This window comes from Meriones unguiculatus, chromosome 8 (genome assembly GCF_030254825.1).
Source record: "Meriones unguiculatus strain TT.TT164.6M chromosome 8, Bangor_MerUng_6.1, whole genome shotgun sequence".
Taxonomy (NCBI): Eukaryota; Metazoa; Chordata; class Mammalia; order Rodentia; family Muridae; genus Meriones; species Meriones unguiculatus.
The window spans coordinates 39820305-39892393 of record NC_083356.1 but is presented as its reverse complement, the minus strand read 5'-3'; the positions used below and the strand labels follow the sequence as shown (position 1 = coordinate 39892393).

General features: G+C 41.9%; 1 protein-coding gene and 1 long non-coding RNA gene across 6 annotated transcripts; one reads left to right on the top strand and one right to left on the bottom strand.

The window, feature by feature from the left end:
* Nucleotides 1-18940: 18940 nt before the first annotated feature.
* Nucleotides 18941-38136, top strand: LOC132655821 (uncharacterized). Of its 2 annotated transcripts, none has more exons than XR_009593697.1 (4): nucleotides 18941-19061; nucleotides 29567-29763; nucleotides 30190-30226; nucleotides 37969-38136. It is a non-coding gene; the product is annotated as an uncharacterized LOC132655821 (long non-coding RNA). The 2 variants fall into 2 exon arrangements; XR_009593696.1 differs by lacking the exon at nucleotides 18941-19061 and adding an exon at nucleotides 20419-20659.
* Nucleotides 38137-38863: 727 nt separating this feature from the next.
* Lratd2 (LRAT domain containing 2) lies at nucleotides 38864-44626 on the bottom strand. 4 transcript variants are annotated; one of them, XM_021651960.2, is made up of 2 exons: nucleotides 44088-44626; nucleotides 38864-43632 (listed from the first exon to the last, which is right to left on the bottom strand). In XM_021651960.2, the coding sequence occupies exon 2, from the start codon at nucleotides 43533-43535 to the stop codon at nucleotides 42603-42605; it is 933 nt and encodes a 310-aa protein (XP_021507635.1). In that variant the 5' UTR covers nucleotides 43536-43632; nucleotides 44088-44626; the 3' UTR covers nucleotides 38864-42602. The 4 variants fall into 4 exon arrangements, with proteins under 4 accessions (XP_021507635.1, XP_021507632.1, XP_021507633.1 ...); XM_021651957.2 differs by having other exon boundaries at nucleotides 38864-43908; nucleotides 44155-44626; XM_021651958.2 differs by having other exon boundaries at nucleotides 44155-44626.
* Between the last annotated feature and the right edge of the window lie 27463 nt (nucleotides 44627-72089).

Genomic DNA, 72089 nt, shown 5'->3' with positions numbered 1-72089 from the left:
TTTTATTCCTTTAGTGGACCACCTATAATAATGTCCCTGTGTCTTAGGTTAGGGTGCTGAAACAACATCAGAGCGGATGCTGTAAGTAGGCATTTATCAAGTGCTGCTGTGTTTCCACTGAAGGATCTGCTCTGAGCTCACAGACAGATGGCACCTTGCCATCCTCTAAGGATGCTAGAGCTCTAGCAACACTTTCTTTGATAAGAGCAGTGGTGCCATCATGACTCTCCCAGCTTCATGAGCTCATCTAAACCTGCTCACCTAGCACAGCACTCTTCTTCCAACAGGCCTTTTCTGGCTGGAGGGGGGTTGTCAGTGCTCTATTCCTTGGATTTTGGCAAGGACAGAGATGTAGTGCAGTCCATTCCACCCTATTTGGGGTTCCAGAGGCTTCCTTGCTATGGTCAATGGTAAACCTCATCTATAGGCTTACTCCAGGTTCTGGTACTATATATGTTTTTACTGAGATGGCATTTAGGAGATGTCGTAGTTAGGGTATCATTGCTGTAAAGAGATACCATGACCATGGCAACTCTTACCAAGGAAAACACTTAACTGGGGCTGGCTTACAATTTAAGAGGTTTAGTCCATTATCATCATGGCAGGAAGCATGGCAACATCCAGGCAGACATGGTGCTGGAGGAGCTAAGAGTTCTACATCTTGATCCTCAGGTAGCAGAAGCAGACTGTCAAACTGGGCAAAGCTTAAGCATAGGAGACCTCAAAGCCCACCCTACACTTCTTCCAACAAGGTCACACCTACTATAACAAGGCCACGCCTCCTAATACTTTCATTCCCAATGGGACATTCAAACACGTTAGTGTATGGAGGCCATACCTATACAAACCACTACAGGAGACAATGAAGTTTTAATGGAATTTTCATTTCAGAGTGATTTTAAATTCATGAGGCAATTATAAAGACAGCAAAGAGGGCATGTACGTGCCTTCTTACCGAGGAATGTGTTTTGTCAACAGCCTCCATTTTCGTGGTGCATTTGACAAACCTGTGACACCCACCTTGGTAATTTAAGTCTAAACTTTCTTTGAACTCACTAGTAAAATGATCTACATTAGATAGTTATTGACAACCACTCCGTTTCAGGCACTTAAAAGTTTAAATCCTTTTTAGACCAAGAGAGGGTTTGAATCTCTGAAAAGTCTCTTGGTACCCGATCTCAGGGATGCAGAGATTTTTAAAGGCATAAACCATAAAGACCATAATTTACATCAAAGTTAGGTGAGGATCAGAGTAACCTTGAAATGTTCATTCCTGGCAGAGCATAGCAATTATTTTAGATATAACATTTATGTCTTTTTAAATTATTTTAGTTTACTTCACTTATTTGGGTTAATACTAATGGGCCATTGTCAAGGCAATGGAAATCTCAAATGGGTTGCCAAGGCCGATGCTACCATTTAGGGAAGGGATGACAGAGGGCTGAGAACTGTCTAACAGAAACACAAGATGAAATCAGAACAGGATGGCATTACCTTAGTCATTCAGTCATTTCAGTAGTTTTCCATTAATGATCCTTATTGGTGCTAAAATTCAACCCAGGATACTGTAGTATATTAAGAGGCCAAGCCTCTGACATGAACTCAATGACTGGCTCATTGAGCTCCCCCTTCCCCAGGGAGGAGCACCCTTGCTAGGCCACAGAGAAGGACAATGCAGCCATTCCTGAAGACACCTGATAAGCTAGGGTCAGATGGAAGGGGAGGAGGTCCTCCCCTATCAGAGGACTTGGAAGGGGGCAGGGAGGTGATGAGGGAAGAAGGGTGGGATTGGGAGGAAAAAAGGGAGGGGGCTACAGCTAGGATACAAGAGAATGACCTGTGATTAAAATTAAAAAAAAGAGGCCAAACCTCATGAACACCCCCTGATCTCTGACAGTAACTCAGCCTTTATTGTTTCTTATGACTTTGACGCCTTTGAAAGGGAACAGAGCAGGTATTTTACAAGGTGTCCTTCAATTAGACTTTCTATAATTTAAAACAAAAAAAGGTTTGATTCAACAATACAGAACCTGGGTTTTTATTCTACCTTGATGTAGTGATCCACAATATAGGTAGGGTCCTCCTTAATTTCTGTGACTTACCATCTATTTTGTTTCCAAATTTTATGTGTATGGCTATTATTATGACTCTATCATCAGACCCTAGTGTTGAAGAACATTTAGCCCACAGGAAAGTATGTTCAAGTACAGATTCAAATTCTGACTTGATATTTACTATAATAACTTAGAAGTTGGGTAGATCCTTTAATTACCATGAGTCTTGGATTATTCTTTTGAGAAAGAAGAAATAAAGATAGAGACCATTCTGTTTCTGTGTGAAGTGAGCTGCATACACAGTACTTAGAAGATAGGTTTGTAGCACATGCAAATGTTTAATGGATGTCAGCATCCCTCTCATACAGCTTTTCTTTGTTACCACCTGAAAGACTGTGCTTAAATGTTATCCCCAGCCCTTTGTTTTTAATAAGGGTGCATGGGAGACAAGATATGTCAAATCTGTTTGAAATTCTGTCTGCACTGCCTACTTTGATAATAGTTAAGTGTGTGTGTGTGTGTGTGTGTGTGTGTGTTTTCCGCTCCTGATCCATCCTTGGAGGCTTCTCCAAGGCCTGACCCTCTTCCTTTGTTGTTTCTATGAAAACATTTTTGCTGAATGCCCATGGCTATTTGAAGTGGAATCACTTATAAGTAAAATCCTTGCCTGAGACTGTTCGTGAAGCAAAGAAAGCATCAGTCATGTAACAAATGAACAAAAAAAACAACAAAATGTGGCTTGGGGCTTGGCGCATGCTCCTACACTTTCTAAGATTACTTCTACCAATGCCAGATGTGTGGATCATTCTCCTGCTCCCTGAACAGAAAGACTGATTTGTAGGACCACCTCCAAAAGACTCTGTCCTTTGGTTCTACACCAGGTATGACCTTGAGGGGACAGTTTCTTCCCTAAGGCATGAAGTGGTACTAGCTTCAACCTGCCACCTAAGGTCTCGGTCTTACCCAGGCATCCTTGTGACACACTTCTCTCTTTTCCTCTTGCATAGTTCCATGGAACACAGTCCTGCTGCTAGCTAGGTGCTAGGCCACCACACCTTCCTGTGGCTTTCTGATGCTGTCCACATCGTTTCACACTTTTTTAACTTATTTTTTATTGGCACTACTAATTACCATTCAAAATGACGAATTTTATTATACTATTTTCTTGCATATCTATCCTCGTACTTTCTTTTTATTTGGCTGTCACTACAACCTCTTCCTTCTGTCCTCTCTTTCTCCTCATATATAACACACCTTCTGCTTTCATATATATATATATATATATATATATTAATAAAATACCCTTAGGCCTCTTTTCTCTTCATATAGTCTCTCTTCTGGTTCCATACTGTATAGTCATATTATATGTAATATGCATGCATCCTTCATACGAGACAAACATGGATTGCTTGTGTTTCTGAGCCTACCTTATTTTACTTAATATGAGGACTGCAGCTGTCTACACTACTTACATAATCTTTTTCATGTGCTTTGACGTTGTCTGCTGTGTGACCTTCATATTCCCCTGGAAGCGCTGAATAATCCACAGAGTCTCTCTGGAAAGTCCCTTACACTTTTCCAAACTTTGTTTCTTTGTTTTAAAATTGGTTAAATTTAAGTCTTCCTCCCTAAACTTTGCTAAATTTTATTTTTTAAAAATACTGTGGGATAGGAACAAGAATGTAAGCATGAAAAGGGGGCAGATCAGTGCTTAAATCTGACTTTTGCCCTTACAAACTAACTAATGTAGAGAATTGGGGATGTAGGGGTGTCTCTTTTCAATGTAGTTTCTTATGAGGACAAAAAAGACTGTAAGAGAAGAATTCTGTATGAAACCCTAAAACTGAGGGCAAAGATGCAATACATCCTGAGGAGAAGACAATGACCACCCCCCATGGGAACTGCTCTTCATGACCAATCTAATCCCTGCTGGCTTTGCTTCAGAAAAGTTAGATCTTCATTTGAGTGAAAGAAATTCATTCCAAAGGCTGTTCATTTTGAGGGTGGCTTTGTTTCCACTCTCTCTGTCTCCAGCAAAAATAATAAAGTGTGATTCGTCCCACAGTTGGAAAACTGTCAAGAAGGACAGTTGGCATCTCACTCTTAGATGCAGAGATGCACCTATAGGTACCAAGCTGCTCTAGGGAACATGAAAAAGCAGACTTCTTGGAGGAGATCTAAAATGTGTGGGCTGACCTTGAGAGCATAGAACCTAGTGCTTGCCAGGAGGAGACTGAGGCTAAGGAGCCAACAAAGCTACTCGCAAAACCCAGCAAGTGATGAGCCCCTGCAGCCAGGTGAGTGACAGGGAAGGCAGTCAGCTTTACTCCTCTGCTTTCAAGAACAGGGTAGCAACAAGAGGAAGTAACTGTTTCAGGCTACCTCCATGTGTAGGCTCTCCAAAGAGTCTACATGAAAAGTTCTCCAAAGATGAGCCAGCATCTATATCTAACCACACAGAAGGCTTTTAACAGAACAAGAAAACACCATGACCAGCATTGGCCACCCGTTCTCACATCCCTCCTACTGCCATGGCCTTGGGCAATTCATCAGCATTTGAGTGACTAGGGCTGAAAGGCAGACGGTAGAGAGTTGAAGAAATGACGAAGTACTTTCCGGTTTTACTAAGACTTGATCATCTAGACAATCTTGACATGGGCAGAGGGGAAAGCTTTAAACCAGTACGAGATTAAATTTTGACATAAATGAAACTGGACTTTTTAATACTTGAAAGTGATTGGGAAAATCTGGTCTCTTCAATCTGCTACCCAGGAAATGAAAAGAAAATACAACTAAGGGAGTTTGAAGATGGTAAAAACTAAAAACCAAAATGTTATTTTCTGATGCTATCAACCAGATACAACAGGCTTCAAAAAATATATTCTATGGCATATTTGTGAAGAATTGCCATTAATGCTAAAGTACTAAGCAAAACAAATCCTAAAATCACAGTACATCCTAATTACTGGAAAGATCTCACCTTATATGTTGTAAGTTAAAATGTGAAAAAGCTTTGTTTCATCAGACTGACTGTCGAACAATAGTTTCCTCAAGTGAGATTCAAGGTCAGAGATCTATTTTTTGGACCTCAGATGCTACAGTGGTCCAAAGACTAAGAGAAAATTGTTAAAGTTTCCAGTTTTATTCACAATGATCACTGAGCCAATATCTGATCCAGGCAAGCTGAACCCTCCAGTTAGTCCTTGGTAGAGAGTCCCAAGTAATTTTGTTTGCTTGTTTGTTTCAAACTCTTAATGGGACTAAGGAAATGTTTGACTCTGAATTGCCAATATACTTTTAGGAGTAGTACCTCTTTTCTGTGAGTCTTCATTCTGGAAGCAACCCACAGTTGACTTTCCAGAACAGTCTAGTTCTTTCTGTTAAGATCAAAACACCTAGGTTTCTATGTTCTTTTTGGCATTACTTTTGTTCTTAGGGTTTTTTATGAACTCTCATTTAATAACTTTATATCCAAAAATTAGATTAAATGAATAAAATTTATTTAGATTAATCAAAACAGATAACACAAGGCAGCATATTAAGATACTTAATATTAAGATACTTAATAACATTAACTAGACAGACATCTGAGTCTTTCAAATTCATCTATCCTTATTTTTTGTTCACTCTGGGTACAGGTTTATGGGTTGGTTTGTGAATATTCATTTATGGAAGTCTACAGAAGTAGATACATTTTCTGTATAATCAACATTTCTCTTCCCAATTACAGCAGAGTGGGACTGGGGATAAGAATGGAGATACGAGGTAATGTTTGTTTTAACTACTTCAAAATTAAAACCAAGTGTTGTGTGAAAACCTTCAGACCCAGAAAGCACACTTGTGTTGGGGTTTGGATGTGTCGTATCCTCACCTTCACTGTAGCTGCTGCTGTCCCCATCTCTGAATGTGTCTTTTTCACTGACAGTGGCAAATAAATGAGAATCTCTCATTTTTTCAAGGAGAAAGGGTTGTTTACCATTATCTTTCTGAGTATCTCTTGGAATTTGCTGTATACAATTTACAAAACATTTCAATAAACCCTCTTACTTAGTGATCCTTAATTTGAAGGTTATGATATAAAACTATATGATCTGTAGAAAGTCTAGGAAATTTTTCAAAGAAACCCAAAAGAAAAAAAAAACAGGCCCAGAAGAGACATCAATTGAAATTATGCATAAATATTAATAGGCCCATGAACACTCTCCATCAAATTTCCCAGAGAACAGCTCACTCAGCTTTCATAGGCTGGGAAAAGTTGACTGGCAAAGAAGGAAAAATAAAGAAGAAAAAACACAGTCCAGCTAAACTAGAACTATTTAAGCACCCTGCACACACAACCCAGTGTCGCCTGGCTTAGGAAGGCTCAGAAAGGGCCAAAAGTCAGAGCTTTTACCTCAGAGAACTCAGTGAGATGGATTCTAAACTCTCTCTCTCTTTTTATGACGGTGAGAAAGGGGAGAGTGGGCATGCCCTATTGTGTTGGTTTAATAACAGAGGTCACCTTGATTTCTGGATAGCTTTTCACTGGTTCTTTTCTCAAGTGGGAATTTTAAGACCTGTGCATTGCTTCACAGGAGCTGTGTGGGAATAAATGTGTCCAAATAGTAGAGATTGCAAAACGGTACTACGTAGCATTCCTAAGCAATGTTCCTTTTTATTATCATGGTAACTGTCACTATGTCACCATGGTTATGATGCCAGATGCAAAAGTAGTATGTGGTGTATATCTGAGTTTTGTATGTGACTTTTTTTAAGAACCCTGAAACTGGAGAGGTATTTAGTTTTACTTTCATGTCTTCTATATGAAGTCTGAAGCTCAGCAACACCAAGTGACTTCTCACAAAGCCTTTCATCGAAGAGCAGCAGAACTAGAATAATATTCCTGGCATCACTGAATCTCAAATATTTCAGGATTTTGACTATATTATTCCTGATTCATTTATTCAACTTACATTTTCTGATACAGGTTACCACGTGTCACATACAATGCCAGGCACAAGATGTTCCCAGATAAAGAGACATTGTTTTCTGGACATCCACCATGTAATTTTAAATAAATATCTGTCCATCATGGCACTGAGCATGTGCTTTTAGCTCTATCATGATGAAGACACTACTTTATCATTGTGGAAAGGACAATTCTTTATTTCTGACTGTTTGTGTTGGGAGGGCAGGTAAATCTGTTTGTAGTTATATGTATACACATGTACAAATACACATACACAGGCATGAAGGCCAGAAGAGAACATTAGGTGTCTTCCTTATTAATTTTATGTCTTATTCCCTTGACTAAGGATCTGTCAGAGAACCTGGAAACCTGGAAGCCAGCAAGTCTTATAGAGTCTCCTGTCTTTGTCCTCGACGGGGTTGGTGTTAAGGCAGACTCAAGGCACGTCCATCTTTTCTACTTGGGTTCTAAGATCCAAACTCAGATCTTCAGGCTGGCATAGCAAAATCCATCTCCCTAGCCCCTGACTCAGTTTTACGAGAATCCCTTGGGGAAACATCTAAGAATGTTCTACAAACACAAAAGCCCTATAATAAAAGTGGCTGCTTTTACTGGGCTAAAGTGATGACACTCTAACCTTTAATTTGTTTATTCAGGGGTTTTTCCAAGGGTTTATACACTTTATATCTCTCTTTTGCCTAAATTCATGCCCAGGCTACAAGTGAACTGTCTCCATCTGGTCTCTAAGGATCTTTCTGTCAGTTCACATTCTAGATTTCCAGATCTGTGTGTCTGATCCCCTGTTTACCAGCAAGAAATTCTACTCCCTAGCCTTGTGGATGCAGCCTTGTGGACACCTGATCCCAGTTCTTTAAGGCTATGATCATGGGCTAAGTTCAAGTTAAGAGGAAAAAAAAATGAGAATTCAAAGTAGGTCAGAATGGCTCTCCCAGAAAGCTTAGAAAGACAATCTGCCTTCAGGGACACCCCAAGGAGAAGGAAGGAAGAATTTTGGAGTATAGTGGCTCTGAAAAGGAGACTTGCAGTCAAAATCTCCTGACTCATTCTAATCTCACTAATTTGAAGCCATGGCAAATATTTGCTTCTTGTCTTGCTTCTGGGAGAGGTAAGAGAAAACACTTTGAATTACTCTGTAATCTAGGATGATGGGAAAATAACCATCACCATACAGTATCTTGGCACATCACTCAAGAAATCTTAGATTGCCATACAAGTACTTAGTGAGAGATGCTCTCCATCATCTGAGTGTTGGTGTGCTGGGGTCACTGGTCCTCCGCTTTTCTCCTCAATCCTCCACAAATACACACCTGTGGGTGTGTGTCAATGAGCTCATTGCCACTTGTCACTTAGAGAAATTAGCAAGAGAAAGAGGGAGAAAATGGGGGCTTTATCTCATATTACATCCAGAATTGCTCACTTGAAGCCATTCCTTGAAGCCAACCTGGGACAGGTAGCTTCTTCCACATGGTTCTTTCAGGCTTTGAGGCCCAAGGACCACATAATCCTTCTTATTCTTCAACTACAAGGGTAAAGGAAATGTTTTCTGAGGAGCCCAGGCATTGCTTTGACTATTGAGTTTTCTTTTGTTTTCTTCCTGTTGTTTTTAGACAGGGTCTCATATAACATGGTCAAGCTTCCAATATGATATTTAGATGAAAATGACCTTAAATGTCTGTTTCTCCTGCTTCAGTGTCCCAAAGGCTAGTTACAGGCACACGCTATCCTGTGCCTCTACTCTTGGATTTTCCTAAATATTGCTCATCATGATATAACCCGGACTGGAATGACACAAACCTGAAGGTGACTTCATTCTCAAGACCTGACAGGAACCAGCTACCTCTTTCATTTTTCACCCAGATGCTGCCTCCCTTGAGAGTCCAGTTCTGAAGTTCCTTGCCTTATGTTTAAAGTCCTGATTTCCAAAACTGTTGAGACCAACGTCTTATTAGTGAAAATCATTTATTTGGGTAGGAAAGGCTAACCCTGGAGGAAAGAGATGGAGTGTTACAGAATGACTTAAGTAGCATAAATAATAATCCCTAAAGAAAGTGTCAAGGAAACTAGGAACTATCTCTATCCATCCTCTTACCTACCAAGATCACCATACAACACATCCTTCACAGCCAACATCCCCAAGTTCCCAAACCCAGAGCTCCTGAGAGTAAACTTGTAGCCACATGAGATCTAGCAGGCTAAAGATGACTTATGGAAAGCAGAACAGATGTGCAGCTTTTCTAGTAATCAGGAGAAAGTAAATAAAACCACAGCAATGCTTTTAAACAAAGAAGAATGCTTTCTAGTTCAGGGCACATGGTCAGATTCAAATTTCAATACAGAGGCTTCCTGTGTCGTCTCAGAAATACGTAGCTGCCAGTGAGTGAGTCACCATACCCTACAGGAAGAGAAGAGCTAGCTCACTGCACATTTAAAACTAGTCTTGAACTTATCCAAGGACTGAAGTTATGAGTCTAACTTGGGAAGACACCACGCAAGCTGATAAGATTCTTTTAAAATCCCATGTGTTGAATACATATAAACATGAAGTGAATTCACATACATTATGGAAATGTGCATACAGAGATACAGCCGTGTGTGTGTGTGTGTGTGTGTGTGTGTGTGTGAATGTACATATGAATTTATAAGGTGGGCATGTATTAATTTAAGCAAAAGATAATACAATATGCATCTACCACACATAGTTTATTTCACAACATGTATTATCTCTATTTTTTTATTATTTGTTTCAAAATATTTTATACTTTCATAAAATTGAAGACTCCGGGAAGACATTAACAACATGGTCACTACCCAGATTTAACAAATACAAGTCTGTTCCATTTCCCACATGTTCTGTCCACATTCTGATAGGATGGTCAGATCCACTTCGTAGCACGTAGAAGACTGGGGACCCCAGATAATGTTCACTGGATATGTCTACCTCCCTGTGTCTACATTTTCTTCCAGCATAGCTACCAACACCTTCCTCGCCAAACAGAAACCAACTAGGAACCAACAATGACATTTGTTTTGTGCATTACTCCTGATTACAAGGCAATTGGAAAAAAAAAAAAGAGGGGTAAATATTGTTCTTATGTGTTTGAATAAGAGAAAGAATTAACTTCTAGATCTCAATCTGAAATAAGAAGTCGCTGTAGCCTGACTAAAACTGTGTACCCCATGTCACCTGAAGACTTCACAATAAAGGTCTACTTTTGAAGACCTGATATATGGAGTGAAGAGATGGCTCAGAGGTTAAGAGCACTGGCTGCTCTTCCAAAGGTTCTGAGTTCAATTCCCAATAATCTCATGGTGGCTCACAGCCATCTATGGTGAGATCTGGTGCCCTCTTCTGATGTGCAGGCATACATGCAGAACACTGTATACATAATAAATTTTAAAAAGACCTGATATGCATTTATACTTCTTCTTGACATCTGAAGGTCCATGTCATTTGAGCCTCATTATGTTGCATGACCCTTTTGTTACAAAAAGGAAGTTAAGATTTGGAACACTTGCTGATTTGTTGTGTGTCTAGGAGAGGCTCAGTCACATGTGTCAAGTTTCCAAAGCTGTTCTTTCTTCTAAATAGTGAAGGGGCAGATTAATCTTCATTTTGTAATATCTAGGTAAATTATCCATAGATATTTCTGTATTTTTTGACAATATTCCAGACCTGAAATGTGAATGTGATCATGCTAGTTGCCAACTTCACAGGCTCTAAAGCTCTTGAACGATGGGCCTCTGGGCCTGCTGGATTAATAGATGTGGAAAGACCCATCTTAACTATAGCAGGACTATCTCTTGGAGTCCTGGACTGTTTGAAGTAAAGAAAGTTGAGCCAAGCATTAACATGCACGCTTGGAGTGCTCTCTCCTTCCTGACTGTGGGTGCAATGGGAACAACTGTCTCAAGCCCCTGTTGCTTTAACTTCTACCATGAACCAGAACCTCAAACCATGAGCCAAAATAAACTCTTTCTTTCTTATGTTGCTTTTGACAGTTATTTGACACCAAAGAAGGAAGAAAGCAAGATAGTAAATGTCCCATTAAATACTGTGTAAAGGTAGGAATTGTCTCTTCTTCAACATGGAGAACAGATACAACAAAACTTTCACTTTCTGTCTTAGGAAATGCCTACAAATCAGCCCTTGAGACTCTGGCTTTGAGTGGATGTGATTCAGTGAGGTTGGGACAGACAAGTGTGGGAACTAGACAGGAAGGCAGAATGCTGATGGGGAAGTGAGCTTGGGACTCTAGCTGAGTACAGTTATTCTGAAGCTCTGGGACATGCAATGTCTTTGTAGAAGACCAGAATCATCTTCTCACAGCACCTGGGGCTTTACGCACAAACCAGAAGACAGACTGTGGAATGGAAACGAACATATTTAATACTTTCCCATATTTGGAGAATTCATTGATGAGGGTCACAGTACCCATTTGTATCTCTGTAGAAATATGTAGGGAAGTAATTAAAAGGCTTGACTTGCATCTATGAAGAATTAGAATCATTTGAATGATTAGACACATTGAATGGGGTGGGGGCAGGGCATTAAACAGAGGCAGAGGCTGATTGTAAATGGATGATTTCTTCCCAATCCATCAAATTAAAGTAGAAGTACAATGATCCTACCCGGCCTACCTCCGGAGCCTTCTGTTCCCCCTGATGAGGTCTTTACTGAGGTCCCATTGCCTGGCTCAAGACTGTTGATTTCAAGGCACGTTGCAAATGAAAATAAAAATCTTATTTACTTTCTTCAGGGAATTATGGTTTGCTCTTTTTGAGCTGGTCGAGAAGGAGCTTCTGGAATATATTGCTGGAAGTAAATAGACTTTTTCAGCTATTTCCATTACAAGTCACCCCTGAAAATTCCATTTTTGCAAAACTGTTGTTTAAAACTATTTTCCATACTCAGATATGTTTCTCAAATGCACAGGCAGGAGGTGTGGGAACCCAGGGGAGACTTTAGCAGGGACAGAGTCTCTGAAAGACTTAGGTACTAAGATCCTTCTTGCTTGTTCACAAAACCAGAACCCAAGCCAACTGGCCTTTTCTCTGCCAAGCAAGTAGAAGGAAACACAGGGTGGCCTATTCAGATTCGGGGAAGTGAATGTGTGCCTCACCAGCTGAGTGTTTAAAAGCAAGTCATACAGTCTTTCTAGTTGTTGTTGTTATTAAAATTCTTGAAGCTTTCTTAGGAATACCTCCCTCCACCTATATCAAAGGGTTCTACTGTAAATTAAATTGTATCCATTCATGTGAAATTGTTATGTAAATGAGTGCTGATACAAATTTAAAAAATCACAAAGAGTTATGTCTCTGATAAGAATGCCTGAGAATTCCCAATCAAGACTCGGGAAAGCAGGATTCGAAGATGGTCATCAGACCCCTTGATGTGCTCTTCCCTTTGAGAGCAAATCTTGAGAGTATGATAGGATGGTTGCCCCGCGATATATTTGTTACCTTCTTCTGAGACTCTAACAAACCCTTGAAAAGGGTTATTTAAAAGAACACATGGGGAAGCTAGGGGTTCATGTGGTAGAAGCTGCTCACCTCCTGGCATAGATGAAGCAGAAAGCAAAATTGGTCCGGGAGGTTGAGTATAACATTCCAAGACCCGACTCCTGGAGAACTGCTTTGTCAGCTAAGCTGTGCCTCTTAAAGTTTCCAAATACTCCTAAAATAACACCATCAGCCGGGGACTGTGTTTAATTAATGCACGGGCCTGCGGGGGCTAGAAGTATTTCACATTCAAATACTATACACCGTTAGGTTATGATACACACAGACACATCTATGTTTCTATTTGAACACACTGAAAAGAGGTTTTTGTTAGCCAGACTAAGCATCTCATAAAGACCAGAGCCTGGCTTCTACAATTGGCTAGAATCTATTCCCCTCTCACAACTGCAAAATACTGAAGCCTACTGACAACCTGAATGAATGTAAAAACAACACCTTGTGCTCCAGAAGAATGCCGTCCAACCAACTTGTTGATTTGGCCTTTTAAGTCTCTTCATAAAAATATGTTACTCTGTGACAGATCTTCAGTATAAAAACTATGAGATAATAAACTAGCATATTTTTATCTGCTGTGTTGGTAGCAATTTGATGCATAACTCTAGAAAGCTAACACCTCGCCTGACTATTCTGAAGTAATATACTAAAGTCCCCTGAAATCCATTGTTCTGTAAAGGCAATGAGAAAAGTAGTGAAAACTGTCAGAATCAATGTGTTTGGGCATTAGAAATTCACTAAAGGATTGCAATCAAAGAGGCAATTACTCAAAAAATATAACTGAATTTCATACAATTCAGCCTCATGACATATTAAGTTCCCCAGCACCCTCTCTCTGGGCCTTTCATGGCATTGAAAGCCTTTAGACTCACAATCATGGTAGTTAGGAAAGCTAGAGCCCTTGAGTGATCCCTGAAGAGAGAACAGGGGTGGGGAGGGGAGTTGGAGCTTCCCAGAAACTTCATCTCCCCAGGGAACTGGCATTGTGTGATTTGTTGAAACTATGTAAAGCTCTAGTTTATATCATTATCTTTATTTGATCTAATCTAGAATTCATTCTAATCTAGTATAAGCATAACCACATGGGTAGCCTTCAAACTTGAGCAGTGACAATTACTAAGAACTGTAGCTGCTAGAGGAAGGGATAGCACAGCTAAGAACAGGCTGACCAAAATGACCTTTGTGATGTCTGTAGGGGCCTTAGAAGCACTCGTACATTTTCAAGACTATCTATAGACTCAAGCAGACTTGTGAATTGACGGTTCTGATCTCTCTTCACAGCGATCTTGAGTCTTTGAAATGGCAGAAAGTTAAGGCTAAGGCAGAACTATGAACTCCTTGCTAGTATGCTAAACTTCATACATACGTAAGAGCACACACATGTGGACACTCACATGCACAAACAGGTACATGCACACAGCTCAAGACATTTTAAGAAAATATGTTTCTTGTAATTACATAAACATTAAGTTAATTATATAAAGACTTCAGTGGCCACACATAACAAAAAAAAAAAATACAGACTTTATTTTTACTTTATACTTCCTTTTTTGGCCAAAGGAAGTCACTAACCACACAAAGTGATAGTCAGTATCAACACCAAAAGCCAAGGAGGAGAGAAAATCTGATTTCCAGAGTTGGCTCAGTATGTCATGTAAAAACTCCAGTTTTTTTCTAACAAGGAAAAAAAAAGTAAGAAATTTAAAGAAATGGAAATATATGGCCTATACACAGAGGAAAAAGAAAAAAAAAAAACAAAAAGCAAACCAAAACAAAAAATTATTAGGAACCATCCTAGCCAAAGCACATCCACTGTACTTACCAAGCAAAGATATGAAAATAGTTATTATAAACATATTTTAAGAAATACAAGAAATTACATTTAGAAAATTAAAGTGACCATAACAGCAGTACACCACAAAATTGGTTATCAATAAAAAGATGTAAATTATAAAGAACCAAGAACAAGTCTAGAGCTGAGGCTGAAATGGTGAAGCAGACAGGAAATCCCAGCACTGAGGAGGTAAAGGCAGGAGAATAACTGCCTTCACATCAAATCTGTGGCCAGCCTGGACTGTGAGATCTTGTTTCACAAACATCAAAAGTAAGGAAGTTAAATGGAGCAGAGGATGATCTACAAGAGCTCAATTGCATGTTTGAACTAGCAAAAGAATCAATGAGCTTAAAGACACATCAATACTGATTATTCAATCAGACAAACAAACAACAACAAAAAAGAATAAAAGCAAAGAAGTAGAACCTCAAAGATTCACAGGACACAGGACTATAGGGCTCATACCACCCATATACCCAAACTAGGAAAAGACTTAAAAGCAAATGAAAAATAATGTTTCAAGTGAGTATAGACATTTAAAAATTCTTAAAAGACAAAAAACAAAACAAAACAAAATACAGTGAAATACAAAAGTGGTCACATGTCATTGGCAAACAAAAATTATGTAGGTTTGGATGTAAGGTTTGTTCAACATATTTATCTTAGGGTTTCTATTGCTGTGAAGAGAACCATGACCCCAACAACTCATGTAAAGGAGAACATTTAGTTAGTGCTGGCTTACAGTTTAGAGGTTTAGTCCATTATCATCATAGCAGAAAGCATAGTGGCATGCAGGCAGACATGGTGCTAGAGAGGTAGGTGAGAGTTCTACATCTGGATTGCCAGGCATCAGGTAGAGAGTGGGACACTCTCTCACAAGGCCTGGCTTGAGTTTATGAAGCCTCAAAGCCCATCCCAAGTGACACACTTTCTCCAACAAGTCCACACCCACTCCAACAAGGCCACATGTCTTAATCTCTTCAAGTAATGCTACTCCTTATGAGCCTGTGGGGACCATTTTCATAGACACCACCACAATATTAAAAGCAACTAATGTGACTTCAATAGAACAAAAAATTTAAAATCCTACAATAGAAAATCCTGAAAAAAACCCAAGCCTTTTCCTGATAAAAATCACAAACACACACTCAAAGAGTGAAAGAAAGAGAGAGAGAGGAAGAGAGAGACTGGTTTCAACTAATACATCTGTGAAACAGCCATAACAAACAGCTAGTTAATGATGCATAATTGAAAAATCATTCCACCATGGCCAGGTGCATGATGTCATGCATTCTTGTCACCTCCACTGATGTTTGGATTGGAAGTTCAAGATAAGCTATTAAACAAACAGTAGACAAAAGCCATTTATGTTGAAAGGGAGATTATAGGATTCAAAGGGTGGGCAAAGACATAACAACAAAAGAAACACACCAATGTCTTATGTGAATTGGATGTCCTTCTCTCAAACAAAGAGAAATGAATGTAGGCTTCTATGACCTATCTCCTTACCCAAGTCTTTGCATAGCTGTTCCCATAGTGAAGCAGGTAGCTGTGGTGATAGATAGGACACTTGGCCTACAATTATGGGTGTGAAATAAACAGAATTGGAACAGTAGTATAGTTTATTTCTTCACATTCCAAGGCACTTTCCTTTGCTTCAGACATGTGAGTAGGTGTGACTTAGAGACAACAAGATCCAGGGAGAGAGGGTTTCTGTAATCCTCCAACCATACACTTCACTAGTCCAAGACCAGGTGTTCTCACTCCATGGGGAAATGTCACATCTTTGAATGATAAATAATCCAGGGGAGAACCTATATAACAGCATTCAGCCATCCACTGGACTGCAGTCTATTCATTATAGTATTAAAGAGAAAAAAAATATGAAAGAATAAAATGAACCAAAAAGTACAAAACACACAGAAGGAAAATTAAAAAAAAAAACAGGAATGAATAAATTAATGAAAGTGTATGGAAAGGCACCTCATGTAATTAGGTGGAAGTTTTAACTTCATTCCCAATATTATCTGCAGACTCAATGCAATCCCCTTCAAAATTCAACTTGGCTTTTTTTACAGAAATTAACAAGTTCATCCTAAAATGTATGTGGATCTTTATGGGGCTAGGAATAGATGAGAGCTTGAAACAGGCAGAAAGCAGTAGAAATTTTCACACTATGACAACAAAACAAAGCAAATCTATAGTCAAGATAATGTGAACCAGGAACAATTATAGACATGAATGAAAGGAGAATACAGAAAGAAACTTTATATTTGTATGAATTTCATCAGCAGCTATGATGATTAATAAAGAAAAGAAAACTGTTTTCAACAAATAGTGCTGGGCAGCTAGATTTCCACATGCAAAAAAATTTAAATGGGCCTGTATTTAACACCCATCCAAAAGCTAACTGAAATGAGCCATCAACCTAAATGCAAGAGCTAAAATGATGAAACTCTTAGAAGTAGATTTAGGCATCAGTCTTTATGGCCTTAGATCAAACAATGGCTTCTTAAATATGACATAGAACACATAAGAAAATAAATAGATAAATAAACAAACCACACTAACAAAATTTACAAATGCTATTATTTAAAAGATAGTCTCAAACAATAATGTTATTTGTAATGGCCAAAAGTTAGAAACATAAATTTCCCCCAGCTACTTAACAGATAAACAGAATACAGAACATTTAAGTAACAGAAGTCTTATTCAGACACAGACTCTACATTTGATGAAATAACAATTATATTTCAATAAAGCTGATATGAGAAAAATCAAAACTTCCCAGGCATGATAGTGCAAGTCTGTAATTCTGTACTTAGGAGTCTAAGGCAGGGAGATGTTTAGTCAAAGAACAGCCTAGGGTACATAACAAGACCCAGTTAAATAATGATAATAATAATAATAATAACAGATTAAAATTTAAAAATTAAAAAAGAAAATTAACACAAAATATGCTCATGTAAAAATTTTATCTATTCTAGCAAATATTAATGTCCTCAGCAGTTGCTTTTACTTAACAAGAATCTGAAAAATTAGGGCATTGAATAGTGGTACAAAAAAAAAAATCTGCAGGCCTGCAGAAGGAAAATGTGTGACTGAATGTTACAATTTCCCAAGGGAGTTACAACAAGGCGCTGATATTAGCCAACCAAACTAACAAGATTGATATGCTCCCCCAAGAGACCAGAATGACTGGGAGATTTTATTGCCAGACTGTTATGTGACTGTCATACCTCAAATCACCTGACTCCAGCAAAGCTCTTGAATAACCTCTTTCAGGCTTCAACTTATTTAGGGTGTTAAATGCCACGTGTAGCCTAACTGTGCTCACCAGGACAAAACATAGCTTGTCATATGCCTCTTTTAACCTTGCTATTTAAGTCTTTCCTGAACCTAGACGAATAAGGCTCCCAGTCCCATTTCACAGACAGTGAAAACAGTTGGGTTTTTTACCCAAGGTGGCAGAGGCAATGTGTACTCATGAGCCTGGATCTGAGACCTGTTCATACTGGCGAGGGTGGTGTGATAATAAGCAAGGTCCACTGACAGTGAGATTCACTTGCATTTTTACTCAGATCTTAAAATGAAAGTCAGCTAGTCCCCACCCAAACACGGAGTAACTCCCATGTTTTATTTTGGGGAATATTGATATTGTTTGAATCATGTTGAGTAATAACCCAAAACTCAGCCATTTAAAATAGTGTGTGGTGTGTGTGTGAGAGAGAAAGAGAGAGAGAGAGAGAGAGAGAGAGAGAGAGAGAGAGCGCAAGGGATTGGATAGAATGAGAGAGAGAGAAAAAGAGAGGGAGTGAGAGACAGAGATGGAGAGCCAGCTACATCTTTCAGGCCTGTTTTAAGGTTGGGCACAGCCTGAATTACATGCCTCCCTTGTCCTGAGGCCAGTGGCTACCTAAGCTATGCTCTTTTTCCTGATGATAATGGAGAAGAAAGTCTCAAGAAAAAAAATCTTAATTCTTTCATCACCTATGCTCACTTTTATTGCTTTACAATCAGGGAAACATATAACAAGGTACGGTATACACAGGGACTCAGGTAGGGAATGGACTGTAAAGAGAATGTACTGCTTTCAGGCACTCAAAGTAAGATGAAATCTACTTGTACTCTCTTGGTATTATAAAATTCTAGAGCAAAGCCTAGTAACTATTTGCTCAAAGGCTAAGTCAAGCTACTACTTAGCTAGCAAATAATACTTTCTTGGAATGTTCTGTGGGGTTCTGCTCATTTCCAACATGTCAGCTTGGCTGCAGTCAGGCTGAGACAGCAAAGTTGCCACAGAGATGGTTGGCGGCATCTCTTACAAAGTCTGAACATTCCCTGTTCTTTTTCTCAACACTTTTTCTAACCTCTTTTCCAAGCAAAGGCCCTGGGTTTGATCCTCGACACCGCAAGTAAGGAATTTAATTAAGAAAAAAAAAATCCTGTGGTGATTTGAATGGGAAATGTTCCCATAACCTCCTACATATGGAACTTTTAGGAGGTGAAGCCCTGCTAGGGGAAGAATGTTACTGAGGGCAGGCCTTGGAATTCATCACCTTGCCACTCCCCGTTCCCAGTGTGGAGATGTGATCAGCCCGTCCTTTCTCCTGCCAGCTGCTGCTATGCCTTCCCAGGCATTATGGACTCTAACCTCTGGAACTGGAACACAAACTAAACTCTCTGTTCTGTAAGTTGTTTTTGGTGCTTTAGTGCTACGGCAGAAAAATGTCTAGATGATTCAAGATATAGACAGACACAGAGCAAGATGGGTACATGTTATTTCTGGCAGCTGATGCTTTGTACCGGCCTGTGGTGATACCTTAGTTGAGGGATTTAACTTTCCTAGGTTTCAGTCATTTGCTGAAAAATAAAAGTTCACATGATACGGCTTTTATAGAGTTGCCCTGAGGATTAAGCAAAATATGCTCTGTACAAGATGCTTAACACATCCTCTGGCTCATAGTAAGCATGTGGTAAAAAGCCATCACTGTATTATAAGTCCATATATGAAAGGAAGGCTGATTGATTAATTTCCAGAAAGAAGATATAAAAATCTACCAATAATTGTTTTTTTCAAGGACTGAGAATGGAATGTAAAGGAGAAAACAACTTCTATATTTACTTTTCTCCTTCTGTACCACAGAAAAACAAACCAATCCCCGAAGGGTCACTTGTCTCCTGTTCTCTCTGACCCACACTAGGAAGAGTACACATATAGTGGGTGATGACTTTCTTCTCTTACCAGGCAAGGGGTTCTTTTTATCTGTATACAGAGGTGTAGTTGTGAAAAGTGTTTCATACTAGTTGATAAATAACAAACTCTTTAGTCCTGTGATCCAGCGCTGCAAGGGTTACCTAGAGGCTTGCTGGGTGGGTGTTTCTGAGGTGATGAATCATAGTGACCCAGTTTGGCTTATTGCCTGTGCAGAGGTCTAGGTCACTAAATATTTTTTCTCCTTCCTAATACTAGATTTTGGTTCCACGACTGGAACCCATTGTGTCTCACTCTAAATAGCTCTTTAAGGTAATTGCTCTCATTTTCTAAGTGATAAGCAAAAGTAACTATTACTCAATTTGCCAATAACACAGTTAACTTAAGAGGACTCTGTCTGGCTCCCATGGCCTTGGGAATCTTAGTTTCATTGAATTAAATTCTTGTTCCTTGACTATTTGTATGCTGTGCTTCCAAAAGTTATTTTCAAAAAGTTTGTTTACTAGCTTTATGTTCTGGCTTGTCTCAACTGGCTTAACAGTTTCAAAAGAGAAGCAGAGTCACCAGCTCTGTGAATAATTAACTGGCTGAGTTTGATCTCTGGACTAAAATGGACCACTGAATTTGACTATTTGCTGTGAAAGAAAGAAAAAGAAAAAAAAAAAACTGTCTTTCTAAAGGCACTTATCAGTACCTAGATAGACAAGAAGACAAGAGAGACTCTAACCTCCCTCAGCTGTAAATTCTTTGGATCCAAGGAGCCTGGAAGAGGTTTCGGAAATTAAACACTCTTAAGCTTAAGTCAGTATTTGCTGCATGACCTTGAGCAAAGTTACACAATTGCCTTTCTCAGCTTCTTTCTTTTTTTGTAAATGAGAGAAATCATGTCTACAATTACTAGCTAATATTCCACAGTGATGTGGACATTTTAAAGTTACCAACCAGCCAAACTTCTGTACGCTGCTGCAGGAAGCTGTCTGGGTGCAATCTCTACAGACATATACGGGAATAATTGTGTTGTAGAGATGTCTGTAGGAGTCACTGAGGAAAAGCCAAATGGCCATTGAGATGAGGTAAGATGAAGACACAGAGTGCGTTTCATTACATCTATTTACTAGCTGGGACGGAAATGAACCATAGATTAAGATTATGGCTATGCAATTGATAGGGGACTAAAATGTGTCCTTTGCAGTGGTAGTGCACTTGGAGGGCAGAGGCAGGTGGATCTCTGAGAGTTCTAGGCCAGCCTGGTCTACATAATGAGTTCCAAGATAAACACAGGTAGGGCTACACAGAGAAACCCTGTCTTCCAAAACCAAACCAAACACACAAACAAAAGAATCTTAGCTTTAAGTGCATTTCATTACCTTTCCTGAATGACTATCTCATTGAAACTGTCCTCAGTAATTGTCTTAATTCACTATGCAGCATTTATCTTCTGTCTTTTTCCTAGAGCAGGTGGTTCATGTGACAAGGAATTTTTCCTGACCCTTCCAGATGTATGTGCACAGCACTTAAAATGTCTGAACAAAAGTAGCTGCTGGAGATGTTCTCTCTGGATAAAAAGGGGGTCCAGAGGATACATATTTGCCAGAGTCAGATAGCATGGCCATGTGTCACTTAAAAAGACTTCCCCTAAAGGTAACAGGATGTGCAGCTACAAGCAATGGAGCCAGCTTTTTCTTTACTAACTCCCTAACTGTTACAGGCTCCGTTGTGGTCCCCAAAGTTCGGATGTCATAGTCCTAATAATTAACTTCTCAGATTGTGACTGCATTTGCACAGATTCTTTAAAGAAGTAATCAAGATTAGATGAGGTTGTTAAGATGAGTTCTAATTTAGGGTGACAGGTATCTTATTAAGAAGAATTTAGACACAGACAGAGAGAAGGTCGTGTGAAGAAGACATAAAGGACAGCCGTGAACCTCTGAAAGGGCAGGCAAAGATTCATTTTCACATGAACGAGCTACCCTATAGTCAGAGACAGAAAATGAAATGATGGAAAGAGAAAGATAAATGTTGCATGGTGAATTAATATAATTACTTAAAATAGTTTCACGAACTAGTCATTCAGGAGAGGTAATGAGAGGAATCTTACTAAAAACCATCCTAGCCAACACCTTGATCTTTGGCTTTTTGCCTTCAGAGCTGGGGGGAAATAAGATTCCTGATGCCTATGTCACTGGTTCCATCAGATAGCAGATGAATCATGAAATGTTTTCATGGTTCCTTAGTTTATCACATAAAGACGGTATTTCACTTAGGAGTCAGTCTTTCAAATTCTCAATTGCAAATCCAGACCCACAATAGGATATTAGCACACGTTTATTCTTACCCGTCCCAGTCAACTTTAATTTAAAAATATGAATTTTGGGAAGTTCATCAAAACCTGACAAAACAGATGGTACGAGGGTCTACACTGCCCTAACTATCCTGTTGGTCCTTGGAGCTAGTACACTTGCAGGCTAGCTGGACACAGGGCAGCTCTGGGCATCAGGCCATATACCCAGAAGAGGAAGAATTATCCTGGATATGATTTCCGTTAGTCAATTTAATTCACAATCTAAACTTGAAGTGGAATTTTACAGTGTCGCTGGACTTTTTCTCCATTCTAACTTGAACCAAAATTCTGGGAAGATCTCTGCATCGCGAGTCTCTTTTGGGTCTTCTAGACCCAAAATTTCCAATCCTACACTTAAGGGATGCAGGGACATAGGAAAAGGCAGGATGCCTTCTATACAGGACCTGACCACTGAATTTCATGTAGCCACACTGTATGTTCTAGATTCATTACCACAGCCCTTCCAGGAAGCCTTCATAATGTGCTACACTCTTTCCATGCCTGCAGGTTCTCTCTGCAGTGAGCTAACTCTCTTCCTAGCTAGAGCTGCTCAGGGCCTGTTCTCACCCAACATTATGTCCAGACTTTCTACATAAACCAGAAAGAACAGTTAAAGGTAATTTTCACCAACTGGCATCCTTTTTGGACTCTTCTCTTTTACTTTTCTTGCCCATCACACCTTTAGCCTTTTATCTCTGCATACCACTGGCACATAGTGGACTTCATATTGTCCTACATAATGGAGAACTGTGATGCATCTGTAAACTGTTAGCTTAGCCACTTGCAAATATCCAACACAGGGTAGAAGATCTTAAACCGTTGCCATGTAGTTGTGACAAAAGTCTGCATACTGAAGTTTGCATAATTAAAAAATTAAATACATATTTAATATATATTGCTAATATACACATATACATGATAAATTATCTAAGATACACTCGTAACTTGAAATTCATCTTTTATTGGGTATCCTGTATTTTATCTGGCTATTTTAACTTAATTCCATAAAGAAATCCTGTAGAGTAAGGATTCTCAAGCTGGAGCTCACTGAGACTCTCTGGAGGGCTTGCTAAATCAGACACTAACCTGATTTAACTAACATTCATGTCCTTCCTGATTGCACCAGGCAGAACATGACAAGCCACAGCGTGCTCCTGCATCCATGTCCCCTCCCCTTGGTGGACTGTACCTCTTAAGTCATGAGCCAAAATTGTGAGCCAGAACAAATCATTCCTTCCTTTCTACCTTCCTTCTTCATTCCATCCTTCCTTCCTTAGCTTCATGTCACATATTTGGTCACAATGAAAAGAGTGGCTAGTAGCTATTACAATAACGGTAGCAAGGAGAGATGACTAATAAACACCCTCACCCGCTTCTTACATTCTTTGTAGGATTAAATGGGTTTACAAAGAAAGACTGCTTTTGGTAGAGCCTGGTACTTTGGCATACTACACAAGGGCATAAATTTTTTTAAATCTTTTTTTCTAATTTTTTTCTTCACAATTTATTCATTATATATCCCAATTGAAGCCCCATCCCTCAACTCCTCCAGTCCCACCCCACACTCATTCATCCCCATATCTCTTTCCCCTGGTCCACCAAAAAGGGGAGTTCTCCCTATTGACATCTGCCCATAGCTTGTTAAGTCTCATCAGGACTGCCTAGACCCTCTTCCTCTGTGGCCTGGCAAGGCTGCATCACTAAGGGCAAGTGATCAAAGAGCAGACAATTGAGTTCATGACAGAGGCAGCCCATGCTCCCTTCAGAGATCCACAAGGAGACTGAGCTGCCAATCAGCCACATCTGAGCAGGGGGTCTAGGTCCTCTCCATGCATGGTCCTCTGTTGGTGCATCAATCTCTGCAGGACCCCCTGGGCTCAGATCTTTTAGTTTTGTTGGTCTCCTTGTGGGGCTCCTGTCCCCTCCATGTTGCTCTATTCCCACCCTTCTCTTCTCCATATGACTCCCTGTGCTCTGCCCAAAGTTTGACCCTGAGTCTCATCTGCTTCGATCCCCTATTGGGTGAATCCTTCCAGAGGACCCTTTCCACAGTAGGCTCCCATCCTGTTTCCTCCCTTCCACCACTTCTGGTGTCTGTCCTGTTTGCCATTCTGAATGAGATTCAAGCCTTCTCTCTAGGGTCCTCATTGTGTTTAACTTCTTTAAGTCTGCAGATGACTAACCTATAGTATACGGCTAATATCCACTTATAAGTGAGTGTATACCAAGCCTGTCTTTCAGTTTCTGGGTTACATCACTCAGAATGATCTCTTCTAGTTCCATCCATTTGCTTGCAAATTTCATGATTTCCTTGTTTTTAATAGCTGAGTAGTATTCCATTGTGTAGATGTTCCACAATGTGTGTATCCATTCCTCCATTGAGGGGCATCTAGGTTGTTTCCAGATTCTGGCTATTACGAATAAAGCTGCAATGAACATAGTTGAGCAAATGTTTTGTTTGTTTGTTTGTTTGTTTTTGGTTTTGTTTTTTTTTTTGTTTTTGTTTTTTTTTAAATGGTAGGGCACCTTTTGGTTATATGCCCAGGAGTGGAGTAGCTGGATCTTGAGGTAATGTTATTCTCAATATTCTGAGAAAGTGCCAGACTGGTTTTCAAAGTGGTTGTAAATGTTTGCACTCCTACCAGCAATAGAGGAAAGTTCCTCTTTTTCCACATTTCCTCCAGTATGTGTTGTCAGTTGACTTTTTGACCTGAGCCATTCTGATAGGTGTTGTTTTGATAGAGTTGTTTTGCTTTGCATTTCCCTGACGACTAAGGATGTTGAGAATGTCTTTAAGTGTTTCTCTGCCATTCTGTATTCCTCTGTTGAGAATTCTCTGCTTAGCTCTGTACCCCATTTTTAATTGGATTATTTGGTTTGTTGGTGTCTAATTTCTATAGTTTTTTACATATTCTGGATATTAGCCCTCTATCAGATGTAGGGGTGGTGAAGATCTTTTCCCAGTCTGTGGGCTGTTGTTTGTTCTGTTGAGTGTGTCCTTTGCCTTACAGAACTTTTTCAGTTTCATGAGGTCCTATTTATTAATTGTAGATTTTAGAGCTTGAGCTGTTGGTGTTCTGTTCAGGAGATTATCTCCTGTGCCTATGAGTTCAAGGCTCTTTCCCACTTTTTCTTCCAATAGATTTAGTGAGTCTCATTTTATGCTGAGATCTTTGATCTACTTGGATTTTAATTTTGTACAGGGTAATAGATACAGGTCTATTTGCATTTTTCTACAACTGGACATCCAGTTAGACCAGCACTATTTGTTGAAGGTGCTATGTTGTTTTTTTTTTCCATTGTATAGTTTTGGAAGTTTTGTCAAAAATCAGGTGTCCCTAGGTGTTTGGGTTTATTTCTGCTTCTTCAATTCAATTCCATTGATCCACCAGTCTGTTTCTATACCGGTACCATGCAGTTTTTATTGCTGTTGCCGTATAGTACAGCTTCCGATCAGGTATACAGATACTTTGAGATGATCTGTTGTTGTACAAGATTGTTTCAGGGATTCTGGGTTTATCATTATTCCATATGCAATTGAAAGTTTTTCTTTTAAGATCTGTAAAGAATGTGTTGGTAATTTAATGGGAATTACATTGAATCTGTAGATTGCTTTGGTAAAATGGTAATTTTTGCTATGTTAATCTTATTGTGCCACAAACATCGAAGATCTTTCTGTCTTGATATCTTCTTCTATTTCTTTCTTCAGAGACTGGAAGTTGTTTTTGTTGTTGTTGTTGTTGTTTCATACAAGTCTTTGATTTGCTTGGTTAGAGTTACACCAAGATACTTTATGTCTTCTGTGGCTATTGTGAAGGGTGTAGTTTCCCTAATTTCTTTCTCAGCCCATTTGCCTGTTGTATATAGAAGGGCTACTGTTTTGTTTTGTTTTTTGTTTTGTTTTGTTTTGTTTTGTTTTTTAATTAATTTTGTATGCAGCCACTTTGCTGAAGGCATTTATCAGCAGTAGGAGTTCCCTGATAGAATTTTTGGGGGTCACTCAGGTATACTACCATATCATCTGCAAATAGTGATACTTTGACTTCTTCCTTTCTGATTTGAATCCCCTTGATCTTCTTTAATTGTCTTATTGTTCAAGGACTTCAAAAACTGTTGAAGAGATATGGAGTGGGCAGCCTTGCCTTGTCCCTGATTTCAGTGGGACTGATTTAAGTTTCTCTCCATTTAGTTTGATGTTGGCTATAGGCTTTCTGTATATTGCCTTTACTATGTTCAGGTAAGTGCCTTGTATCCCTGATCTCTCCAGAGCTTTAAGCATGAATGAGTGTTGGATTTTGTCAAATGCTTTTTCAGCATCTAAGGAGATGATGTTGTGGATTTTATCTTTCAGTTTGCTTTTATGTAGTGGATTACCATATATTGGTAGATTTCCATATATTGAACTACCCCTGCATGCCTGGGATGAAGTTTACTTGGTTATGGTGGATGATATCTTTGAGGTGTTCTTGGATTTGGTTTGCAATTATTTTGTTGAGTATTTTTGCATCAATGTTCATAAGGGAGATTGGCCTGAAATTCTCTTTCTTTGTTGGGTCTTTGTAAGGTTTAGGTATCAAGGTGACTGTGATTTCATAGAATGAGTTTGGTAGTGTTCCTTCTGTTTCTGTTTTGTAGACTAGTTTGAAAAGTATGTATTAGCTCTTTTTTGAAAAATCTGGCCCTAGGCTTTTTTTTTCTTTTTTCTTTTTCTTTTTTCTTTTTTTGGATGGGTGACTTTTGATGACTGCTTCTATTTTCTTAGCAGATATAGGACTATTTAATTTATTTACCTGGTCTTGATTCAGCTTTGGCAAGTAGAATCAATCAAGAAAATTGTCCATTTTATTTAGATTTTCAAATTTTATGGCATATAAGCTTTTGAAGTAAGAGCTAAAGATTGTTTGCATTTCCTCAATGTCTATCATTATAACCCCCTTTTTCATTTCTGATTTTGTTGACTTGGATGGTGTCTCTCTGCCTTTTAGTTAGCTTGGCTAAGGGCTTGTCTATCTTGTTGATTTTCTCAAAGAACCATCTCTTGGTTTCATTGAATCTTTGAACTGTTCTCTTTGTTTCTAGTTTATTGATTTCAGCACTGAGTTTGATTATTTCCAGCTGTCTACTCCTCTTGGGTGTATCTGCTTCTTCTTTTTCTAGGGATTTCAGGTGAGCTGTTAAGTTGCTTGTATGAGTTGTTTTGAATTTCTTTATGAAGGCACTTAATGCTATGAACTTTCCTCTTAGCGTTGCTTTTATTGGTGTCCCATAAGTTTGAGTATGTTGTGCTTCATTTGTATTGAATTCTAGGAAGGCTTTAATTTCTTTCTTTATTTCTTCCCTGACCCAGTTGTCATTGAGTAGTGAGTTGTTCAGTTTCCATGCGTGTGTAGGGGTTTTGCTATTTCTGTTGTTCAGGTCCAGGGTTAGTCCATGGTGGTCTACCAGGATACAAGATATTATTTCAATCTTCTTATATCTGTTGAGGCTTGCTTTGTGATGAACTATATGGTTTTGGAGAAGGTTCAATGAGGTGTGAGAAGTTAAATTCTTTTGTGTTTGTGTAAAAGGTTCTGTAGATGTCTGCTAGATCCATTTGATTCATGATATCTGTTAGAGTCATTATTTCTTTGTTTAATTTTTGTTTTATTGACCTGTCCTTTGTTGAGATTAGGGTGTTGAAGTCTCCCACTATTAATTTGTGGGGATCTATGTGTGGTTTAAGTTTTGTTAATGTTTTGTTTTAAATGTGGGCATCCTTGAACTTGGGGCATAGATGTTCAAAATTGTAACATCTTCTTGGTGGAAGTTTTCAAGGGTGAACTTTTATTATCAATGATATCACCAAATGCCTTTACCTCTAAATTTTAAAATGTGATAAAATTGTTCTTTCCGTGACCTTAATTTTCCTAGCCATACAGAATTGCCAAGAAATGTGAAAATGATATTATAATGAGTAGATTTAGGTTGAGAAAACAGGAAGGCACTGCATATTAGAAGTAATTAACTAAAAATGATAAAAATTCATGGTGTAACTACTGTGGAAAGTCTTTGGAAAGTATTCAAAAAGTTAATCATAGAATCACCATATGGCCCATCAATTTTACTTTTATTGATATTCCCCTGAAGGAAGGAATGCAAATCAGGAATTCAAACAGATACTTACATGCCAATAGTCATAGCATATTTTCCCCAGCAGCCAAAGGATGGACATAGTCCAAATTTCCATCAATGGATGAATGAATGGACAGCATGAGGTACAAACCACAGAGATGTGGTCCAGCCACAGTGAGGAATGAAGAACAAACACATAGCAAAATGTTGCTGAACTCTTGGCACGTGTTAACCGAAAGCATTTAGAAATGAAGGACTACATATGACCTGATTCCATGAAAGATCCAGGCTAGGTATGTCTCTAGAGATGGAGAATAGACTGGTGGTTTCCATAACCAATGAGAAGAAGGCTAGGGAGTGGCTACATAATGATATGGATTTTCATTTGTACATATGGATAAGTTCCAGAACTACACAGTGATGGCTATGCAGCATAGTGAATCATGTAATTGTCACTGAATTGGACATTTGAAGTAGTTTAAATGGTGAGTTTTACACAACACACTTTACCTCGATTAGAAAACAATGTGAAAAATAAGCCCCTGAAAGTAGGAAAAAAAAAAGGCTTGGGTTTTGTTCATTTGAATTTATAAGACCCTAGAAAGCCCAAGAAAATGAAGCATTTCCTTGTTCCTTCTGGACCTGGTGACTTTCTATCTGCACAGTGGTAGTCTGAGGCCTGGCTGCACTGGCACCTGTCTGTAGTGACTCTCCTCACATGTGCATTGAGAGGAGTGTGTGCATTGCCAGTGTGCATTGCCAGTTCTTCCTCTGTGCCTCAGTTTTCTCATCGGTAAATCAGGTCTAATAATATGTTAAGAAGCAGCAGATAACTGCAAGAACATCATAGACTCTAATCTTCAAAGCCACTGTGGGCATAAGACATGCTCAACAGGTGTTTGCTGAACACATACAGTCATCATTTTCTATCCGTAAACGTGGTTCCACAGATAGCCAAATTTTAAGATGTTCCAATCCCTTCTATGTGTGTCATCCTAAATATATATTATTCCTTACACATAGAGACACATAAACACATGTGAGATACTCAACTACCTAATACAGTGCAAATGCTATACAAATTCTCATGCTGTGTCATATGGGGATAATGACAAGGAAGGAATCTTTGCCATATAGAGGCAATTATTTTCCAAATATTTACAACTTGTTACTGATTGAATCTGCAGATGTGTAAACTACAGAAATGGGCAGTTGACCATAATCAATACACTAGCTTTCAAAGCAAATGCAGTGGATAGCTAGAGCAAGTCAGTAGGCTTCAACATCATAAATGTTTTATCTTATATTTCTAGTACTCAAATGTCAGAGACAGGTCACAGTAGACTAAATTCAAGTTATCAGAAATGCTACCTTGCTTCTGCAGGTTCCATGATAATTCTGTGTGCGTGCCTTTCTTACTTCTAGAAGTTGCTTGCACATGCCTTGGCTCATGGCTTCTTCCTCTATCTTCAAAACCAACAGGTGAACAACTCTCTAATCTCATTATGTCATTGATTGCTCCCTACAGCCTTATTATTAAAGGCCTAATAATAATAATAATAATAATAATAATAATAATATAATAAAGAGGAAGGATGAGGAAGAAGAGGAGGAGAAGAAGAAAAAGCAACAGCAGTAAATGTCAACCAGTGACTAATCAGTGCATGTGTACACACACAACCAAATATCATCAGCATTGTAAGAATGGAGTTCTGATACACAACGGTAAGTGTGAGCATCCTCATTGTCCTTTCCTCTTCTCATGAGAAATCTTGAGATGACGGTATGCAGGATAATCTCATCTCTAAATCCCCAGTTTATTGCATCCACAAAGTCCCTTTTGGCAAGTAAGATAAGGTAGTCACAGGTTCTGGAAAATTGTGGGTATCTTTTTACTTTCCAGGGGAGAATTATTTGGTCTGTCATCATGTTACCACATGGTTGGAGAGCAGAAAAACTGGCCTTGCCATGTCAGGCTGAGGCCATGATACCTTACCTACCTAATCTTCAGCATGGCTCTTAAAGTGGGATTACGGCTCCTTTCAGGGCCAGTGTGAGGAAAATGGCATGAGGTAATAGGACCTGGCGCTAGACTTCTCAATGTTCTCAGCATTGTTATCATAATCCTAAATCCTCTTACTTTTTCAACAGGATTGCTGTGAGGTTTAGATGTTTGCAAAACCATCAGGTGAGATGAGACATTCTATCCAGATACTGGTTATGATTATTTTAAGTCAACTTGTATGCTTCCTTTTTAAATTTTTCATTTCCTTCCTAGTCGTTCTGGGATGAAAAGGTAGGTAAAGCTGGATGAGCAACCTTTCTTGCAGTCCCTACCCTTAATGACCACACATTCTGTGTCTGGAGACAGAGTAAGAACTGCTCCCTTTTGATTTCTTATTTAGAGGGAGAGAACCGCGGAGCTCCTGATTTAAAATTTTACTGAGACATTTTCTATGATCTAAAGCAGCAGCAGGGTGTGTAGAACTTCCTGGGATGTGACACAAAGAGAAACAAATTCTCAGTGTGTAAAATACAAGCAGTGTTTCCCCTCTGTAAGTATTTACTGAGCGCTTCTTATTTTCCAAGCACTATCTTGCATGCTGGATACACTGTGGTGTAAACGGCAAACAAGATTCTTGTCCTTCATTCAGTGGGAAGAGACATATAGTAACAATAAAGGGATACAAAAGTTGGATAAGCAGGTAATTATAATTGATAAAAATTGGTATAAAGGAAATAAGTTTCTGAGCTGGAATAATGCAGTGGCCTGGCACAACAAAGTAGGATAATATTTATGCTGAGACACGAAAAGCTTGACAGAGAGCCAAGGCCTCTACCATCCAGAGGGAAGAAACCTAGCTATGCTTCAGGCTCTGTTTTGCAAACACTGGGTCTTGCATTAATAAGTTGTCAGATCCATTTTGTGGCTACTAACAAGTTTATTTCCCCTCCAATAACTGAATCAGAATGAAACAAATCAGACAAGGTGACATTAGAGTACACCTTGAAACCAGACAGAATTACTTAGTGGATATTGTAGTTTGGGTCCATGCAGACACACAGGTGTGTGGGAAGGCGTGGTCGCGCACAGTTTTATTTCTTCCGCAGGTCAGTAGTCAGGAAGGCTGAACGATGCAGCTCTCAGAAAAGAAAGAGACCTCAGTATGTTTAGAAAAGGAAAGAGTGCCCTGGATGGACTCTACCCTTGTAATAAGAAGCCTGTTTGTGCAGACCTACAGGCCACCGTAGGGAGCTGAGACTTTATGCTGCATACTGTTGAAAGCCACTAATTGACGTTAGATGGTGGATGGTGCACTGTGATGCACAGTTTTAAAAAAGGATAATTTTGAATACCTACCACTAATGCTGCTCTACTGTTTGTCTGATTTCATTGATTGGATTCTAGAATTCACTACACTGATCTAATAACCAAATGCTTCAACAAGCATTAAAGTGTCTGTAGTAGAATATTGGTGAATCACTAATTTCAATTCTTGCCAAAACTTATGTAACCAGGTGGTAAATGTGAAATAGGAATGTAAACATCAATGAAGTATTTTTAAAAAATCTTTACTGAGCAAATATTTTCAAATATGTCAGAATGTTATCACTACTCCCATAAATCTGCAGGCTTTTATAGAGGGCCATACTCCTCTTCTTATCAAGGTTAAATTGTGCATAACCTTTACCCAGAAATCTCATGTCAATTATTACATCCTTCTCTCTCTCTCTCTCTCTCTCTCTCTCTCTCTCTCACACACACACACACACACACACACACACACAGAAATGCACATGCACACACACAAATGCATACGTGCACACACTCACACACACACAGCAGGAATTGTGGTAAAATGTATGTGGTATCACTCATCATTGTAAACCACTGGAGACATGTTAAATGATCATCAACAAAAGAACTGGCAAATAAGAAAGAAAGACTTCTTCTTTTAGATAACTGTTCAAACATATTCCTGATCATTTGCCTTCTAATACAGAAGTCCTAATTTATTGATGAGAAAAAGGAATTAAGAAATATCAATAGCGTGATGTAATCTTAGTTAAAAAAAAAAAATCAAAGCCAAATCTGAAAGATCTGCATGAGATGTAGACACAGCTGAAAAGGTCAGAGAAAAAAACCATTATCTAGAAGAGATGCCCAACACACACAGCCGGTGAGAGTGGGAGGGAGTGGCTGAAGGGGCCTCTATTTACTTGACAAACACTGACACTTGACTGTGTTTTACATTAAGCACATGTTATTTTTGGACATGTATAATGGTAAAAAAAATTATCTTAATAAAAACAATTCATAGGCAAAGCAAGCAGAGAAAGGCAGTAACCAGGGAACTAAGAAAAGGGCCACCCACCTGTGATGTTATCAGTACTCTTAGCTTCACCCCTTTGATGTTTACCCTGAATGGAACTATTGGTATGCACATGTAAGTATTGAGGGGGGGGGGGGTGTCTACAAATCACTTACGTGTTTTCTCAAATGCTCAGGAAAGAGATTTTTAACCCCAGGAAAGCAAATGTTGCACCATTTGAACTGCCTTTAATGGCTGAATGGCTAACCATTTTCTCGCCATTTGAGTTTGGCTAAACCTGTTTCAGTCAGAAAGATACCTATGAGATTCTTGTGTTGATTTACAAATCTGAGAAAGGGACAAGAGACATGGTCAGGACCCCATCTCCCAGCTTGAAATCCCTGTCAGGACTCCCTCTGAGGACTGGAATGAGTACAATGATTGTAACCCTTGCAGAGCAGCTCATCTGATACTCTCATTATGCAAATGAAGACTCATGTGTGGGGGTGGCCCAACAAAAGGAGGTACTGGGGCAGCCACCCAAGCTGTGAGCCCTGTAATGACTCTCAGCTCCTTCAAGATGGAGACAGCCTTGGATCTTCACTGTACTGGACCATCAGTACTAATTTCAAGGCAAGATGAATTAAGGTACTAAGAAAAGAGTTCGCTTTTAAAATGTAGTAAAATGAAGATCAATGCAATTTGTAATAATGTATATATACATATATATATATCTTATAATAATAAACTGTAACATCAGTTATACATAATCAAATATAACCTGTATGTCCAAAATCCATATCAGCACTATAAAGGGGGTAAAGGGGGAGTTTCTAAAGAAATTATAGTGTTTGTTTTTATGCTCCTCTTCCTATCTAACTAGCCACACAGACTTATAAATCCAGGGTTGAAGAGAACAAACCAAAAATGTGCTGTAAAGTAATAGGATCTCCGGCCCTTAAACCCTCCCTAAAAAGCTTCTCCCAGAATCCTCCCCCAACAAAGTGGTACTGCTCCTATGCCTCAGGCCTGCCTGGCCTGTCATCACACTTTATCACATGGCATAGCCTGTCTGTCCTCTTTCATAGAACATGGTCATGCACCTGGACTACATGAGACTCCTCTCTCTAACCCAGGCCTGGCAGGCCTCATGAATAATTCCTAAGGAATGAATGAACACGACTGTAGCCAGGAATGTAATTGGGCCTGCTGAGGAAAGTAGGGTGCCTTCCAGGGAAGTTTCTCTTAAGGCTGGATGAGAGCAGCTGAAAACAGTTCACCCTTGGAGTGAGGGAGGAGGAAGAAATGAAGGAAGGGACAGTGGCGGATACAGCTGTGAATGTTTGTAGAATGTACCACAGTGAGTGAGCCCTGATGTAAACTGTGGGCTGGAGAGTCAAAGACGCATCAGTGTGAGCTCATGGATCAAGGCAAGGGTACCACACTGATGCCCAAAGTTAGGTCATATGAAACACAAGAACTCTCTGTGAATCTACACATAAATTCAATTTTTTAGAATATATGTCAGTGCAAAGAACAACTGATATTTAATGCTTTATAGATTTATGGACAAACACAACTCTGTCTGAAGTATGACAAGAAAAAGACTCTGTAAAAGGAACTTTCATTCTCCTGAGGAATTCTTGTCTTGGAGACTTACTGCCTCCTGCTAACCTAGGTCTAGTCCAGGAAGCTTCCAGCCTCCCGTATGATCTACCCTAGGACTAGAACATTTTCAACTTCTGAGACTTACTGCTTAATAAGCTCACCCTTACTTGTTCTTACTGAGCTCTGGACTTGCTCGTTCAATTCAGCTGTTCTGGCTCAAATTCCTCTCCCAGTTGACTTATTCAATCTGGTCTTTCTCTCTGCCTCTCAATCTCTCCGCTTGGCCACAAACTAACTCCAACAGTCTTCTCTAATCTCCCGGCTCATTGACTGGCTTACTCAGTCTTCATCTGAGTTCTCTCCCTGCCACCGGTTTCTCTATTACTGTCCAGGCATAACTGCCACCTTCTCTCATTGCCCCATAAGTAGCTTCCCTTTCCTCTGTCTTTTTGTGAGACTTTTGGGCGTATCCTATTCTGTCAAGTCTTTCTCTGATTCGTCGCTGATTCTGCCACTCAATTAGACATCACTTTCAAACACAGGTGCTTCCTTCTTCAAACTAACTTTACCTTCATTGTTTGAAATTGTATACCACCACACCTGGAACTAAGCTCTTCTTTACCTGAAACTTGCTCTGCACCCAGCCAGCCTTGAACTCAGATCTGCTTGCCTCTGTCTCCTAGATTAAAAAGCATGTTGGTATTCCAGCTGGATCACACAAACCTAGAAGGTCTTTGAATGTGATCTCTTGCCAGAGCAGCCATGTCTTGAATTAAAATTCTTCTACAGAACATAAAGAGACTCATTCTCAAACAAGATGGAAATGAAGGTGCCAATGCTTGCACACATGTTCACATGTGAATACATGCACCCCACCCACCCACACATACATACAAAGTGAGCTGCAAGTGAGAATGGGGCTGCAGTAAACCAGTAGATCACATTGGACAACTCTGGACAGCACTGACATCTGAATCAATTGTAGGTTTCTTGGTATATGAAAATAGGAGTTTTGCCCACTGGTTTAGACAGCCTCAAGAGTGGTCATAAATGCCTATAAAGATGCACACCAGACCTAGAAAGTCTTTGGATGTGATCTCTTGCCAGAACAGCCATGTTCTGAATTAGCATTCCTCTCCAGGACTCCTTTCATACAGATTATGCATATCCAGTGAGATACAACATCCTTCCATAGTCTGTGATGCACCGGCCAGAAAGAGAGCTGGGCAGCAAAAAAAAAAATGTACTCTCATATGGAAAGAAGAGGGAAAAAAAATCAATGTAAAATATAGCAATACTAAAAGCAAACAGAAACACACAAACTTAACTGCTTTTGCCAAAATAAAGAATACTCAGATGAATTTACTTCCTTCTTTTTTTTCCCATTCACTCTCAAAGAGTTGGTTTGTAATGTTAAATACAATGATAAATCTTGCCAGTACTAAAACAAACACAAGAAAATAGATTTGTAAATATTCTCTGAAAAATCAATCAATTGTATTATAATACATTATAATATATTGCATTATTAACATATTGCATATGTTACATAATAATTGCACAATTAATTTTTTAAATAATTGTGATAAAAACATTCTCCAATGCTAAATGCTAAAGGGATGACTTCCTTTCCCAGGCTTGAATAAGGCTTTATTTAGAATATATATAATATCACAGAGTTTTCTTCCCCCCACTCTCTCTCTCTCTCTGTGTGCACATGTGCACACCTACGCCTGATTGTGTATATTGTGGAGGCCCAAGGTAGATGTCAGTGTCAAATGGACAGCATCACTGTCTGTATTATTTTTTGAGGGACTCTTGCTCACGGAGCCCTAAGTTATCGAGTTGTGCTAGCCTGACTGGAAAGCAAGCTTCAGGAATGCACTTATATATTATATATTTGTAACCCATGGGGGTTACAAATAGGAGATATGCACTGCTCCAACCAGTTTTAATGTGGGTCCAGTTAGTCCAAACTCGGCTGTCACGTTTTCCCAGGAAGCACTTTACCAAATGCACTGGAGGCCCCAAATTTTCCTTCCTAATCCTAGTCCTTATCGATTGGGTCCTCTGAGGACTTGTTTCATTTTGCCCTTACAGCTGACATTAAGGTAGATATTGTTCAATGCATAATTACATATCAATGTTTATGCTGATTTATGTTAGTATTAAGTATCAAATGCTATGCTATCATATATACAGAGGAGTATTTTACAAATACAACTGAAATTGTGCATTTTACAAAAGAAGAAATCACACATTCCAGGAAAATACATAACTCTCCCCAGTTTCTCAGGGTATTAAGTAGAGGCCACAGCAGAGAGATGCAGGCCCTGTGACTGTAAAGTCTCAAGCATCTGTTATGCCCAAGCAGGCCCTTTCCTTTCAATATAGCATTCTAAGTTACAAGACCAAAAGCAACGCACTGAATAGTTCGATAACCACACTGGGACTTGACTGAGTCCTACATTTCCCAAAGGAAGTAGCCTGGAGTGCATCTTTACAACCATTTATGACCTCTCTTGGGATTGTTTTATCACTAGAAACTCACAGCAGTGGTTTACCACCTGAACACAATTTTCTTTCCCAGTCATGATTCCAAGACTATAGATCCTGCTATTTACTTCTCACCTAGCTTAGTTCCCCAATTTGTCTACTCTTCCGTATCAGGCCCGATGCCTGAATCCACTCTACTTCCTACCCTAATAATCCAAGATGTGCATTGCGTTAACAGGACAATCTTCAGTGCTGACAGTCATTGACTGTCCCACCCCCACACCTAAAAGCCAATACTAAGTCTAAGATCACTGTTCTAAGACCACTGTGAGATAATAGAGGGTTTATTCCAGCAAAACCCAACTCGAAACGCATCTAGCCCCTCTATTTCCTACTGAGGGTCTCTGCCTTTGTTCTGATCTGAGGAACAAAGGAACCCATGAATGAGTTGCAAAGGTTCATGAGTTCCAGCAGGGTGGAACAAAGGCATTTTGAGAATGGTAAGGGTTCATTCATTCACTCTCCAGTCTTGCTGAGTTGATGAATGTGTCTGCACATGCTCCAAAGCACCCAATCTCTCTCCCGCCTCTTCCATGGTAGACATGTAGCATTCTTTGACTCATCGGTGGAAAGAGCCTCTTCTACACAGTCCCCATTTTCCCTCAGCTCCATCACAACCATAATCAATTATTCTGTGATTTTGGTGTTGTTACCTGCGTTGTCTATTGAAGTGACTGTGGATGTAGTTCATCATTGTACATTAGGTACAGGATGGGAACTGGGGAGCGTCCTGGCTAAGGACTTGGCAAACATTGGTCTTGTTGTTGACTTCATGATCTTTATCGCCTGTGTTTGCGTTTCTATCTGATTCTATGGCAGGACCACAGGTTTCTCCTGCGCTAGTTGTAAACCCTACTTAAACACGTATGTTTGTTCTCTTTGTATACCTACCAACCATCAGCCACTTACAGAGCCACCTTTATTATAACCTGTCCCACATGCATGATCTCCACTAAGACGTTCAGGAACAGGATCATTTCGTATTTTTTAACAACAACAAAAATTGAACCTTTTTTTTTTTTAAACTTCTTTGTATTCTGGCTCCTAGTGAGAAAGATATGTGAAAATTCTATCAGAGTCAAAATGGAGTTACTTCTACTGACCCTAACAAAAGCCAGAAAGTACTAGTTATCACATGATTGTCTGATAGTCACGATAGCAAAAGGCTCTGCCAAAACCACAAGCTTACACGGAAGCCAAGTAATCTTATCCTGACAGAACTATAAGGAGAGCTGAGGGGCAACTGTGTGCTCAACCACCCTCATTAACTCGTGCAGCCAGGGGTTATTGTTTCTCAAAACCTTCAGGACCTCCCCCTGGCCTCAACCTGCTTGAGCACACTCAGAGTTTAGCATGGTACATGTGTTCCCACTACAATGCTCTGCTGATCCCACGTTAAGTATTGTTTTTCTTTGAAGAATCTCTGATAGCTGTTCTTTTTCTTTTTTCCCAGGTTGGCCCAGGGCAGGGCTCAATACCCTCTGGCACTTCCTAATGCTCAGGACTGTACCTCATCGTGATTGCAAATGCATTGACTCTGCAGACAAATTGCTGTATTTGTTTAATAAGCAGGTTCCCTAGTAAATTCAGTAAAAGGAAATAGAAGCCCTTTTTGCACCTATTCTGAGCCTGTTCATTTTAGAGATCCTTTTAAATGCTTCCGAACATGTCATTTTCCTACATTAAGCAAGCCAAGTCCACTTAGAAAAAGTAGGAACAGCAGCCTCTATTAAAACCACCAAAGAATTAGTGTGAATTCCGCATTAGCCTCCCCTCCCCAAATTTGGTGTAATGAGAACTATGAGAGTAGACTTCTACAGTGGGGAGAAAAGGCCACTGGCTGCTGGGGTTCCTTTTAACTTTGTTCAGGCCTCAGCCTGTTGACAAAGGCTGAACCTTTTGGGACTGTGATGGTATTTTCAGTGGTTGTGCTGGTGGGCCTCCCCGGTGCCCTCTCAGTGCCACATCTATCAACTGCGAGTACCTGTATCCCTTATCATGCCAACAGTGACATGTGATGAGCATGGGTGCTTTACCTGAGACTGTGAAGCATAAGTCGCTGAACACAGAACTTCCCATCGTAAGCTCCGTAACAAGTTCTGGCAGCATTCACATTGTATTGATGTGTGGTCATATGTAGGATACTATTCATGAACATGGACAGTATAAAGCAATGGGTGATTAATTCCCACAGTAAATATAAGAGTCTGGGCACTAAATAAATCCAAACTATTCACCAACCAATGCAAAGATGACATACAGTAATATTACAGCAAGCTGAATAGTGTGAATTAGGATCAAAAATGTCAAAAGAAAAGGCGTATATACAGAGAAATGAAGCAATGAGCTCTAATAATAGATGGTTTATTGGGAATCCTCATAACATTTTTCAAAAGAACTTTGACAGCTTTTAATAAGACAGTGAAGAGGAAATGGCTTAAAAGATGTCATCAATCTTTTATTTAACTAAGTACTGCCCTTCATTTTGAAGGAAATGATATAATTTTAACTGGAACCTCCTTTTCAAGAAGTGGTGAAAGAAAACTGATTTACCATACAACCTCCAACAAAATCAAACTTGCTGGGAAATAAAATGCATGAGGAGTATGTATCCTGATGGTAATTCTTCACAGGCTACAGATTCATAGCCATGAACAAAACATAATAAAAAAGATGAATAAAACAGTCAAATTTATCATTATCCTGATTTTTAAACAATTCACAAATTAAATCTAATTTTCCAAACAAATCCATTGGATGACTATAATCACACTCAATTTTATTTTAAATTGTTTTAAAAAAATAACTAGGCAAACACATAATATCAAGAGTCTTCAACACAGTGGATCCCATTTTAAGAAAAAAAAAGGAAGAAAGAAAAAGGAAACAAGTAGTCCTTAAATTCTCTTAGCTTTCCATAGTATATGTCATATAAAATTAAAGTTTTGCTCCCAAAAAAATATGTTTTCACGTGGCTGTTCTTGTCCAATGGTGCCATGAGGGCCAGGAGCACCAAAGTTGTGAGAAGCTTAACAACCGCTGAACCATTTTCATTAAAAACTAAAAATTTTCTTCAAGATCTGGAATAAAGTCCTCTGCTCGACACTTTAGTGTTACAAAGTCATTTTAAATTAAATGTGGAATAAAAGCTACAAAAGTACGAGTTCTTTCAATACAAAAAGTTGTGCAGCTGAAGTTGTAGGCTCCTTTGACATATGTAAGCAGTCTCAATAAAATATTTTCTCAATAAGAAAATAGAATTTGTCTGGTTTCTTTTTGTACGTGTTCCACAGGTCCTGCTTACCCTGTCCAGGGCTTCAGGAAAACACTGGAATCAATTTCTTTCCTTCAAAGAACATCCATAATTCATAGTACAAAATAGTTCTATGTCTTATTCCTAAGGAGAAATAAAAATTATTAAATATACTTTTTTCCCTAAAGTGCCGGATGTAGCCATTGCCAGGACATTAAAGTAAAAACTGATTTCTGCACAACACTGCTGTCTTAAAAACCAAGAGACGACATAACATACTCTCTTAGAACCCTAGGTTGACGCGCTTTACTTCAGAGAAGTGGTTCTCAACCTCCCTAATGCTGCCACTCTGTGAGCCCCAACCATAAAATTATTTTGTTGCTCCCTCTCAACTATGTTGCTAGTTATGAATTTTAATGTAAATGCCTGACATGCAACCACCAAAAGGGTCATGACCCTAAGAAAATTTCCAATGGGAGAGCACTTCCTAAGCATTACATATTTGGCATTATAGGTACCTAGCAGAATTGCTGCCAGCACATTTCAGAAACCATCATCTGGAAGAGATTTTCAAGGAAGATGAATGCTACAGGTGGAGTGGATCTTAAGTGTTCTTCCTTTAACGGCACTTCATGTATAACACACATCACCTGCTACGCTCGAAATGATCTTCCAGGGCTGATGAAGAAGGCAGAGATGGGAGCGCAGGGAGAATTTTTCTATCCTAGAGGTGCTGGGCACAGACGTTCTGATTCTTTCCCTCCTGTTGTCTACACAGTGGGCGTCAATTTCCACTTTCACTGACCCAAATCTGTTAGACATAGGAGGTTTTCCTAAACTTGATCGCCTGTGTTTATCTTTCTCTGCTGTTCCATAGACAAGACCATATAAACAGACAGCTATGAGCACATTAAACAGAGAAATCAGATCTACATTCTCAATTATAAACTGATTCTCCTCCAATGTCCCAGACCAAGGCTAGTAGGTATAGCTCATCTTTAACATTCAAAAAACAAGGATTTGTTTGGTAATCATTGTGAAAGCAAAAAATACATTTAATGCCTTTATAATGAAAAAGTTTCATGCTGAGGTACTATGAAGATCCAGGATTTTAAAAAAGAAAAAGGATCTCAACTTTTATGTTTGAAAAAAGTGTGATTTAGAGATACCCAAGCAAGAAGCCCAACAATGACCGTGGCTTCAGGACACTCTGGTAAGATTTTGTTACAATGGCTAAGAACTAGTTCACAAAATGACTTGTCCAATGTCATACAGTGACCGGGGGAGGCAGCAAAGGCCTTTACCTATAGCTCAACTTCTGAGGGCAATTGGTAGACAGCCCATTATCACTCTATAGCCAAAGGCCTGCCCTTTGAAAGCTCAGGCAACAGGCTGCAGCAGTCTTAAAGCCTTGTACCAAAGTGTATGGATAGGCACCAGGGCCCATCACTACCTGTTTAGTTTGCCAACAAACAAATTCCACCATCACCAACCTCTGTTTGGTTCTGTCATCAAATCTGTAACTGACATCACCACTCTCAATTAAGAACAGCCTCTGAATAAGATGTTCTCCAAGCAACAAAGAAACTGGATCCATAAAACAAGACTTTGCACCTTGAATTAAACTCCATCTGTCATGGATGGCAAAGCTAAACCTACCTACGATTTACCAACAAGCAGAAGAAAGCATGGTGAGGAAGGTGGACCAAGGAGAGAAAAACAAAAAGCAAAAAGGACATGTATGCAAGCCTTGGCACCTTCATTTCCATCTTGTTTGAGTCTCTAGGTCCTGCTTTGTTTTTAAAGGATTACTTTCACCATTCAGCAAGGGGATAAGGAGAGATTTAATTCTTGCCAGGGCATTGCTGGCTCATTCCCTAGAGGATACTTTATGGGGTGGAACAAGCCAACCCCATCTGTGACCTGCAGATGAACACACCAAGCAGGTTTAATTAGATCAGAGACACAAAGGGCTATTGCCTCTCTTAATAACAACACCCGAGCTCTGAGAGTCCACAACAGCAGGCCAAAAACAGAGGCAGCAGAATTCTCTGGCTGGCCCTTGACAATGATTTACTTGTAACCGGGGAAAGCGGTTGGGAGCCAAAGACTCCACTTAGAGCCAGCTTCCCAAGAGGAGGTACTTGGGGATGGGAGGAGGGAGGTAGTAAAATCTGTTTGTAGCCTGTAGCCTGAGTTGCTCAAGTATTTGTTGCACTTAATACAGGGCTGTTTGGCTTCGGTCTGCTGCTCCCAGGTCTTGTGGTTTCAGCAGCCCCCGTGCCCCGGGAATCTCATAAAATAAATCACTCCAGTGTCTGGGATCCCAACCACAGCTAGCTCAGCGGCGGAAGCAGATAAGCAGCTCTCCTAGCAGACCCACGCCAGCTCCTCCCCAACCCCCCTCTGGCCTTTGTACCCTGCATCCTCCAAGCGAAGAGTAGGTTGGGACTCAAGAGAGGCTGAATGCGGGGCATAGTTGCTCTGAGATTTTCCCCAAGCCTGCTTGTATAGGAAGGGCCGAATTTGGTCTCAGGTCTGTCAGGGTTGAAGCTCCAAACAAGTTCGCACTTTCTCTCACCTCAGAAAGGAAGGCAGACTAAGGGGACCAGAAGAAAATGTTCCCTATGGCCACCCACCAGCCAAAACGCTCCTACCTGCTCCCCCAGCACCCTTCCTCCTCCCCCATCCACAGTCGGCTGTGCATTCCACCAATTCTGCATTTTCCGAAAGGCCCAGGAATACCAAATGGGGGCCCAAGAGGAAGTGGGGGGAGGGGAAGGAAGGGAGTGCGGCCGCTGCAAACAGCTCCCTTCCGAAGCTCTGAGCCCAGGTCAGGGCACCGCTGAATCTCCATCCTCCTCCTCCGAGCCCGGTGCAGGGGGTCGCAGGGGAGACGGTGTAGTCCGAGCCGCGTCGCTGTCGCCCTCATCCGGCTCAGCCGGGTGCAGGTGTGTGGCGAGCTCCTGCAGCACCGCCGCGCGTCCGATTTGGTCGTTGCGCCGCTTCTCCATAATTAAGTCCTCCAGGCTCTGGAACTCCAGAGTATGACTGCGCTGAGCCGATAGCTGAATCTGCAAACGGTAGGGCTGCTTGCCGATACGCAGCTCGCCGCCGATCTTGAACTCGCGTTTGCCATAGCGGCACCAGGCGGCAAAGCTCTCCGAGTTGCGCCAGCTGAGCTCGCGCTCCTTGGCGCCCACGTGGGCCAGCGCGTTGCGCACCACGGCGCTGGGGCTCAGCGGCTTGTAGCGATACAGGTCATTGACCACGCGGCCACGGCGGCCCTGGCTCGCATCGGTCAGGAAGCTGTTGCTCACCTCCAGCCGGTGCAGATGCACCACCTGGAAATTGCCCACGTAGACCGCCCAGTGCGGATACTGCGCCTGCGACACAAACTCCACCAGGTCGCCTGGACTGCACTTGTTGAGCAGGTTCTCCGGTGTGTAGGTGCTCAGCGCCGCCGACCCCGGCGCGAAGCTTTTCTGATAGATGCACTCGTCGCGATAAAACACGGAGCATTCCACCTCATGCTGCCGCGGGTCATAGGGCTGGGGCGGGGGCAGGGGTGGCCGGTCCCCCGAGTCGGGCAACGCTCCGCCATCAGGCCCCTGGGGCGGCGGCTGAGGCTCCACGTCTTCGTCGTCGTTGGAGAAAATGTAAGAGACTCCGATGCGGGGCCCATCGTCTCGGTCCACGCCCGTCGGGTCCGCCGTGGGAACTTCCTTGTAACTTAGGTGGGTCAGTTTCTCCACCTGATTGCCCATCACGCTGTGGACGCTCGCTCACAGGACTTCCAGAGGAGAAAGCGAAACCACCACCAGAGTCATTGGCACCGGTCCCCGGGCAGGGGCTAAAAGCCACCTGTTGGAAGAGAAGACAGGGAAGAATCTGTAGGTGCCACTTCAGAAAAAGACGTTTGTTTCTGGAAGAAGAACCGGCGGGGGCCGAGCACCTGGAGCCATTTTAGGGGGAGTCTGGGGAGGCGAGCTTCTCCGCGTTTCTCCACCTCTAGGGTCACGATCACTGGAGACACGGCCACTCCAGCTCTCCTCCAACCCCAGCCATCACCAGGCCCCGGCCAAGGGCCATTGCATCAGCTGCTCCGACAGCTTCCGCCCGCGCCCTTACCTGCCAACCCTGGGTAGGAGCGGGGAAGGAAATAGAAAGTTTATTCTAATTCCCTTCTCTTTCCTAACTTCCCCTCCCACTCCGGGCCCTAACTAGCCCTTAGACGCCCTCCCATGCCGGTAGCCCCTGGGAACCGGCGAGTCTCCCACGGAGCGGCCGGGGCAGGTGAGCCGCCCCACCGGGCTCACCTGCTGCAGGTCCCCGCTGCGGCTCGCCGGCCCCTCCCCCGCGCGCCTGCCCCGGGGTTCAGGTTACCTGCGCCGACTCACTAGCGGAGAGGAGGTAGTCCTCGGGGACCGGGAGGGGCACCCAGCCGCACCCGAGACTTCTAGGGCGAGTTTGCAGGGGTGGGCTCCGCAGTGCCTCCTCTCCCAGCGCGGACCGCAGCGAAGCTGGGCAGCCGGGAAGGACGCATTTCTCCCCCGGCGCCCCCCTCGCGGCTGCGTAGCCCCCCAAGACTTGAAGATGGGGAGAGGGGGGCAACGCCTGTTCACGCTAACTGCTGCACGACCCCTCACGCAAATTTCCGGGAAGGTGGGGCACTAGAAGGGAAGCAGCAGGAGGTAGTTGGGCTTCCCGGAGACCGCAGCTCCCGCTCGGGCTAAGCGAGCAACTAGCGCCGAAGCGGGAGGGACGGGATTGTAGATCCGGCTCAGGGCTCCCGGGCGGGAGCGCAGCCCGTGGCATTTAAAGAGACAGGCGCCGGCTCTGGGAGCTCGGGTCTTTCCTGTACCCGGCTTGGCCTCCCGGAGCTCCGCCCTCGCCCCGCCCACGAGGGCTGCTCCGCCCTTTCCCCGGCCACGCCCCCCGTAGCGGGTTTAAATCCAGCTAGTAACTAGTCTACCCAACCCGGGAGCAGGCTTCCTGCACCGCTCTGAGTTTTTCTGAGAAGTTGGAAGTCAAACGCCACCTGCCAGTAAAGAAATGCGAGAGGCTGGAAGAATTTGGCTTCTTCCTCGTCACCTTCCATTTCTGAGATGGACTATCTAAAGAGGGAGGGACTAACTTTTATCCAGAACGTTTTTTATAACCTAAAGGATTCTGTGCTGCAACAGCTCAAGAAACACGTCAGCAAATAACGTGTTTCCAGAGCAAGTAATATTTTGGGACAGTAAAAAAAAAAAAAAGCTTGTTTGTTTGTTTGTTTTCTTTTTCTTTTTCTTTTGAAGGAAACAGTATAATACAGGACTTAGTCACTGGTTGGCTCCCAAAGCCCATAGCCCGCGGTGTCTATTAGGTGTCCCTCCAAGTAGAGTCAAAGTTTATTTCAAAGCCTTCCAGTTTTGTTTTGTTTTTTTTTTTTCCTAGTAGCGAGAGAAAGCGTGCAGAAATGAGGTGGGGGTGTAGAGTTACTTAATTGTCCTTAAATTAGAAACGAATTAGCAGGGGCCCCTGCTGAATATATTTCCTTCCTCCTGACAGAGAGGGAAGTGACAGCCTTTTTGCTTATTATCCTCCACGAGAGGATACTTTCCCCCCTGCTGGCTTCATTTTTCTACCCCAGACCTAAACTACTAAAGCAACTTATTTATTTGTTTGTTTGTTTAACAATGGGTCAGAATGGATGGTGCAGAATCTCAGTGCCACTCAAAATGGACAAGCTTAGGATGCACCCAAACCAGTTCACGGTGCAATTCAAGACCTGCACCTTGCTTTCCATCGACTAAATTTTTCCAAGTAACATTATTATTTATTCATTCAGTGTACACCAACCAGTGGAAACAGGAATATAGTAATGCTACTATGATCCCTTTTAGTTTGAGAGGGGAAACAAAAATCGATCTACTTATGTACCTTTAAGCCAAAACAATCAATGTTGTCAGGGCTGTGATGGAAGTTAGTCCTTCAGCAAGCCTAAGATCACAGCGTAAGCTACACCAAAAGGCAGATTTGTGTGTATCCTGAAGATTTAATTTCAATATTTTCTGACTGACTGGAGACGTATGAGGTGAGGAGCACAGTTCCTGGACCTTTCAATAACATGCTCCAGGGGCCATTGTACCCACCGTGGGAGCACACAGAGACGAGTGTTATACTTAGGACTCGTCTGTTGGATGGGGAAACCTTCTATTAAATACTGTGGGCCAGTTTGCCCCTGGATGACACTGGATGGGTTGGCTGGAAATGGCGTCTGTGGAAGGGAACAGTTGTATGGCAGACTGCTGCCGGCCCCCTGGGTTCAAGTCCAAACGGGCAAAAAAGCTAGGCTTCCTTAGCTGGGTTTCTCTATTATCACATAGTGGCTCAGTTAGTCAACTGGCCAACTCTGAGGTCTCAGAGGGAGCAGACATCATGTCATCTTATTTAGCAGTCATTCAGTTAATGAGTGTTTAGTATATAGGGGAGGGGAAATTTGCCACAGGCTGAAAATTACTTCCAAAGGGCTGGATATAGTTCCATGATGGAATGTTTGCCTAGAATGTACAAGGCCCTGGGTTTGATACCACCAGCAATAACCCTCACACACACAGTCACACAAGGAAATAAAAAAGAAAAAAATAAATGAAAAGAGAAATAAATGACTTCCTGGTTTTATGAGGCAGTCAGCAAGTGACCATGTGATAGCTTTGATAGCCAATGTCTGGTGCAGATTTCTTTATTAATGAATGTCTAGGGCTCAGCCTCCATCTGGCCACATGGAGCACTGGGTCAGAGTTCAAATCATTATTGAATGAAAATTAAGATCATTAATTTACTAGAAAAACTTAGGGATATAAGCCCATTAGGCCCATTACCCAGAGTGATAAGCAGTAAAGGGCTGGGGCTGCGGTGGCTCCAGCGCTAAATGGTGGGTGGCTGCCTTTCAAAGGTGTGCTCTGCAGTTGCTCACTCCTGTCCTGTCAGCTCACCTACTGAGGTCTTCCACCTGGCCCTGTCAGTCTCTCTGCTGACCCCCTTTTTTACACAATGTGCATATACTTCAAACCTTATCACTTGATTCTGTGTAATTCAGCTCATGATTACATGGTATTTGCCATTGTTTTCTAATTCATATATTTACTATTCATGCATTTATTATTTGTGATATAGAGGATTGAACCTAGACCCTTGCATATGCTAGGCAAACATTCTACTGTTTTCCCCCTTTTCTTCACGATTTTGTTTTTTGAGACACAGCCTTATAAGTTGTCCAGGCTGGCACTGAATTCTTTATATAGCCAGCCAAGGAGGCCTCAGACTTTCAATCCTCCTGCCTCAGTTTCCTAAGGACTGTGTCACCACACCTACCTCTAATTCAAATATTTACTATTCTCTTTTTATTGATATTTTTTATTATTTTTAATTTTATGTATGTGGGTTTGTTGTGAGCCACTTGGCACTGAGTACTGAATTCTGGTACTCTGCTAGAAGAGTAAGCCCTTTACTGCTGAGCCATTTCTCCAGCCCCTGTTCTCTCTAAAACAGAGAATTTCATTCAAAACATGTTCCTATACTAGATGTGTGCCAATCACACCGGGCATTCATTCTACAAGTCCCTCATATACCCTGATTCATATTCCCATCCTCCAAGAATCCAGTGCAGTTGGGAACATAGACTAATAGAGTCTGTAAGACTCTGTGACATAGAGGAAGTAGAGGAAACTGGGGTGGAGTGAATCTCAAAGCCTGTGCAATGGATGACAAAAGGCTTGCTACTTGGGATTTTATACTGTTGAGTTAACAAAATTCTACAGTCAAGATTAATTACCACTCAGTGGTCCTCAGAGTGAGAGCTTCACAGAGGCCATGTTGTCTCCCAAATCGGGAGTTTGGAAAATCACACATGCCTGGTTTACTTCCAGACTTCTTATTTTGAAACAGAAACAGAGCCTTTTTTTATGACATTTAACAAATATTGGAGTGTCTGCTCTAATCTGGCTCTTAGAGTATCAGTTACTGTGGTCTTCATGTCTCAGATGGAGGAGCCACGTGATGAATGAGCACGTGAACCAATAAGAGTACTTGAGATTAGAGCTGTGAGGAGCATAAAACAGCATCCTGAGATTGAACAGCTGTGGTGAAGGGGAGAGTGACAGGGAAGTGGCCTGCTTTCTATAAGGTGGTCAACGAGGACCCCTTAGGAACTGGAATTTGGACTGAGACATGAAGATAAGAAGGGCTGTCACTGGGAGCAAAAGCCAGAGATAGGATGATGTTCGGATGTTTGGGGAAGAAGGGAAACAAAACTAGGACCTGAATACAATGCAGGCAGGGCCGAGAGCTGCTGACAGAGGTAGGCAAGCCTAGGGTCTCAGTTTGTCCCTCTGGCCACCCCGAACTGTAGAACAGGAAAGAAAGCAAGTGTGGATGACCCAGATGTGAGAATGAGAAGAAACCTCATGAGCCAAGAATGGAGTCAGTGGCCATTTGCACTTGCATTTGTTTTTTGTTTTGATTTGGTTTTTGGTTTTTTTCAGATTACTTTGTAGGTTATCATTCAACCACAGTAACCCAAATTTCTTATTTTCCACACCTCCTCTAAGAAGAAGCCAAATAAAAACAAGTTGTGTTGAACGTCACCAAGTCACTCAGTGTTCCTGTCTAAGCCACTAAGGATGAACTGGAAATTGCCCTTTCTACCGCCAAGTGCCCTGGACTCTGATGCTGCAAGCAGTGGAGTGAGTTATTGGGTTGAAAAATCACGAGTCTCTCCAAGAGTATACGCAACAGGAGATCAAAGAACTGTGTGGTTAGGCAATCTAGACTTCTGCCTATCCCCAGACTGGGCCTCAGGCTCACCAACATAATATCATTTTCTGAAAAATGGCCTCTATATCACCCTACAGTCCTAAACCTTTCACCTGACCTGTACCCAACCTCCCTGAAAGTTTCTGGACACCTTAGAAAGGAAACAGTGGCAGAGTGAAGCAGTAAGTTCATACTCCTTGTGTTTGCCAAGGGTGTGATGTTAGAGTTGTCTCCTCTCCATGCTGGGCCAGGTTTCTCAGCCTTTCTGGTAGTGCTGGTGATCTTTGTCTTATCATAGATGTTCAGGGGAAAACTACGTGCCAAAGCACCCTGTAGCTCCTAAAGGCCATGTGCATGCTGGGCATGGTTCACAACCCTTGTAAAAGCCAGGTGATGACTTCATAGTAGGGGGATGACTACTGGCTGTGGGCTTCAGTGTATTAAGTCTTCACACAGTCCTACTGTTTCTAGCTCCCCAGTAGGCATATTAAGTCCAAGGAAAGTATATATCCTACTCACTGTCAAGGAAGAGACAGGATTCAGGTCAGAACCCAGCTGTTTCCAAGCTGGTTTTCACATTGAATCCTGAAGAATCTGTGGGGATAGGGAGGAATGCTTCCTGTGCATGCCTGTTTGCCTGCCTAGTAAACATCAGATCTGAGTGACCAGCTTGTTTTGGTTTGCCAGGAACTTGCATGGTCTTTAGCTGGGAACACTTCCTAGCCAAAGCAAATGGTGGTGGTGGTCATCTTACCTGAGTGCCTCCCTGTCTGCCCACCCCCCAACAGAGTGCTATCGTGAGAGCTGAGTTTAAGTATGGTGCAGGAATGGGAAAGAGTGGGTATGGAAAGCAGGGAGAATTGGGCCTTCAGAGACCTCACTTTTTAACAGAGATAGGGGCAGAGACAGTCATCCAATCAAAGAGACTTTTCTTTGAACACTCATTCTAGTTTGTTTGTTTGGTTTTGGTTTCATGTCCCATTCTCTCAAAGATAGGGGATAGCTGCTGTGCCCACCTCACCTTCGAGAGCTATTCCCCTGAAACTATGTTCTTCCACCTTCCCAGCCTGCCAGACTTTGGCTACAAAATCAGTGTGGGAGTGTTACACATGGGCACAACCTACAGATAGAGGAGAGAGGCACCAGAGGCTGTATAATCATGAGATTTTGTTCTGTTTCATTTTTCCTCAGATCATCAGACCAGGATCTTTCCAGCAGGCTGTGTGGGAGCTACTCTGCATATGGACAGGGATAAGGAGGAGGGAGAAGGCCCCTGAGCAGGGACTGGGAGCTGCGCTTGAGGGCTGGGACCTCAAGCCATCTCACCTGCTGTCCATGTATTGCTCTTGATAACCAGGCTGTCTCTGAGAGAGAAGAGACAAAGCCAGCCCCTCCAGCAGGCCCACTGCTTCAGGGGGCCCTGTGATCATATTGTGGATGTTGCTGAAAGTGTGATTTGTGCTCAGGAGTCTGAGCTTGTAGCTGGGCTCCTGCAGGAGCCTCATGAAAGATGCATTTCGCCAGGCGGTTCCAGGGGAGAAACTGGCTTAAATTACAGCTCTATGAATCCAAATATTGGCATATCTGCAAATCCAAATGTGAGGATTAAGAAAAAAAAAAAAGTCTAAATTCCAAGAATCTTATTCTGCACTACTTGTGTGAAAAAGGGCTGTTCAGAGTGGAGAGACTGTCAATAGTTAGAGGCCTCAGCAGAGCACACCCCATCTGCTTTCTCCACTTTTTTCCCCCCTGAGCATTCTTCATACCTTTGAGACAGGCTGCGACACAAAGTAGAAGACAGCATTTGTTCAGCGTGACATTCTTCAGGACAGAAAGGGTAGGGTGCCCAGCATTTAGGGACACAGGAGGACTCAGCAATCTACAGGACCAATCCCCATCTGCCCTCCCCAGTCTACTCTTTTGGGCCTAGGATGAAGGCCTCTCATGGATCAGTAACTGCACGTAGTCATTCACGACCCAGCAGGGCCGGGGACCCTGCACTGCTGTGAGGCAAGCCAAGTTATTTCTTTGCTCAGAATCCTCACATGACTCCGTCTGACTTGGAAAGGGGCAGGGCATTTCTGCCACAGTCTCCAAGGTCCTTACACCAGGTTTCTTTCCTTCACCTCAAGACAAGATGATCCTTTATTACTCCCTTTCCGAGGGCAAGAACACTTCACTCTTAGAACCTGAAGTTTTGCCATTCTTTCTGCCTGCAGTACTCATGCCTTCAACTATTTCATCTTCTTTTCAGTCTTCCCTAAGATGCCAGATTCCTATACGCATCCCTGAAGATCATTTTAAAACCCTCAGTCTTTCCATACATGTTCTTATGTGTTGCGGTGACGTAGATGTGTCTCCAAGGACCCAATGTGTCTGTGGGTTGGTCATTACCATGAGTATTGAGGTGGTGGCGTCTTAAAAAGTGAGACTTCCTGGAAGATGGTTAGATCATTGGTAGCACTTCCAGTGGAAGGAATTATGATAATTCTGGATTCCTTCTGATCTCAAAATCTCTTTTTGGCTTCCTGTCTCATCATGTGATCTCTCCAATGCATATGTAACAGCTGTGGTGATGTCATCCATTATGAGGTATGAACAAGCAGAAGCTGGTACCATGGTCTATTTCCTCTGAAAATGAGTAAATAAACCTTTCTCTTTGTAAGTACCCAGCATCAGGTGTTTTGCCATGAGCACAAAAATGGAGGATCCTAACCCCTTTCTGTTCTGTTATGTATTATTTAACCTACTTACTTATTTCCTTTTATTATTTTGTATAAATTAGTAATGTGAGTTGATTGTCATCTCTCACATTTTATAAGCTCTGGAAGTTATTGGTCCTTGTTTTATTCACTGAGGGAGGCTGTACCCTTAAATCCTAGGAAAGTTCTTGGTACATGCTAGGCTCAGTAAACTCAGTAGTTGAATGAATAACTGAAAATACCTTTATGATCTGCCTATATGTGGCCAGAACAATAGTCTAGATGTTTGGGCTTCAGACGGGTCTTTATATTGGACACAGCTGCATCAAGAAATATAACCTTGGGCTACCTTGCATGGTATTTGACTTGAAATGTGTCCATGACACAAGGTGCTCAATGAATTCTAAGCAGTAGAACAAACCACAAAACTTTATTTTGTATATTTATTACGTGTTGAAACAGTAATAATTAGATTTTAGATTACACAGAGAATATTACTAAAATCAATATCACCTGCTTCTTTTCCCATTGAAAATGTGGCTGTTATAAAAATGTAGATTGTAGCTGTGGTAGTGGTATGTTTGACCACATTTCTCCAGCTATTTTCATTGCTCTTCTGTGCTTGTTCTCAAGTACATCACTCCTCAGATTCCAGAAAAGTAATGAAGACCTTGTCCTTCCTATGAAAACAAAGATTCATAGAATACATCAGGTCCCAGAGCTACCAAAATACCTGCCTTAGTCAGTTCTTGTTAATACAACAGCATTCTATTAAAAAAAAAAAAAAAAAGTTAGTGTGTGTATGGGGGTACAGGTACAGAAAGTTACTTTTTACAATTCTGTATTGGAAATCTGAGATGGGATGTGTGCTGTGCTGGCTAGTATGGGGGTATGGGGGTGTTTGCTTGTTTGTTCGTTTGTTTGCGGTTATCTGCTTGACATAAGCTATGGTAATCTGGGAAGAGGAAACCTCAATTGAGAAAGTGCACCCATTTGATTTGCATGTGGGCATGTCTATTGGACATTTTCTTTTGAATAATGAGGATGTTGGTGATGTCAACCCTCAGCAGGATCTCCTGGGTTGTATACAAAAGCCAACAGAGCAAATCAGGAAGCTCAAGCCTATAAGCATGGTTCCTCTGCAACTTCTGCTTCAGTTCCTGCCTCCAGGTTCCTGCCTTGAGTTGCTACACTGACTTCCCTTCATGATAGAATGTGATCAGAATAGGTAAGCTACTTTTGGTGTTTATCACAATAGAAAGCAAAGTAGGATAGGGTGCCAGCATGGCAGGTTTCAGCTGAGAGGTATCTTCTGGGTTGCAGACTGCCATCTTCTGGTTGTGCTTCTTAAGGCAGAAAAATGGCAAGAGAACCTGTGGAGTCTTGTACAAGGACATTAATTCCATACACGAAATCACCATTCTCACAAAGACCCCACCTTCCATCACATTCTGTAGTCATACACTTTGTGAGTAAAGCACATGGCTCCCTGAAGAGCCTGGAGAGGAAGTTAAGTGAGGAGGAATTCCCATTAGGATAGAGTTCCCTGAAGCTGCCTATCACTGTCAGGGCACTCAGCATGAACATGACTGAGCATGTTCAACTCCCTGTTGACTAAATGATCCTCTGAGTGGCATTTGGTGTCTATGTGAAAACATGCATGGAAACTGCAAATCAGTCTTACAATTTATTTCCTTTCTTCTTTTTTCTCTCTCCCTTCCTCCTCTCTCTCTCCCTCCCTCCCTCCCTCCCTCCCTTCCTTCCCTTTCCCTTCCTTCATTTCTTTTTTTCTTATCCATCAGCAAACTGGCAGTCTGGTTTATACCAGACTCTGTGGGATAGCTTGACAATAACTACTTTAATGGTCGAGAAAGAGAGGGATTTAATGGGCTGACTGTGAGCTTGAGGCTCCCACTTCAAAGGTGGTGATAAGTATTGACAGCTAGTGACTTTCAGTGCTACTCTATCCAGTACGTCAAGAGCTCCATATGCATCCACTCACGTCCTTGCATAGGAAGCAGGTTATCACTGCCATGTCTTCATTTTACAAAGGAGGAAAACAAAATATAAGTCACTTACCGGTAGAAAAACAGCTAGGGTTTTGAACAGTCCAGATCAGACACGAGGCAGTGCCATGGTGTGTGCTTACCTTTGAGCAAGCACCTCACCCCAGCCCAGATACTACAACTAGTGTAGCTGATGTCCTCTGTCTTCATACTTCACATCTTTCCTTGATCCTTGGATGAGTCACCTTCTCAGCCCCTATTCACAGCCAAGTCTGATCTTTTCCTGTCCTTTTAACCATATTTCCTCTTGTTTTCCTACTCTGTTTAGTTGCTCCAGGCCTTGCTTTTCTGTTCACAGAAAGATCCCAGTAGCCTCTGGTCTTGACAAGGCTGTTTTCAGGACCTGGGATGTCCTGAATCCTACACATTCCTAAACTGGATGCTTTGCATTCTTTATGCCTCAACTGAAACTCATCCCCATTTTGCAGGTATCATGCAAACCAGCATCTTTTCTACCTCACTTTTCCTCAGCTCTTTGTCTCTCATGTAACATATCCCAGAAGGGGTTTGGCTTCCTTATGCCTTCTAGTTACTTGCCTATCTAGTAAAGCAGTCCTGGGTTAGTCATGTAGCTTACTGGTAGAGGGTTTGCCCACCTGTAGCCTACACTATGGGATGCCACTACTCCATTTCCATCTTTCAGTGACCTTCACATTTTAAATATTTAGTATATATGTGCGGCATAAATGAATCTCTCTTTGGATGAGCCACACAGTCTGCTATGTGGCAGGGAGCAGAAAGAGGGGAAAAGAGGGAAGGAGGAAAGAAGAAGTAAGGGAGAGAAGGAAGAATGAGGAAGGGAAGAGGCGGGGGTAAAAACAAGAAAGATGTATGGCAGAGAGGGAGGGAAGGGGAAGGGAGGAAGGGAAGTAAGGCAGACAAGGAGGAGAAGAGAAAATTATTTAGAATAAATTCTTTTTTTTAAAGTTTTATTTTATTTATACATATGTATATACATACACACATATATATATATCCATGTATGTCTATATAACTGTATATCACATATGTTTGGGTACCCAGGAAAGGACAGGAAAAAATATCATATCCCCCTGAAACTGGAGTTACTTAAACTTATGAAGGGTTAGACATGAGTGCTGGGATTTTAACTCAGATCCTCTGGAAGAACAACTGTTCTTAACCACTGAGCCATCTCTCCAGTCCCATCTTTTTTTCCTCTCCATTTTTTATTTTAATTTTTATTAATTATACTTTATTCACTTTGTATCCCCCCATGGCCCCTTTCCTCCTCCCCTCACAATCCCGCCCTCCCTCCCCCTTCTCCACATATGCCCCTCCCCAAGTCCACTAATAGGGAAGATCCTCCTCCCCTTCCTTCTGATCCTAGTCTATCAGGTCTCATCAGGAGTGGCTGCACTGTCTTCTTCTGTGGCCTGGTAAGGCTGCTCCCCCCTCAGAGGGAGGTGATCAAAAAGGAGGCCAATCAGTCCCTGTTCCCATCACTATGGAACCCACTTGGACACTGAACTGGCATGGGCAACATCTGTGCAGGGGTTCTAGGTTATCTCCATCAATGGTACTTGGTTGGAGTATCATTCTCAGAAAAGACCCCTGTGCCCAGATTTTTTGGTTCTGTTGCTCTCCTTGTGGAGCCCATGTCCTTTCTGGGTCTTATTATTTCCTAGTTCTTTCATGAAATTCCTTGCACTCTGCCCAGTTTGATTAAGAGTCCCAGCATCTGCTTTGATACCCTGCAGGGTAAAGAAAAGATTTTGCTGAAGTTTGTTTCATTGGGATTTTGTTGAGACTGTTTTGAGTAGTATTCTTCATTTTGACTCAAATGAAGAGTAGGGTAGAGTTCTCACATTGAGTAGCAAAGACTTGTCTTTGGTCTAAGGTGAGGGGCCTATGATCTATAGATCAGCCCAATGGAATCAGAAGTTGAGCTCTAGGAACTGAACACCCATGTGATATCAGGCCTTAATCTGGTTAACTAATTGATATGATGGAGGACAGGCATCCAGCCCTGCCACATAGAAGCTCTCATTTTTATCATACTAAGTGGCATTTGGTGGTCAGTCAGCATTTTGCAACAATAGATTAGTGAGTATATAGATGTAAGCTACAGAAATCCACTGAGGTGGCCAGCCAAAGAATATTTGAAGATTAAATCAACATATAAACATAAAAGCTGTGTTTACTTAGCTTTTGCAAATCAGAGTAGCCTAAACTGCTCTATGCTAACTCCTAACTCGAAATGAAGAGGATGAAAGCCTTGTCTCTGAGGTCACTGCAGAATTTTCTGTTGTGCCTGACACTGTGCAGTGTAATTTAATTTCCCTACATCTTGCCAGGGCAGGCACATGTGCTGGCTAGTTTTAACTGTCACCTTGAACACTCAGAATCGTCTGGAAAGAGAGTGTCAGTGATCAGGTTGACCTGTGGAGTGTCTGTGGGCATTTGCTTTAATTATTAATCGATATAGGAAGACCTAGCTATTTGTAGGTAGCATCAGTCCCTAGGCAGGGGTGGCGCAGAGCAGTATAAGTGAAGATGCAGGTAGCTGCGAGCTGGAAGGCGAGGATGTCTTATTCTCTCCTTTGTCTTGACTGTGTACATGATATGACTGGCACTTGAGTTCCTGCCGGGTCTCCCCCCACATGATGGACAGAAACTTGGAATTGTAAGCCAAATAAACTCTTCCCTTCCCTGCATTGCTTTTGTGTCAGGTGTTTGTTTCCTCCATAGAAATGAAACTAGAACACCACCCTACAGCTTGAGAAAAGTGAATGGCCAGGAGGGATTTGTCCCATCTGTGGTAGCTAACTCTGGGTGTCCTTGTGGCAGTATTATGAAACAGCTAGGAAATGGGAAGGAACTACTTTAGCATTATTTTCTATGAGTATTTTCAGAGAAGATGGCTATGTGACTTGGTGGACTGAGAAGGGACTTTGGTACATGTCCTTTCTGGTGAGATTCACATCCAATTTGAGATATCATCCAATTTGCTGGGAACCAGAGGAACATAAAGGCAGCCAAAGGTGATTCATATTCTCTCTCTGTACTTCACCTCTCCTTCCATTAGATATCAGATTCAGGTTCTCTGGTCTTTTGTGCTCCAAATCTTACACCATCACCACCACTATCTCCCATCCCCCATCCCTATTCTCAGGGTTTGGATTAAGATTAGTACTGGTTCTGAGGCTTTTGGAGATGGACCAAACCATAGTACCCCCATTCCAGGGTCCAGTTTATGAACCACTTGTCTTGGTGAGGCAGAATTGAAAGGCATGCAAAATCTTAGAAGCATGAGAAGTGGAGAGGAAAAAGTGCTCCTCTCCCAACCCTCCCCTCCCCCCAGTCTAAATCCATTTAAAGCCTTTGCGAGCAGCAAAGCAAACATTCTAGCACAATTAACAACTGCTGAAGGCCTTGCTCCCTACCCGGCCATGAGCATGCACTTTTCTGTGAATCTCACCAGAAAGGACATGTACCAAAGTCCCTTATGCTGGTCCTGTCAGATTATAATACCATGCAAGGCACCTGAGGGATCACCTCATGTCTCTATCAAGAGGAAGAGAATAGGAAAGGGAGATTCTTTGAGGCTTTCTGAGATGTAGCCTGGGGGCCTAAAGGTATATACAGCCAATGCTAAGACAATCAATTGCTTTGTCCTTATTGAAGTGAATAAAAATGAGGACATGACTACTCCAAGGTATGTATCATTGAGGAGAAGGGTTTTTTACTGTAGATATGAGAGCAAAAACAGTAGGGGACATTTGGAAGGGTCCAGTCTGAACTGGGCCAGCAGACTGAACTGGGAAATGAGAGGAGAGAGAAAACAGGAGATAAGAGAGGAAGAGAAGAGAGAGGGAAGAGGAGAGAAGGCAAAGAAGCAAAGAGCAAGTCAGGCAGAGCCAAGAATCAGGAGCACTTGTAGCCAAAATGGCTGGGTTATATAGGGTTTAATGAAGCTGGGGGAAGGGAGGAGAAGCTGGGCTGGAAAAGTTTAGGGTAGGGAGTGGGGGTGAGAAGGGATGAGGATCCAGGACTTTTCTAATAGGCACTCACTGAGAACCTAGAGATTTGATATGTTAATAGGCACCTCAGTTAGCCATTTGTTTCCGTTTCTTTGAGGCCTCACAGCACCCACACTTGGGCATGTCTTGCTTGTGCCTACACCCCATTGAGAAACACTCTCTCCGCTTGGATATATCTCATTCTTCTGCATACCTTTCCTCCTTTAACTCCGATGCTTAAGTCTATGTTAAAATATCTTCATGCAAATGAATGTAACAACAAGTAGTGGCAAAAAAGGCCACAAACTAAAAGAGAGCAAGGAGAGGCATATTGGAGTGTTTGGAGGGGAGAAGAAAGGGGAAAATTATGTAATTATATTATAATCTCAAAAAATGAAAAAAACTAATAAAAAATATGTCTGCAATAAAGTCATCTACTTTGCTTGATCAAACTGGCTAGCCCTGAAATCCTTCATAGCTTAGAAGGCATGATCCTGGCTTGGCCTGAGTTGAGGTCCTTAAAAGTGTAATGTTACCTCTCAGTCTAGTGAGAATGGTAGTGTGTCTCTGTTCAACCACTTAGATTAGAATTTACCAATCTTCTTATTTTTGTGAATCTGTTTCTTTAAAGCATCCCCTGTCGGTCTGCCTACCCACCTACCTATTTACTCATGATCCTACTTTACTTATTACTTCATGGTTTGACCTTTGTGGCAAAGCTGATGAAGAAACCTTCCCAGTACGGGTGGTTTAACAGAATATGGGACTCAGGCAAGGCTGACTGACCCACCTGCACCGGCCGCCTGCCCACTCTTGCCACCATCCGTCCTACTATTGTCACAAATCTGTGACAAGAGAGGTGTTCTGCAAGGTGAAATAGCTCCATTAGCAAAACCTTTTTCTTCAAAGACCCTAATATACTGCGCTTCACCCAGAAGAGCCAGCCCAACAGCTTCTGCCTACCCAAGGAGATTTCAGAAACAGATTGGAAGGAGATGGCCCGACTGGGACAGGGAACCTGACCTTGCCATATAAGGATTGCCTGGAGTAGGATGGGGTGGAGGGGTGACCCAGGGATCCTGACTAATTTGACAAATGAATTAATTACCACGGGAGGAAGTAAATCGTTAGAGCTCTAGGGGCATGGCAACATAGATAAATAAATGGGATTTCAGTGTGCTGTCCTGAACCACTGCATTCCTGCAGGCACTTACACACAATGCCAACCTGAGCATGAAGGAGTCTGCCAGTTTGCCAAGGTCAAAACAGATCCCTCCCTGTTCCTACCCGGCAAATTCTCCTCACCCAGTGCCACACAGATTACTGTGTGAATAGATAAGATCCATTCTCACCAAATGCTCCTTAGCTGCTTCCTGTCATTATCCACCAGCTCCAGGAGGGCTTGGCTTCTTCATTCATCATGTAAATGACATAACATAGAGGCAAAATTTAGCAGATTGATTTAGAATACATTCCACTGAAGATCTCTAGTTAACTAGATTTCTATTTAACTGGAGTTAAGTAAAAACCTGCCTAGTTGCATCCTCTGTTATCGAAAAAAATCTCTCTAAACTGTTAGGTCACATACCTGCCTGGGATCTGGGAGTAAAATGAAAATAATTGCAGTTTCGCTCCTTGCAGCGCCCCGAGGGCAGCATCCTCCCTATATGAGGATTAAAATTAAACTGCAGTTACAGAGTTCTGTGAGAAATCAGGCTCTTCCTGCTCTGAGCTGAAGAAGAAATCTGTGGGTCTTCCCAGAAAGCTTCAGAGCCTGGCCTTCTTGGTTGCACCGAGCTTGCAACTCAGGAGCTTGCTCTCAGAAATGCTCATGGAACCCAGGAATGCCTCACATGTATTGGATTTATCTCTTCTAGGATGTGTTTCCTCATGATTATAAGCATTTAGGGTTTAAAAAAAATTGTTGTTGCTGGGGATCAAGAGATGACCTGACAACTGCTTGGAGTGACCCACACATTTCTCTTGAGATGTCACATGGTGAGTACCCAGGTTGGTGGCCTTTCTCCAGATTCTACACACAGATATGGACAGAGCGTAAGTGACTTGCTTCATGGTCCTCCAAACTGGCAACATGGGCCCACCTGGGAACTTCTCAAAGATACAAGATGACCCTGAACTACTGAGGTGTGTTGCACTTTGACAAGGTCTCCAGACAGTTGTGTGTGTGTGTGTGTGTGTGTGTGTGTGTTACAGAGTGTGTTGGAGTGTGTGTATGCTTGTATATGATTGTTTGTGTGTGTAGGTGTGTATATGTGTGAGTGTTTGTATGTGTGTGTATGTGTATGTTTCTAAGTGTGTGCACGAGATTGTGTGTGTATGGCTTTGGGGTCAGGACTTAAAGCAGAGCTTCTGGAAAACCACTTGCTTTCAACTCAGCACTTTTATTTCTCCGTGGCCTTAGGCAGCTCACTTAAGGTCTCTCTGTTCGGTTCCTAATTTTTACAGCACTCACATCACTGTACTTAGGTGAATCTCCCTGGCAGTGTACCTGGAGGCTTGAAGACATGCAGGACATACACAGGTCTCTATAGCACTGTCATTGCTCATGTTTTTCCAAATGTCTTTTGTTCCCTAGGCTATGTTTGTCATGTCTGAGGTTCAGGCCCAAGATCTTTACTTTGATGTTCTAAATGGCTCCTTAGGTTTTTAGAAGGTTTGCCCATTCTCAGCTTGAACCTCTCCATGTGATATTGGGGCTATCAATGGTGTTTACATACCACACACACAAGTTCTCTGCCCTGGAGGATCAGCTATTCAAAGTGACTACTCAAAAGATTTTGTTTACTAGAGGCCCTGAAGAGTCCTGGGTCTTGTTCCCCAGCTGTCAAGGCAGCGTTCTCTTGCTCAAGTGAGTCTTCCCAGCATCTGGATTTTAGTAAAGAGGGGTTCCTGCAGCAGGGGAGGGCAGCTCTAGCCTCTGCTATTATAGCTTTCTTGTCTACATGAAAGCAATGGTATCATCCAGGGCAAATGATATTCAAGAGCCTGGAGCCAGGGAAAAGTCTCAAAGGAAAGGGAAGAGCTAACCAAGCAGAGTTGGAGGGAGATTTACAGAGAAAGCGATGCCCAGGCACAGCCAAGGGATTTATAACAAGACTGGGTAATTGTTCTTGCATGCTAAGATAAGGGTAAACAAATTTCTTGCTGAGACATTACACCCTATCTACAGAAGGCAGGGAGGATTCTGTGCCCTGTTGCTCAATGGCTAGCTTGCCAAATTAATCTGCAGGAGATTGTTTCTTGCAGACTTTATCAAGAGGCCACACTGAGGTCCAAGCATTAGAAATGGCTTGCCTTGATGCGGATGCTGTTCTTGTGTGCCTCTGCATGCAAAAGCTCTGAAGTGCCACAGCATTCAGAAGATCCTAGAAAGGCATTGCGATAGTCTTGAGCAACTCTGTGATACCCACACAGGATGAGGATATACACCTAAAGGCTGGACTTGTCCTTGGGCCCTGAACCATGCCCACAGGGACCAGGCTCTGGAAACGAAACATTCTATCTCTTGTGATTTCTTATTTGCTGCATGGACTGGACCATCCAGTCAGCAGTTGCAACTCTGTGGCTTTCCTTTCCACAATTATATCCACCTGTAAGGGGACCAGACCACAGCAACTCCTCTATTGCTTGTGTCCTCATTACTCCTAATCATACTCTGGCTATTGCTGATGTTTTCAGAAGCAAAGGCATCTAAGAGCTCTGAAGTTAAATTCCTTTGAAAAATATGGGAATGAAACATAAAATTTAGAAAATGTGGAGGCTAAAGAAATGGGTCAGCGCATTCAATGTCCAGCACCCACATGGTAGGTCACATCTGTCTGTAACTCCAATACTCTCTTCTGGCCTTCTTAGGCACTGTATGCATACAGTGCCTGGACACACATGCAGGCAAAACATTTGAATACATAAATTTTTTTAAAAAGGTTAAAAACTGGAAAATTAGCATCTAGGAAAATACCTTATTTGTGTTCTCTGTGTATGTTTAATGATTTCAAACATTCTGTAATATAAAATGTATTCCTCCCACTTCACAAATATTGGACCTGGGGCTTCAGAAATAAATTCAATCCAGAAAACACAGCCAAAGTAGGTCAGATCAGCCACGGGGGAGCAGTGAGTGTTGATGGCTTTAGCACATTTGTCAGGTAAGACAACCAGGCTCTTCATCCTGATGCCCAACTAGAGGGGCAGTGGCTAGAACTATTAAGAAATGTGAACTAGGCTGACGGAATTATCTTTTGTTTTTCAAAGCTGGTAGCAGCACATTGAGAGCAGAGTTCCTGGGACGCCCCATACCTATAGGACTGGGAAGTGAGAGAAGCAGAAGACCTCACTCAGAACTTACTCTGGTCTAGGCAGTGGAGTAGTCTGGTAGTTTGCTGCTCTTATTTAATTCTTACATGATCCTTTGTGAGGCCTGGGTAACTCCATTTTTGAAAAACTCCATTTTAAGGGAAAATGACCTGGGCATGAACTCTAGTTTCAAAAACAAAACAAAAAAAACCCCAAACAAACAAAGGAGAAAAACGCCATAAAAATGTGCTTTGACCACTCACCTTGGATATTTTCTAGCCATTTGTCATCAACCCTACTGATGGCTAAACAATAAATACCCGGAGATTACACAGATGTTCTTTACAATAGGATGAGTAAAACAATTATGGTTTGACCCTTGGGCACAGTCAGTTGGGTTCTATGGCCCGATATTTGTTAAATGTCAATCAGTCATGTCAATGACAAGCTGGAATTTCCCCATACCTCACTATAGCCCCAACAAAAACCCTGCTTATTTGGATCTTTGCACTCTCAATCCCAATCCGCTGCTTTGCTGAAGTTTGTGAGCTCCTGCTCAAGCTTGAATAAATCAACCCTCGGAATTAGCTCCCTGGTGGTCGTTTGGGGTCCCTGTGATCTGGGCACAACACCTTTAAGAACCATCCCACTTTATCCACGAAGAAATCAAGCTGCCAAGATGTTATGGGCTAATCAAATGGCCTAAGAGCTCCTAACTGAATGAAGAAAAAAAATAAAAAGGACATGACTGCTTCCAGATATGGCAGAGAAGAAAATTTATAGTAGATAAAAGAGAGAGCATAGTCAGAGGAAGAGACATCTGGGAGATTTCAGAGTGGTCATGACCCTGGAACACGGGGGGAGGGGGGAGTAGAGAAAGGGATAGGGGAAAGAAAAGAACCAGATGCAGCAGCCAAGAGGGAAAAAGGGGAAAGAGAGGTGGGTAACCAAAATGTTTGGAATGTATAGGGAAGAGCCTCTGGGGGAAATAAGCCCAGGCCCCTGGGTTAGAGAGGTCGGGGTAGAGGGCAGGGTGTGACAGCCATACCCTGTAACTGGTAGGGACTGAGGGCTGCAGGGAGAACCTGGCAGCCAGGTCCACTTTGATATGTTAATTAGGCACCTAAGCCATTTGTCCCAGGGTTTGATACTTAACATTAACTAACAGGTAGCGTTGTTCTCTGTGTCCCTAAGCATTACCTAGTACCCTCTAGAAGAAAAGGAGCTGGGATTCACAAACGGGTGTTTTAAGAAAATGGCTTTCACTGCTGGCTGCTTCAGGACCTTGTGAAAGGTGTGTTATGCAAACACTACTGCTGACCCAACTGCCAGAGCTTCTAGTTCAACACGTCAGGAGTGGGGACAAACCCTGCATCCTTAGCAGGTTCTCAGACGATGCTGAAGCTGTGGCTGAAGGACTTACTTCACTTTGAGAAGGGTTGCTTAAAGATATTAGAGTAAGGGTTCAAAATGTGGTGAGAAAGAGCAGTTTCACATTGCTTATATTTAACTTGTATATTTATGATGTAATTCTTTCCCTTGTATTAGCCTTTAGGTTTCACTAAAAAGCTTTTTTGTGGAAGTTGAAAATGTAGTTCCTTTGGCACAGTGCTTGCCTTATCTGTATAGAGCCCTTTGTTCCATCTGTCATCCTACCACTCAGGAAGATCAGAACTTTAAGGACATCCTTGGCTGTAGAGAGTTTGAGTACAGCCTGGGATACATTTGATCCTGTCTCAAATCAAAATACTTTTTGTAATTATCTACTTATCATCTGTTTTAAAGCAAAAGGGGGCTATGACTCTGAGTCTACAGATGTGTTCGAGAGAATGTCAAATCCGTTTACCTTATAGTATAACACGGGGATGACTGGAAGGTTCCCCAAAGAAGACACTGAATCATTATTTATTAGTCTTCTACTGGAAGTGATGGAAGTCAAATCCAGGTTCTTTACTTTGAGATTACATTTAGCTGTGTATAATAAATACCCACCTTACACAGCTGTTCTGGAAGCACACTTCTGTTTTTTATCTATCTATCTATCTATCTATCTATCTACCTACCTATATATGTATTTATTTATTTGTTTACCTCACAGTGGCATTTCTGGAGTTTGGTGGAGACACTACCATTGCCTCAGTAGCCTATTAACATCAGGTCTGTCATTTATTCTCCTCAGAAATTTTCTTTTATGTTCAGGTAAGGTGCTATGGCTCCAGTCATCCTATCTGTATCTAGTGAAGAAGGTAGGAAGATGAACTAGTGTTCATCTCTCTCCGGTTCCTGACTGGATGCAAAGTGATCTGCCACTGTCCACTCTGGTGGTCATGATAAACTCTGTCTGCTCAAAATGTTAGCTAGAGTAAACCTTTACAAAGGAGGAGGAGGATGAAAGGATGATAGGAAGGATGGAGGGAAAGAAGGATGGTAGGAAGAAAAGATGGTAGAAGAAGTGTGATCCATTTCAGGAGGTGGTTGGATCTACCTTTGTGGTTTCATCTGTGTCATCTGTGCCCTGGCTGACACAGGGCACAGATGACACAGATGAATATTTGGAGAAATGGATAAAGTACGTATTCACTTGAATCAATTGTTTTTCTGCACATGAGAATTTCATAGGGAGAAGGGGTGATCACATAGTAGGGATGCCCTCAACAATCTTGTTGAGCCAGTTTGGGCAAACCCAGTGGAAATTGGCTCTGCGAAAAAGAGAAGAATAGAGTATCTCCTGAGAAAGGAACATTTCCCTTGGAACAAGCTATTTCAAAGGAAAGTGACATTAAAGGGGCGTCTATCTGCTATGTCTCTGGGTTGGAAGCCTAAGCTGGACTCACCTGGAGACACCCCTCTGCTGCTCATGGTGTCAGCCTGGTTTAGTGCTATACGGTGGCTCAGTGTCATTGCTGGGCATTGGACAGCATGGCTTTTCATTCTACATACTGTTTTGTCCTACAGTCAGTCTATTCACAGGTGAAGGCTCCAGAGAACTATGCGGCTGTTGGAAAAGAAAAGACTCAAAACCTGGAGAAATGAATCATCATTGTTTATTTGCTCTTAGCTGAGAGTCCCCACTTGAGGCTGGGCTCAGGATGATGATTCTCTGCTGATCTTCCCTTGTGTCCTTCATGTGGCTTATGATGACCTAGGAGGGTCATCTCAGGACTACAGTTGGTGCTGAGTTACTGGCTGGGATACCTGTCCCTACTGAGGCTAGTATGAGCTTCACATGGTGAAAAGGTTCGGGAAGACACTAGTAAAAGGGTTCCCATACACAAGTGCTTTTCAAACCTCTATTAGCATCCCATTTCCCCACTGGCTAAAGCAGCATCATGGAGAAGCCAATGGTCAAGCTTCATGGCTAATGTGGAAAGACCTGAGCAAGACAGTATGTACAATAGAATTAACTCTTGGACCAGTTACTATGGTCTACCATGTATGATTAAAGTAGGCATGTATAGCCTGTAGCCATTGAGCTGCATGTGTCCTGGAAAGGTAGCCCAACACATTTATAAGCGACAGCAACATCACATCACAATGTCAAAAGACTGGACAACCTTGCAAGGACTCATATGTCCCCAGGACTTTCTGTCACAGATTTCCCTTTGGATGCATATTTTTCTTACTACGTTAAATGCAATCTGTGCCCCAACACTGACCTCTGCTCTAGGAAGCACTTCCTTAGTTTCCCAGCCAGAGGGAAAAATGGTCTGCATCCATAGTTCTATTCTGAGACTTGCTGGGAGAAAGGTGCTGATTAATGATAGGACAGATGCCTGCCCTGAGGCTAAGCAAGTGGACTGCTGTGATTGGCAGTTGCCATTTGAACTTCATGCTTAGGCAGACATGGCAGAAAAAGGAGTTTGGCACATACCATTGTAAAAATGAGGGAGTGTCATTTTAAAATGAGAGATATACTGGCCAGGTAAGCAAATAGATTTATACAATGTTAAAAATTGTATGAACCAAAATTTTTTCTTTTGGGGTATCTTTGTTTTGTTAGATGGCTAGGAGGATCTAGTTTGAAGAAGAATTTGAGCAAGTTTAAATTTGCTTTCTATATTCTCTAAGATATCAGGATATTACTTTGTTAAATCATTATACACAATATTTTTTTAAACTGCAGACTACCATCCACTGCTGGCCCTGTAGGATGGCTTCCGACTGGCTGTTCTTTGTGGCAAATGTGCAATAGTGATTACATTGTCTTGTCACTCATCTCCCCTGAAGTCATCCTAGAAGCCAGCACAGAAGGCAGAAAAAACAAAAGAGAACCGGGGGCCTTAATTGCCTTTCATTTTCCAGTCTGGCTAGGACTTTAAAACACACTAATGATGCTCCATACCAAGCTCTACGTATATCAGATCTGTGGCAAACAGGAACACTGGAATCCACTCAGTCGTTCACAAGCTGTGAGCCATGCCTTCCAGCTGGGCATTATGGAGGGGCCCCAGCATATGTGGACAGAATATCAAGCTCCCTCGTTGCCTTTTGTTTAAAGAAGGGAAGAGCAGGGAGAGGCAGATACTGAGAAGTATCTGAAGGTAAAGGCTTGTTGGCCTTGGCAGAACAGGACGCTATCCAGCTTCCACAGATAGCATTTCCTGAAAGGCTTCTTAGCAGGCACTGTGACATAGGTAGCCATGGCGATGTGATGCCTCTGTCTCCTGCTGCCAGCCCCCTTCCCAGGGACCTGAGCTAGCCTTGCCACCACTGGTTTCACAGACTGTCTTAGACACAGCACTGCTCACAGGCACTCCTTAATTGGTGGCACTGGCTCCTTGCTGTCTGGTGCCTTGCGGGATGATACAGCCACTCCGCCCAGCAAGAATCTGCAGGTAATTGTGGTGTCTCTGCAACAGTAAGCAGACACAGACTTGGCTTCAAGGAGCTGTGGAGATCACCTGGATCCTTTGTTGGCAGTTGGACATGCTGTAACACGTTGTTGGAGGAATTTGGGCTGTGGCTTAGGAGTGCAAGAAAACTCTGGCTCCTTTCTATGTACCACAAGCTTTCATACCCCACCCCTGGTCATCAGTATATCTGAGTAACCAGGGAGGAAAGTAAAAATGAGAGTGCAAAGTGGGACACAGACGTAGATACTTCTTCATATCAACAGGCCTAGTGAACATTATTTTTTTTCACAGCTACAGAAAAAAATAAGCAGAAAAAAAATAAGAAAGAAATCTCATATTTCTTTCCTCTGTTTTCCCATATCATTGATATCATATATGAATGTACCACATTCACGACAATTACTTTGCATGAACCAATACTGATAAACCACTATCATTAACTAACACTTATGGACTTCATTAAGGTTTGCCCGAGCTGTGCATTGGTAAATGCAGTGCTACATGTTACAGCAGCATGTAGATTACTTTCCCTGCCCTGAAAGAGGTCCTGTGCTCAACCCATGTATTCCTTCCTTACTCCCTTTGAACTTTGATCTGTTTGCTCTCTACTTGGTTTTGCTTTTTCTAGAATATTTTATAACTGCAATTACAGGAGTAGCAGATTTTTCACTGGCTTCAAGCAGTATCATTTAGCATTCCTCCATACCTTGGTGTCACTGAGTGATGTTTTGTTGTATAAATCCATTATAACTTATTAGATGTAGATTATAAGTATTCTAGGGTAGCCTTGAACTCACCATCCTACCGCAGTTGGGATTATATGCACATCTACAGGCAATACATATAGGGTTGGAGACATGGGTAAGTAGAAAAAAAAGCTCTTGCTATACAAACATAGGATCTGAATTCAGGTGCCAAGAATCTCCATGAAAGCTGGATGCTCTAGTGTAAGCATCTATCATCCCAGTGAGCCTACAGGAAGGAGGAGGCGGAGATCAAACAATCTCCAGAAGCTTGTAGGCCAGTCAACCCCATAACCCAGCTTATGCAGTGTTTAAGAGACACTGTCTCAGGGAGAAAAGGAAAAGACTGATAGCCAAGGCTGTCACATGGTGTCCTCATGTATGCCTGGCATGCATACGCTGCACTCCTTACACAAACATGCACATACACATATAAATACAGACACAAAGTATGGTTAGGAAAAAAAAAACCCTATCATTTTAGTGTTTATCATTTATTTTGATGAGATAGTCAGGCTATACTTGTGTAATCTACTAAAATAATGTCCTCAAAATCAGTTGCAGGGTAAAATAAGAATAACTGATTTACAGTAATGCCCCACCACCAAAAACCATCCATTTAAAATGGTTCGTGTTCAGAATGAAATGAAACAGTGGACCAGAAATAAGAACATGTGGCCCAATGGAAGTTAGCAGACTGAGAAATGACCATCCATTCACTCATCTATGCTCACATCCGTCTATGGAGTCCCTTGGTTAGAGCTGATATTTTGAATGTCTGTAGCATATCATAGATGGCTCTGGGGAGCAAAGCAGATGCAATTTTGACTGATGGAGTTTTCTGGAGAGCTGGGGATTCATCAAAAATTCTCATTAATGAGAGTATAATTACAAGCAGAGTGGGGCACTGTGAAGAAGGAAGCAACCTCTCCTAGGGTCAAGGCACACTTCCTACAGAAGGAACATTCGAGAAGAAGCAGTCACCTTGGAGGTTAGCCTTCTTTTGAGACAAGTTCCACAAGCATCCTGCTTCAGAAGCCTGCCTTGCACTGTCTTCTCCTAGGACACCTCCATGTCGGAACTGTCATTTGTTTGGAATGACTTGGGTATATGATGTGCAGGATCCTATGACACCATCTCAAATTGCTGGCAAAGCATTTCCAAGAAACAGGAGCGCAATGGTTAAGGCAATTGTATTTCCTTTACTGTCTCCTCCACCTCAGTTCTCCTACAAAATATGTCTTGAGCAGTCAGGATGTCCTAAACACAGTGGTATAAAATTAAGTGAAATATGAGCTCTGCCTTTGCCGTTGATGCTAGCGAGGCGACACAGAGTTGCATAATGTGCTCTCTGACAGCAGCCGTCACGGGGCACTCTAGGGACATCCATGTGTCTGCTCACCCTGTAGCATACATTAAGTGCGTTCTGTGTGCCAGGTGTTGGGCTGGGCCAAAGATGTAGACGAGAAAGAAATATGCCACCCACCTACAGGAACCTCGCTTTCTAGTGCGGGGGACAAGTTGTCAATGCCATTAGTGCAGCTAATTTTAATGTGGAGACATGAGGTAATGGAACTTTGGGAGCAGGTAATTCAAGAGCTTTCGCTTCAAAAAACTGTGTTGCTTTAAGCAGAGGAAACAAACCTCTTCCTGTTTTACAGTAACATCACTTATGGAAATGTATATGACTATTTTAGCTAAAATATTCTCCTCAAGTAATCTGAGACCTGGTATGATGAATTCCTTAGCGAGCAGAGGAAGGCTCAGAGTCCCAGCTCTAAATAGAGATCATGCTGCTTCCTGGGGTAGAAGACAGAAGCCAGCAAGCAGAGGTCAGTTTCTCTCAGATGCAAACAGCAGTTAGTTATTTCCCAAGACACATTCTCCAGGTGCCTTATAAATGAGTTGGATAGTCTCGGGGCAAAGGTAGCTGTGACATTTCCTCTGGTATACAGATTTAACCATTGCCTGTCCTGCAGTGTTTGGTTATTTTAAAGGAGGCTCTGCCTTATTTGTAACCCATCTCGGCTCAGCCAGGACAATAATGGGAAAGCCAATGAGGCATGGGATCCGTTCCCAACCAGGATTTGAATGTGGGTGAGCTCTGACAATCCCTCACAGCCTATTTGTAGAAGTAGATGCTCTGTTGCACCCTTACATGGGCTCGAGGGTGAGAGAATTGCAGGCACAAGAGAACTGCCTATTGTTCCTCTTACGCTCTTCTATCTGCCTGATGGAACTGAATAAGTGGATATCAGGCAGGGGCAACCCTCCTTTCCCTATACAATGTGGTCCTCCCCCAATGTGCTTCTGTGGGGAGTCCCTGCATGTCCCAAGCCCTGAACTTGCCACATTGCCTCTTCATTGTTTGCAACATCACCACAGCTAAGAACTGGGGCACCTATTTGAAACTGAGTTCTGCTGCCAGTTAGCAATGGGGTCATGACCAAGTTGTTTTTTATCTCTTTGAGAGTTGTCTGTTAAGTGAGTCCCATTGCAGCTATACGTCAGGATCCAAATAGGAAACTCATGCTGCCTGGGGGTTAGCTTATGTACAGAGAGGCAACTTATAAATGTGGAGGAGTGGTTTTAAAAATTACAAAAGGCTATAGAGAGATGGCTCAGCTGGTGAAGGTGTTTGCTGCCCAGTTACAGGAGCCTGATGATGCCAGTTTGATTCCCAGGACCCATGTGAAGGAGAGAAACCCACAAAGTTGTCCTCTGACCACCACATGAATGCTGCAGCTCCTCTCTAATCTTACACAGGCACGTGCAAACACACAGAGAACACATACACACACACACACACACACACAAACACACACACACTGATACACTCTTTTCAAACAGAAGGAAAACTGCAAAAGATGACCTAGGAAAAGCAGCAAATTAAAAACAAAAAGAAATTACAACAGCTTAGAGCTGGGTGGTTGGTGCTTAGAAAAAGTTGCTCCTTCATCCTTTAAAATTAATGTTCTTTTAAAATACCTCTTAGTTTCATACAATACATTCTGGTCATATTCATTCACCGGCCATAGCTCCTCCCACATGAGGAGCTATTTACGCTTGGTAGGAAAGGCTTCTTAATGAGATACTGTGGTCTTCAGTCTATCAGAAATGACCTTTCAAGGATGGAATCTAGCAATGTTTGACTTCCTTCCCACAAGAATCCAAACCCAGGCTCTCCAGAAGCCATTCAAGGAGAAACCGGAGTGCATGGGAGCAGCTGACAGGATCTATGCCAACTGGCCTCACAGGGCGGAGTGAGACAAATGACAAGTGGCCAGGGCTGTGGAGGGATCCAGCGTCAACCTCACTGCGTGCCCCGGGGCTGATTCAGTCGTGGATGGCGTCAAGTGCTCTGCACGCTCCCTGGCACCAGGTGTTTAATGAACAGCCACTATCAGCACTGCTGTTTTCTAGATCAAATGTGAAAGAATTTCCAGTGGTGTACAGCTAAGGGCATGGGTGGGCCTTAACCTACAACAGCAGAGGGTCATCCATCCCCCACCTCAGCAACCCCAAGCACAGGTAGTTGAACTATGTTTCTTTTGCCATAAGAAGACAATTCCATTTTTGACTCCCCTGGTTTGAAGAACACTGGCATGTTTCTTCTAAGCTTCCTCACTCTCTGCATGGATGATGTCTTGTCTGTCCATTTCTGTTTCAAACATGCTCTGCTGAAGAAAATGTGAGTCCAGGTACAACCCACCAAAGTCATAGTTCTTAGGTGAGCACAGGTTCTTTGGAGTTTTTGGAAGCACAGGAAGTGGGGACTCACTGTACCAAGTCACAGTTATGTGTGGGAGTTTCCAACATAATCGGGTATCACCACAGAGCTCAGCTATTCTGGATGCTGATCAGTTCTTCCTGTCTGAGTAATACCCTTTCCACAGGATCTGTCTTTGGCCCTTAACTTTGTGTGACAACTGTATATTACCTAGATTTCTTTAAATTGCAGTTTTACCTCACAGGAGCATTTCACTGATTTAACATCAGGAAACAGGATAGTCTTTACATGAAGGGGAAAAAGATAAGATGGCCACCTGTCTTCCTGTCACCCATCTCTACTTTTAGTGTTAGGAGGTTGTCTGTAGTGCAGTGGGGGGAAGGGAGTGGGGATGAGCAGAACCGGGAGTCTTCTGTTTAATAACTCTATGATCTTGAAGGCACTGAAGAAGCTGACTGAAGGCGGGTTCCAGGGGCCACACAGAGTTGAAAGCCTCCAATGCAGGCAGCATGAAAGAAGGGACAAGAATAGCCTTGGCTTTCGCTAATCAAGATAGGCAGTCCACCTGATTCTACTTTTCCCTGATGCTGTGAACTTGTGTCAGCTAGTCATTTTCTTCACCTGCCTTTTCATTTGCTAAGGTGAGAGAAGAATATCTCACCTTCAGGCACAGGCTGTAATTTCTACACTCAGGAAGTTGGTGCAGAAAGAATGTGAGTTAAAGGCCAGCCTGGATTACTTGGTGAGACCAAGTCTCAAACCGAACACACAACTTGCGTATAGAATTTTTTTTTTAAACAACAACAACAACAACAAAAAATCACAAGTGCAAAAATCTAGTCCATATTCAATAATGGACCTCTTTCATTCCTCCTCCAATTAAAAAACAAAACAAAACAGGTAGTTCCCTTGTAGTTCTCTCGATAGAGTGCTCACCTATCATACATAACGCCCACCTGGTATTAAAGCTGGGCACATACCTGTAATTCCAACACTTGGGAGGTCTAAGCCAACCTGGGCTTTGTGAGATTCTGTCGGAAACACAAAAAGAAACAAAACTAAAAGCAATCATAAATATACCAACATTAGGGAGACGAAGACAGTCATCAGAGGCTCTCTAGTTTACTAAACCTT

Bases quoted from the DNA above. Each gene is read 5' to 3' on its own strand.
- Lratd2 (XM_021651960.2), bottom strand. From the start codon at position 43,535: ATGGGCAATCAGGTGGAGAAACTGACCCACCTAAGTTACAAGGAAGTT.